Source organism: Pituophis catenifer, unplaced genomic scaffold (genome assembly GCF_029215685.1).
Source record: "Pituophis catenifer annectens isolate HBS135680 unplaced genomic scaffold, rPitCat1.0.hap2 SCAF_13, whole genome shotgun sequence".
Lineage (NCBI taxonomy): Eukaryota > Metazoa > Chordata > Lepidosauria > Squamata > Colubridae > Pituophis > Pituophis catenifer.
Genome location: NW_027256893.1, coordinates 7078163 through 7139008, shown reverse-complemented (window position 1 = coordinate 7139008; position 60846 = coordinate 7078163). Strand labels below are relative to the sequence as shown.

The 60846-nt window shown below is 42.7% G+C and overlaps 1 protein-coding gene across 1 annotated transcript; it reads right to left on the bottom strand.

The window, feature by feature from the left end:
- Positions 1 to 321: 321 nt before the first annotated feature.
- Positions 322 to 35671, bottom strand: SLC7A6 (solute carrier family 7 member 6). Its single transcript, XM_070953259.1, has 9 exons — positions 35143 to 35671; positions 29448 to 29573; positions 22197 to 22341; positions 20575 to 20698; positions 9123 to 9226; positions 6029 to 6125; positions 4038 to 4187; positions 2052 to 2235; positions 322 to 413 (listed from the first exon to the last, which is right to left on the bottom strand). The coding sequence occupies exons 1-9, from the start codon at positions 35669 to 35671 to the stop codon at positions 322 to 324; spliced, it is 1551 nt and encodes a 516-aa protein (XP_070809360.1).
- Between the last annotated feature and the right edge of the window lie 25175 nt (positions 35672 to 60846).

The window sequence follows — 60846 nt, the reverse complement described above, 5'->3', positions numbered from 1 at the left end:
ACTGATGAAGGGTTCCGATTCTAGTAAGTTGGACAAGGTTTTTTTTTTTAACTGTCTAATGTCCATATAGTCTCATCTTTGGGCACTTTCATTAAAGACCTTTGATTTTGCCGCTTTAAAAACATTGGATTAAAAACCGTGGTGAATTTATGCCTGAGAATCCTGGCAAGTGTTCTCATTTTTTCAAAAACTAACAAACAAAAAGGCAACCAAATTATGGCAACCGGATAGAATCTCCAAATCCAGAGAGAAGATCTGGACTTCACTGGCATGTCCAGACTTTCATCCGAGCAGCTGGTTGATCTACTCCTTTTTCCAGGTTTAATTAGATTTGCTTTCTTCTTTTTCTTCAACAGCATCCATTTCTGTCAGAACACAGTAACAAAGCAACTGTGTGGATCGAGTGACGGCACCTGGAGAAGGAGAAGATTTGAGACTGAACCGTGTAATTATGAATGATTACTTCAAAATCTAGTTGCTTGCTAAATCAAGATTGACCTGGAACGTCTTAGAACAGAGGATGCTTCTGTTTTTATGCATCTGCTACAAATCCAATCCTCCAGTTTAATTTTTCCATAAGTTTTTTTAAAATATTTTTTTTAATTTTTTTTTAGCACAAATAATCCATCTTCCATTAAACAGTGTGTCATCTGGGTACAAATGTTTGTGCGGTAACAGTTAAAATTTACAATCATATTCATTATATTCTTAGCTTAACACCATTAAATCTGTAATACTTTACATCCTCTTAATTTGCTTAACTCTATTAACTATTTTCTATATTTTACTCATCTACTTTTATTTCTAATTTTTATATTTGTCCTCTAACCATCGATAAAATGTTTCCCATGTCGCATAATAACCAGTTTGTTCTTTCTCTTTAATTGCCACTGTTAAGCTATTCATTTCTGCACATTCTACTATTTTCCTTTTCATAGTCTCCTCTGTAGGAATCTTTTCACTTTTCCAGTTTTGTGTAAATACAATTCTAGCTGCGGTTATTACATGAATAATCAAATATACATTTTCTTTACTGTAAGTTTCTGGTAAGATCCCCAACAGAAATATTTCAGGTTTCAAATCAATATGTTGTTGTATCATCTTTTCCAACCACGTGCACATTTTTATGTGGATGCTGTAACGTTTCCTTTAGTAACAATGCCTGCTTATCTGTCGAGCAGATATTACAATAGTCAAACATTAACTGCTTGCAAAAAGGGCAGGATTTCTCTGTCATCTACCATCAACGCAAATTCCCCTGAGACGAACATTATTCCTTCCTCTGCTGACACTAAATTTAACAGTGGACATGATGTTCCCAATTGCACAGAAATCTATCGACCCAACCATACTGTTTCTTGCTTTCTTCTCTTTGTCAAAAATGCAGGGGAAGTCTGCTGAAACTGAAGGTCTAATCTTCCAATTTAGCATTTTCCAGGACAATTTAAATGCAGAGCTTCCCATTTTAGCCAGATTAAAATTTGGAAAACTGCCAGTTAAACTGGAAGGAGGGGTCAAGCCAAGAACTAGCTTGGAATCGTTACACGGTTGCAAGTGTAATAAGCTTGATTGACCTCACCCCAAGTTCCACGAAGGGATCTGGTCATTTCCAGGGGTAGGCAAGCAGCCTGGGAAGATTCTTGTAACGTAGGTAGAAAGCAATAAAGTTGCTGACATTAGCTGTTCACGACTGGCTCTGCTTGCACCTGACATCAATGGCAAATTTAAGCTGAAGGCTTTTATGAATAAGTGTACATTTTCTTAAACCCAACCCATATCTACTCTTCTCTTAGAGTTTTTCTATTGTTATACCGGTAGTTGCCTGGAAGATAGGAAGAAGCTAAAATACCCTTGTTCACATTTACTACTGGAACAAGAGTGAATAGCTATAAGGCATGGGATGGGATGGAAAGGATGGCATATGGAATATCCCATCGTTCAGTGCAGTTCACTAAGACCTTCATAAAAGATCATCAGCAGGGGGCTGGAATAGAAGATCTCCAAGGTCCCTTCCAGCCAATTATTCTATGCTCTACGAAAACGATCCTTACCTAAGACTTTGCTGACCAAAGGTGGCCTTTTGGATACAGGCAAGTAGACTCCCATGAAGTAGACCGGAATTCCAGAGAGTGCAATTCCAATGCCAATCAGAGAATTAACGGTGTCACTGTAGAGTGGCACAACCACTAAAAAAATCGAACACATACAGAAGACGATTGGGAAAAACAGGCTCAGCTGGAAAACAGAAAACACAGCACTGAATCAGGAGGAGGAGGAGGAAGAGGAAGAAGTCATGTTTCAATTTACAATTTTTCCCCCCCATAGTCATTAGAGATAATCTTCGGCATATCAACAGTTCATGTACCAACCAGGTGAAGTTACAGTGGTACTGACTTACAACTGGCCCTTGCACTTACAACCATTGCAGCCTCCCCATGGCCCTGTGATCAAAAATTTATGAAGGCTGCAGCTTTCTAGGGACATGTGATTGCCATTTGCAATAGCAATGGGTTTCAGATTATGTTACTACCGGTTCGCTGCGCGCACGCTCGCTTCATGCGCGTGCCGGGTACATGCGCGCACCTGCCTTCCGTGCATGCGCCCGGTCTTCCGCGCATGTGCTTTGCTCATGTGCACACCTTCCATGCATGCACCCAGCCTCAAAAACGTGCCTAAATAGGATGGCATAGAGCTGGGGCAGCGGGGCAGGCCCACTCATGATTTCCGCTACCGGTTCTAGCGAACCGGTCTGAACCGGCTCAATATCACCTCTGATTTGCAAGCTTCCCACCCAGCTTCCAGAAGAAAGCCAATAGGGCAGGGGTGTCGAACTCAAGGCCCGAGGGCTGGATTTAGCCCGTGGGGTGCTTAGACCTGGCCCATAGCACCACGCTCGAAAGAGCAAAGGACTGGCATTGCGGTGCCTTTGCCAGCGAAAACTGAGCTCGGGAGGGCTGTCTGCAGCCCTCGGGAGCTCCGTTTTCGCTGGCAGAGCGCTCAGGCCACCACAGGCGCCCCCAACACAAGTGATGTCAAGATGGCTACGCCTACCCTGGCCACGCCCACCCAGCCCCTCCGAAGTCAAACACAACCCTGATGCGGCCCTCAATGAAATTGAGTTTGACACCCCTTCAATAGAGGAAGCCAGATTTGCTTAAACTTAATAACTGCAGGAAAAAGGTAATAAAATCAGGCCTGACTCATTTAGCAACCATCTTGTTTAGGAATAGAATTTCTGGTCCCAAATTGTGGTTGTAAATCAAGGACTAGCTGTTCTTTCCCCAGAAACTACCTTTCATCCATCCAGAAATTGCTAATACATCCACAAAAAAACACTAGGATCATCCATATCACACCAAAGTAGAGTGGAACCTCAGTACTCGACTGCCTTGAAAGTCATTGAATTTCTTACTCGACTGCCTTGAAAGTCATTGAATTTGGTACTCGACTACTTTGAAATTCATTGAATTTCTTACTCAACTGCCTTGAAAGTCATTGAATTTCTTAATCAACTGCCTTGAAAGTCATTGAATTTCTTACTCAACTGTTTTGAAAGTCATTGAATTTCTTACTCGACTGCCTTGAAAGTCATTGAATTTGGTACTCGACTGCTTTGAAATTCATTGAATTTCTTACTCAACTGCCTTGAAAGTCATTGAATTTCTTACTCAACTGCCTTGAAAGTCATTGAATTTCTTACTCAACTGTTTTGAAAGTCATTGAATTTGGTACTCAACTGCCTTGAAAGTCATTGAATTTGGAATTCGATGCATTTTAATGCAGAAATTTTGTCCCAGTACTCGTTGTTTGTTTGGTACTCAATGCACAAGATAGAACCTGTCAGTGTCGGCTGCTTCGTGACTCGCTGCCCTTTCCAGTTTGTTTGACACTCATCATTTTTGGTACTCGTCGCATCTCCCCAAACCAATTAATGACGAGTAGCAAGGTATCACTGTAGAATCTCTTTGCAAAAAAAAAAAAAAAATCAGTGATTGCTTTTATATAAACAATGGGTTTAATCTTGTCCTCATTCCTACCTTGAGTGGTCGATGCCGATCTGGTTGTTTCCAGCGGAGGTAGAGCTGCCCAGCAATGGACAACCCGACAAAGAACCAATAGCTGAAACTGAAGTAGTTAATAAGCAGAAAGACATCTTCAACAGTCAAGTAGATGAGGCTCATAGTACACTGTTAAGAGAAGATAAGAGAAAGGCATGAAAAATTCCAAGCGCAGCATTTTCTGAGTTCTATATACAGTAGTGGCCAAAATTGTGGAAACCTTTTGGGAAAAGTGCATTTTCTAAAACTAGCTAATAACGCCCCCTTTTTTTGGAATAGTACCATAAAATGATGTATCAATGGAAAGATAATTTAATCAAGAATGTAATGCAATAACTTTTATGAAGGATTTGCTATTAGAATAGCAGTTACAGTATAAAGAAGAAAAGTGAAATGTAGAAAAAACGAGATAAGCAAAAATTATCACCCTGTCAGTTAATACTTAGTTGGGTAACCTTTAGCATGAATTACGGCCTTACAACATCTTCCCGTGGAGTGAACCAAGTCTTTGAGTTCTGCAGCTGTTCTAATGTGAAACCAAGATTGAACGATGGCTTCTATTAACTGGGTTTTATTGCTGGGACGCTTCTGACTAACAAGTTTCTTTTGTTGGCTCCATAGATTTTCAATTGGGTGAAGGTCTGGGCTATTCCCAGGCCATTTCAGCAGTGGAATAGGATTATCTTGAAACTCCCCCCCCCCCCCGAAAAAAAGTGGTGTTATTAGCCATCAAACCTCAAAAATACACTTTTCCCAAAAAGTCTCCACAATTTTGGCCACTATTGTAGCAGCAAAACTTTAACCGACTTACTCTTTTGGCAAGTAGGGTCACTTTGACGCTAAAACATCATTCATACAGGTAGTCCTTGATTTATGACCACAATGGAGCCCCAAATTGCTGTTGTTCAGGGAGACATTGGTTAAGTGAGTTTTGTCCCATTTTATCCCCTTTCTTGCCACAATGGTTAAGTGAGTCATTGCAGTTGATAAATTAGCAATGTGGTTGTTAAGTGAATCCTGGCTTCCCCATTGACTTTGCTTCTCAGAAGCTTGCAAAATGTGATCCTACGACCTCCCCGGACACTGCATATGGTCATATGTATGAATCAATCGCCAAGCATTTGAATTTTGATCACAATGATTATAGGGATGTGACAAAGGTCGTAAGTGTGCAAAAATGGTTATAATTCACTTTTTTCAGTGGCGTTGTAACTTTGAACGGTCACTAAATGAACTGTTGTAAGTCGAGGGCTACCTGTGATGGAGAAAATAACAGCAGCAAGCAAGAGCCAATTTAGATGCCTTTATTTCCAGGGTTCTATAAACATCTTTAGTGTTTTGAGACAAGGCAGAAAGCCAGAGTTAGAATAGAATCTTATCCCGCCCTCCCTATTCCTCAGTATTTGCTGCATATTTTCCAAGATTTCTCACCCTTCCCCCACCCCTGCCCCCACCCAAAAAGGTTTAAAGGCCAATGGGAATCCAGCATCTGATCTCCCCATCACGTTTCAGAAAGGTTAGGTTGCAAAACTTTGCAATGGCCTCTGCCAATTGCTTTCCCAAGCTTTAGAAAATCCCTACCAACTCTGTCCACTATCCCCATTAAAGAGGTATGATGACTGCAGAGAAAACAAGCTTTAGTCGTTTTACGGCATCAAACTCTGTCGCTTAAAAGTCTATTCGTCTTCTCAGTGGATAGACCAGCAGTGCCGAATGAGTATAAAGGTCTGAATTTTTTGTTCTTTTAACAACCCTGTAATCCCTTGCGTCAGGATGGAGTTGTGGGTGACTGAACGGAGCATCAGCGTTTACTGGCCGGATGCCCTTCCTGATGCCTATGTAGAGTTCACAGCCAGACAATAACTCATTGCGCCTAGAGATAAATATCTGCCGCTGCTGAGGATCGAACTCACATCCTCCTGAGTGTGAAGTGAGATCTCTACCTGAATAATCACAGTAAATTGGCTTACATTGAAGAGAAGAGCTGGGACAGGTGTAAACCTTCCAATGTGGATCATGGATAAGAGGTCAGGTAGATGGCCTTCCCGAGATCCTACAAAGAAGAGCCTGAATAAAAGAGACAACATGCTTAATACGCATGCGCGAGTCCACACCCGTAATTCTATGTGCCCTGCCCCCGCACCTGCACGCACGACCCCCCCTCCCATGGCACGTGATGACTCCAGGGCCTCTCTAGGAGTCGGGGGGTGGGGCAAAAAGCCTTCCTCACTCGGAGGTCCTCCGGAGAGCAAAAACAGGCCATTTTCGGCCTCTGGAGGACCTCTGGGGGAGGGGAGGCCATTTTCACCCTCCCCAGACTCCTAGAGAGGCCCTGGAGGCTGGGGACAGCAAAAAACAGGCCTTCCAATCCCATCGGAAGTTGTCAAATGGGCCATTTTTGGCCTCTGGAGGACCTCCCCAGACTCCTAGAGAGGCCCTGGAGCCATCACGTGCCAGGGGAGTGGGGAAGGCCATTTTTGCCCTCCCCAGACTCCTAGGGAGGCCTTGGAGCCAGGTGAGAGAGAAAAACGGGCCTTCCCCACCCCACCCCAGGCCCTCCGGAGGCAGGAAATAACCTGTTTCCCTACTTCTGGTGGGCTCAGAAGACCCGAAAATCAGCTGGCATTTGCCAGAGCTGAGCTCGCGTGCCCACTGATATGGCTATGTGTGCCACCTATGGCATGCGTGCTATAGGTTCACTATCATGGCCCTAGGCAGTATAAATCTAAGAACAGTTCCCAGCCTCTCTCTCCATGGTTTCTATTAAATGAAGTGAGAATTATCTGTAAACAGTCACTTAGAACATTGTTTCTCAAGCTTGGCAGCTTAAAGATGTGTGGACTTCCAACTCCCAGAATTCCCTAGCTACCCTTATTGGAAACAACAAATTTAGGCTGGGTAGTGGCAGCAGTCTGGAGAAGAACTGAAACTGAGGGAAAGGAGAAGGAGAAGAACTGAAAGTGAGGGAAAGGAGAAGGAGAAGAACTGAAAGCGAGAGAAATGGCATTGAGAATATGGAATAGATACAAAACACAAGTTGTGCCCCCAAACGCCTTGTGATTCTCGGCACAAGAGGCATTTTATAGAGAGTAATAATAGACAACCACAAACGGCTATTCCACCAGGCCTTAGGGATTGTGATGGTTATTTCCTCCTTTTGGACAGGAAGGCTGTGCAGAGAGTGGTGAGGACAGCAGAAAAGATCATTGGGAATTCAGGAGCTGTAGTGGTGAAGTGGTTAGAACGCAGTAGTGCAGGCTACTTCTGCTGGCTGCCAGCAGTTCAATTTTCACCAGCTCAAGGTTGACTCAGCCTTCCATCGTTCCGAGGTTGGTAAAATGAGGACCCAGATTGTTGGGGGCAAATAGGCTGACTCTGTAAACCGCTTAGAGAGGGCTGTAAAGTGGTATATAAGTCTAAGTGCTGTTGCTCTTTCTATTCTATCCAGGAATGGCATTTAAGTGCTGCTTGACCAGGGTCTGCAGGGAGGTTACACATCCTCTCCATGACTGGTTTTCTCTGTTACCTTCTGAGAGGAGGCTTCGTGTATCTGTAGCAGAAAAACTAGATTCTGTAATAGCTTTGTCCCATATAGTATCAACCTGGTTAACTCTCAAAACTGTTTTTTCTGCTATGTATTCAAAATGGACTGTGATTTTTATATATGTGTGTGTGTGTGTGTGTGTGTGTGTGTGTGTGTGTATGTGTCAGGGAAATACTTTAAGAACTGACCAGCTGCCATGATGCTGTAATGCTGTAATACTGTAATGATGATGCAATGGTAGGGATGAATCAGCAGGGTTATTTGACTGTTACCACTTTAAGAGTCTGTATTATAAGAGAGGCCCTATTGGGGCGTATCTCTCTCTCTCTCTGTGTTCTTCCTTGCTGTAGCTGCTGATTGATTGTTTGACGAGGCGCTCCCACGTGACACCTCTCCTGCGCGAGCTGCACTGGCTCCCGGTGGTCTTCCGGGTGCGCTTCAAGGTGTTGGTGACCACCTTTAAAGCGCTCCATGGCTTAGGGCCGGGGTACTTACGAGACCGTCTTCTGCCACCAATAGCCTCCCACCGGCCAGTACGCTCACACAGAGTGGGCCTCCTCAGGGTGCCGTCCGCCAGGCAATGTCGGCTGGCGACCCCCAGGGGGAGAGCCTTCTCTGTGGTGGCGCCTACCCTCTGGAACACCCTCCCCCCAGAATTACGCATAATAACAGACCTCCGGATTTTTCGTCGGGCCCTAAAAACCTATTTATTCCAACAAGCTGGGCTGGCTTGACCAAATTTTTTAATTTTTAAATTGATTTTAAATTGGAAATGGTTTTAATTCGGCCAAAACATTTAATTATTTTAAATAGTTTTTTAGATTCACCATGTTTGTATATATGTCTTGTTTTTACCTTGGCTGTGCACCGCCCTGAGTCCTATTTTGGAGAAGGGCGGTATAAAAATTTAATTAAATAAATAAATAAATAAATAGTATGTGTATGTATATTCTTTTGTAGAGATAAACCAGTATATTTATTATTACAAGCCTCTGTTTGATGTTATTGCTCCTGGGTTGTCTCACATAGTCACACTGTGCTACGTAGGTAGGTAGGTAGGTAGGTAGGTAGGTAGATAGATAGATAGATAGATAGATGATATATGTGTGTGTGATATCTCTCTCTCTCTCTCTCTCTCTCTCTCTCTCTCTCTCTATATATATATATATATATATATATATATATATATATATATATGTATATATGTATGTATGTATGTATGTATGTATGTATGTATGTATACACACACACACATATATACTTTTGAGAGAGGGCATCAGAATTGCATTTTTTTAAATGTATGCCAGTGTGTTTACAGAAAAAAAGTGACAATAAAGGTTATCTTATCTTGTAACTTATCTTAATCTTATTTCCTCTTTCATATAAACAGAAATGGTGCTTTTGTATCAACAGAAATCAAATTTTAAACCAAATCGTATCTTCAATATGCTTAGACATAGAACATTTTTGTGGTTAGGGCTTTAAGGACGATAAAGCGAAATTAATTGTTGTTCTTTTACCTAGACGATGCTAAAATGGAGGCATTCAGTCCCCCAAAACAGGACAAGGCGACAGCTATTGGAATGGTCCAGCTGAAAATCCCAAATACTTGGTCAGCAAATGTCTAACAAGAGAGAAGAGAAAAGGAAGGAAAAATTAGAATGCATTTAACGTGCACTACAACAGTGATTTCCAAGTGTTAAAAGTTCAGGAAGTTCACAGACAGTCTCATCGAGTAAACAATTTTCTAGTGCTTCTCTTGTCTGTGTAGGTCTGGCACTGAAGCTCAGCTGCGGTCAAACAATTTCAGAAACAAATGTCAATCTGAATTTATTGTTGGGAACGCCCGATGCATAGAATCGTTGCATTCTGTGCAGATTAGATTGCTATACTACTCAACTTCTCTTTGCTCTTAAGCAATATTTTAAATTATCCATTTGCCCTCGAACCACACTAAAATAAATAATATATGAGAATAATTTTCTGATACCTTGCTTGGAGAGAGAGAAAGAGAGAAAACAGTTAATCTTTTTCAGAGAGATTTACTCTGTATAAAACTCCCTTTTTAGGACCCTGTAATCCAGGGTAGAGTCAGGGCGACTGGATGGAGCTGAGCATTTACTAGCCGGATGCCCTTCCTGATGTCATCCAGAGTTCACAGCAGATACTTTTTCTTTGTGCCCTAGGAGAAAAATATCTGCTGCGACCTAGCATTGAACTCTCAACCTTCTGAGTGGGAGGTGAGCTCCTTCACAACTAGGCCACCACACTGCTCAGATATACTCTGTATAATATATATAGATATGGATGATATAGATACAGATGATAGATAGATAGATAGATAGATAGATAGATAGATAGATAGATAGATAGATAATAGAGATAGATTAGATAGATGATAGAGATAGATAGATGATAGATAAAAAGATAGATGATAGATAAATAGATAAATATAGATGATAGATAGAAAGAAGATAGATAGATAGAAAGATAGATAGATGATTGAGATAGATAGATGATAGATAAATAGATACAGATAGATGATATAGATGATATAGATAAATAGATGATAGATGATAGATAGATAGATGATACATAAATAGATAGATATAGATAATAGATAGAAAGAAGATAGATAGATAATAGAGATGATAGATGATAGATAGATAGAAAGAAGATAGATAGATAGATGATAGAGATAGATGATAGATAGAAAGAAGATAGATAGTTATAGATATAGATAGATGATAGAGATAGATGATAGATAGATAGATAGATAATAGATAGATGATAGAGATAAATGATTGATAGATAGATAGATAGATAGATAGATAGATAGATAGATAGATAGATAGATAGATGAGAGAGAGATTAGAGGGAGAGGAAGGAGGGGTCAGGCAGGCAGGCAGATAGAAAAATATAGATATAGTTAGATTGTCTTTAGTTTCCTAATCCACTTTCTTATTTTGTTCTACCTTTCTTAACCCTACTCGAGACATATCTTGAAGGTTTTTCCCATCGTGATCAGCTGAAAAGCAGACTGTTCCCAGTCTCTCACAAATGCATGAATTTACCACAGCAGCAGTATTTGGTATCTATGTCTGCAGATCTGATTTTTTTTCATGTCACCCCTAGACCTTAACAGACTTTAAATCCCAATTTACGCAAACACATTGTCATCCCACGACTGCCATCCAACGTATGCACCTTATCCAGTGGCGGGATTCAAATAATTTAACAACCAGTTCTCTGCCCTAATGACCAGCTGGGTAGGCATGGCTCAGTGGTCATGTGACCGTGTGGGCATGGCCAACTCAACGTCACTCACATCAATAGGTACTTCACTTTAGCTGTTACAATGTAATAAGGGTTAACCAGAGAGGCAGTAAGCAGGGCAATAAAGATTAGGCTAGAAACAACACCAGAACATTTCCTTCCTGCCTTCCTTACAGGATTAGCCCTGTAAAGTGGAAAAAAACAAAGTAAGATTTCTCCCAACAACCGGTTCTCCGAACTGCTTAGAAAGTTAAGAACCGGTTCTCCCAAATAGGTGTGAACTGGCTGAATCCCGCCACTGACCTTATCCATAACGCAACAACTAGCAAACTACCACAAACAACTTTCCCGCCATAAATAGTGCCCAATAACTTTGTTTTCTGCAATCTCCAGAACACCCCAGAATGAGAATAACCAAGTTTTTTTTTCACTTAGGGATTTTGTGACTTCCAGGCATTTGAGAGAAGGATTTGGGGTTCGCTAGGCGAAACACCAAGAAAGAAGATATGCCAAAATTAAGAAAAAGACATCCATCTGATTATTGCCACGTGACAAAGAAGATATGTATGTCAAGAAAGAATGCTAAAGGGTTCATGTTCCTGAAACCAATGTTGCACGGATGAAAAACGTGGTCGCCGGAACTTTGGAAAAAGGAGTAGTAGTTCAACCACCCATCAAATTTTTCAACCCTTGCAGAATGATTAATTCCACTTAATTTAGCTGGCACTCAAGGTGCAGTTATCGGGAGGGAGGGGGAGGCTGAAAAAGTTAAGATGCTTACAGTAAGGGGAGGATTGTCAAAGTTAATTGCCTTCACTTGCTTAAACCTGCTCACTATTTAAAATAGAATAGAGACCAAATGATAAATGGGACCAACTGTAACTTTAGCACGTCAACAAACCTGGCAAAGTACAACGGCAAATAAGCCTGCTTTTCACAACAGGAGATAAGGACTCGGCAGAATAGAGAATAGAGTAGAATATTCTTTTTTTTTTTTTATTTAAAGTTTTTCAAATACAATTTTTTCCCCCTTTTTCCCCCCCTCCTCCCTAACCCCCCCCTCCCCCTCCCCTCCCCCTGTGGCTTCTTCAAAGTAAAACCCAAATTCATAACAGATTATATAATACTTTACCATCCCCTTGCTCCATCCCCCATATGCTGACCCTTTCTTTCTAATAATATTATTATATCCCCCTTATACTATACATTTCAAAATAACATTCTACTATGACATTATATAATAACTCCTAATTTAGCATAATAATATTATTATATCCCCCAGTTTAGCAATTTCTATTCATAATCTACTCTTTTTCTCCTCCCCCATACATATATCTCTTAAATCAAATCTTTTTTGTATATTAATATGACATTTCAAAGCAACCTTCTACTATAAAACTATATAATAAATCCTAATTTAACATTTATTCAACTCATAGTCTGCCCATTTCCTCCACTCCCATAGATATATCTCTTAACTTAAATCTTTTACATATATTCATGTCTAAACATAATATCCCTTTTCTTCAACTAAACAATCAATAAGCTAACCTATCTCCACCCACTTTCCTACAGGACTACTGTTTTCCCGATAAGAGTTACATATCTGGATTCATTTGATAGGGGGAAAAGTCACTTTGAGCTTCTGTATTCCATATTTTTACAAGACAGGCAATAAAAAAAAAAAAACCTATTTGGCTCCATTTCACAAGTTTGCAAGCACCAGTTATAAAACTTAACCTTAACCTTCCACAAACAGAACAGCACATCTAAAAGGATGCACATGGAGATCTTGACATGGTAATTTCAATGTAAATGGTAAAGATTTCCCTGTCAGTTGTGTGTCCAACTTTATAATTTCTTGGCCGAGAGGGCCAGTGTTGTCCGAAGTCAATTTCCCTGGTCATGTGGTCAGCATGGGTATACGCCAAAGGAGCATGGAACTCTTGTTACCTTCCCCATGAAGTGGTACCTATTTATCTACTCGCATTTGCCTGCTTTCGAACTGCTAGGTGGGCAGGAGCTGGAGCAAGGAACGGGAGCTCACCCCTTTGTGCAGAGCTCGGATCTCAAACCCAGGCTGTTAGATCTCCAGCTGCCAAGCTCAGGGTCTTTAACCACTGAGCCATTGTGCTCCCCCCCATCTCAATGTATGAATGGGCACCCACAAAACAAGAGGTATTCAATGAGTTACTGAAAACACATGGCTCTTGCTAAATTAAATGGAGAGAATCACAGAAAATACTGTCCTAGAATAAGAATGTATATAGAGAAAAATGCAGCTAGTCCTTGACTTACAACTGGTTGCTTAACAACTGTTTGAAGATACAATGGATCCCCCAAATGGAATTTATAACCCGGTTTTAAAATTCCCAATGTCACACATACCCCGGTATCATGTGATCAAAAAATCAGCCTTTATTTTGGGTTTCCAACAAAACCCCGGCCCATAGCAAACAATGGGTTTGCTTAACGACTGTGGGGTTCGCTTAACTGCAGCATTCATTTAATGACCACCGCAAAAAAAAAACCCACATAAAATCAGGTCTTTAAAATCTAGGCTCAGTTCTGGCCATAAATTGAGAACTAATGAAATCATTACATTCGCCAAACAAAATTCAGAATTAGGAGCGGCCACAGGGTGGAGATGAATGCTATCATCCGTGATCTAAACCTTTCTGAGCTCGTGATCAGCACCTGGCCATCTCTCCCACAGATGTTCCACCCACACAGTCTTTATTTTTTTTTTCCTGCAGGTAGATGAATCACTGATAACCGATGAAGAATTCCTAGGTGCGGTAAATAATACGTTGGTGCTGATCAGAGGCCTATCCGTTGGCAGTATGACAGATGGGTCTCCCTATCTGTAGGATCTGTGGTTAGAGCCTTGATAGTACAGGGGTTTAGTGCACCCTGTTATTAACACAGCTGCCTGCAATTTCTGCTGGTTCGAATCTCTCCAAGGCTCAAGGTTGACTCAGCCTTCCATCCTTTCTAAGGTAGGTGAAATGAGGACCCAGTTTGTGGGGGCAATAAGCTGATTTTGTATAAAATATACAAAAGAATGAAGGCTATCGCTTAACGCATTGTAAGCCGCCTGAGTCTCCGGAGAAGGGCGGCATATAAATCAAATTAAAAAAAAAAAAAAAAAGAGTGCAGTCCTGCAGGCTACTTCTGCTAACTGCCAGCTGCCTGCAATTTGGCAGTTCAAATCTCACCAGGCTCAAGGTTGACTCAGTCTTTCATCCTTCCGAGCTGGGTAAAACGAGGATCCAAAATTGTTGGGGGCAATATACTGACTCTGTAAACCGCTTTGAGAGGGCTATAAAGCACTGTAAAGCGGTATATAAGTCTAAGTGCTAATGTTATTACCCTTCCTTCCTTCCTTCCTTCCTTCCTTCCTTCCTTTTCTTTTTTCCTTCCTTCCTTCCTTCCTTCCTTCCTTCCTTCCTTCCTTCCTTTCCTTCCATCCATCCATCCATCCATCCATCCATCCATCCATCCATCCATCCATGACTTGCAGTGGTTAGAATGCAGTATTGCAGGCTAAATCTACCCATAGGCCAGGAGTTCAATCCTGACCGGCTCAAGGTTGACTCAGCCTTCCATCCTTCCGAGGTCGGTAAAATGAGGACCCAGATTGTTGGGGAGGCAAGAGGCTGACTCTGTGAACTGCTTAGAGAGGACTGTAAACCACTGTGAAATAGTATATAAGTCTAAGTGCTATTGCTATTCACATTTTCACAGTAGTGACTGGAGGCTAAACCCTAGGATGAACAGTTGCAGGAACTGGGAATGTCGCATCTAATGAAGAGAATAACTAGAGGGGGGTCACATGATAGTGGTCTTCCAGTACTTGTGGGACTGGCACAGAAAAGAGGGTGTCAATTTAATCTCCAAGGCAACTGAGGACAGAATAAAATGTAATAGATGGAAGAACATCAAAGAGAGATCCAACTTGGAAATAAGGAGGAATTTCCTGACAGTGAGAACAATTAACCAGTGGAATAGCATGCCTCAAGTTGAGGATGCTTTATTGCTGGAGGTTTTCAAGAAAAGATCGAACAATCATTTGACTGGGATGATATAAGTTTCGTGCCTTGAGCAGAGGGTTGGACTAGAAGACCTCTTAAGGTCCCTTCCAGACCTATGATTCTTCATACTACTTCCAACTTGGTTAACACAAAGAAATACTCCTCAAAAATTTCCTGACAGTGAGAATACTTAACCAGTGGAACGAGGTGCCTTCAGAAGTGGTGGGTGCTCCATCCTTGGATATTTTTTTAAGAAGAGACTGGACTTGTTTGGAACGTTAGAGGGTCTTTTGCCTAAGCAGGGGTTGGATTATTTTATTTATTTTATTTATTTTTATTAATCATATTTCTATGCCGCCCACTCTCCGAGGACTCTGGGCGGCTTACAACAATCGACAGTATACTAAATAGCATATTGCCCCCAACAATCTGGCAGGGTGGATAAAAATCAATGATTTTTTTAAAAAAAATAAAAAAAAAATCAGATTTTTTTTTATTTAAATCGGATTTTTTTGATTTAAATCGGATTTTTTTGATTTTTATCGAATTTATTTTAATAAAAAACTTTTGGGGTAAAAATCTATCGTAAGATAGTTTTCTATTTAAGATACATCAATAATTTAGTTTATTCAGCATGAAATGGAGCTTAGTTATGTAGCATGAGGCTATATATTCTGCAACACTGGGACTATCGGTGAGTCAACAGTGGGTCAAAGGAGTAGCAGAGATGACAGTGGCTCTTTAAAAATTATGATTTAAATCGAGTTGATTCAAATCAAGCCTTTTTACTAGTGATTTAAATCATGATTTAAATTGTGATTTAAATCAACTTGATTTAAATCAAATCCACCCTGCAATCTGGGTCCTCATTTTACCCACCTCGGAAGGATGGAAGGCTGAGTCAACCTTAAGCCGGTGAGATTTGATCCGCTGATCTGCTGAACTAGCAAGTCAGCTGAAGTAGCTGCAGTACTGCACTCTAACCAGTGCGCCACCTCGGCTCGGATTAGAAGACCTCAAAGCAGGGATGAAATCTGCTTACCTTCCTTACCGGTTCAGAAGTGCATGCACCACGCATCATGTGCGTGCACACCTTTTCCGCATGCGCAAAACCTGCGTATGCACAGAAGGTAAAAAAACCCATTAAAACCAGGAAGTAATGACACCCAGGTGGTGATTGCTACCAGATCGCTGAACCACAGGGAAAAATCATTACCGGATCGGGCGATCCAGTCCGATCCGGGAGCATTTCACCCCTGACTCCAAGGTCCCTTCCCAACACTGTTATTCTTTATTTATCATACTAAAAAGTGAGCTGCTAATGCTTGCCTTCACCCTGAGGCTGGATGGCTTGTAAAACCAAGGATGGGACTCACATACTGTAGTAACCGGTTCTCCCAGCACCAAAAACGTAAGCGCGCCTATGCGAACGCTCGCTTCACTCACACGCGTGCCATCCATGCATGCGACATAAAACACAGCAATTTGCTCACGCGTACCATCCGCACATGCGTGAAACGTCAACCAACATGTCAATTTGCTCATGCGCGTGCCGTCAAAAACACAGCGATATAGGACGGGATTGCGCCCAGGCGGGTGGGCGGGGCGGGCCCAACCACCCACAGGTCACCACTACCGGTTTTCCTGAACTTGTCCGAACCGGTTGAATACCACCTCTGCTTGTAACCTCTATCTTTTTCAGGAAACGTTTGTTCATCCAATGCTTTTGAGCAGTGTCAAGCTGACCGCTTTTGTTAGGATATGGTTTGAGCCTAACAAGTTGTCCAGGCAATATATGTGTTCTGTGACTTTAATATGAATATGTATTGTGTGACTTTAAAGTTTTCCTGCTGATTCATTGTAATGCTGAGTCATGCTGTAATTAGTTGTGAACGTATTTAAGTAAGGTACTGTAAAGTATTCAGTTGATGATAAGCTACCATTGTGTGAGGATTGCTACCCATTGTGCTATCATCGGTTGGATGGATCTGCTACCATCGTGGTTTGTGAACCAGAGTGAGTTTGTTATTCTAACCAACTACTGTTTGTGTGGTAAGAAGATTTTGTATCACTCGACTGATTTAACTAGCAAAGACTTGAATTGATTTAAAGACTATGAGATTGTTTTTTTTCACTATAAAGTAAGCTTTTGATAAACCAGTTTGCACAACTCTTATTCATTGCTCTCAGCAACGTTTCTCTGTGCTCTACACTCTGCTGGTTGGTAACACAACAACAATATCCCTAACAGCTTTTATTCTGCATGAGATGCATTTCATATCGAAATACAAATTCTAATTTTTGATGGTTACCGAAGCCTCTCTGCTCCCTTGTCCAGAAGGAAAAAATGGGAGACTCAAAATAGAAATGAATACGTCTTTAATATATTAATACCTCAGCGTGGAATTTAAAGGTGTAGCTCAAGGGAAGCCACAACGTTAAGAAACAGATTCAACAGAACCGTTATTGCAGAACCATAAACCTAATTAATATATCATAGCTACAGGCTTGCCCAGTGAAGCAAACTTACATGAGTAAGCAAAGCAATTACTTGTTTATCAGATTGTAACTTATAGACTGACATGGCTTGGCTTATTTGTTTCTGCTCTAAGCTTGGGCAAGGTTTCTCAGCCAAATAAGCACAACACAAGCGAGTGGAATCTTGCTCAAAACCCATCTCATTTCCAGTTTCGGCTTGTAATTAAACGGTGCAAGAAAAAAAAATCTTTTTTTTCAGTCCTAGACGAGATCAACCCTGACTGCTCTTTCAAAAGCCAGATCCTGAAGTGGAAACTCAAATATTTTGGCCACCTAATGAGAAGGAAGGACTCACTGGAGAAGAGCCGAATGCTGGGAACGATGGAGGGCAAAAGAAGAAGGGGATGGCAGAGAATGAGGTGGCTGGATGGAGTCCCTGAAGCAGTCGGCGTGAGCTTAAATGGACTCCAGAGGATAGTAGAGGACAGGAAGGCCTGGAGGAACGTTGTCCGTGGGGTCACGATGGGTCAGACACAACTTCACAACAAACAACATATCAACAGAGCTATAAGAATCCAAACTTCGTAGCATGTTTTAGAAATCCAAGGTACTAGTTTCATATATGAACAGAGAAACAAGCTGGCCTATAATGATAAGAGTTTTATCCTTAAAAAAACGGAAGAAATTCAGAAGTTAAAATAAGAACAGGAAAATGATAGTTCATTGGTGGAATGAATGGCCTGTATGTCAGAAATGGTGTAGGGTCTCTTGCTTGGGGGGGGGGGGGTTGGATTAGATGACCTACAAGGTCCCATCCAACCCTGTTATTTATTTATTTATTTATTAGTTCAATTTATATGCCGCCTTTCTCCAGAGACTCAGGGCGGCTTACAATGCATTTAAATATATATATATATATATATATGTTTTTCTTCTAGCCAGGTTTTCCCTACGTAGCCAAGGTTTTTTTTGTAGCTCCAGCTCAGTAGAATCTCATCTACTCGGTTCTGGGCTTTTTTTCTTTTCTAACACCTAGCAAGCTCTCACTGCTAGGTGGGAGACCTAAATAGATCCATTTCTAGCTCGTTAGCTTTCATCAGTAGGCCACACCCATCTCCTCCCTGTAAAGGCATAGTATCAATTTTCTTACTTCTTCGTAGGGTCTATGTGTGTTTTTCTTCTAGCCAGGTTTTCCCTACGTAGCCAAGGTTTTTTTGTAGCTCCAGCTTTGATATATATATCAAAACATTTAAAAAATTAAAACATTAAAACCCATTCACACAAGATCGCAACAGCGAGATCAACGGCCCCAGGCCTGCCGGAAAAGCCAGGTCTTCACCGCTTTCCGGAAGGCCAATAGGGTGGGGGTGGTCTGGATCTCAGGAGGTAACTGGTTCCAGAGAGCTGGGGCAGCCACAGAGAAGGCCCTCCCCTGTGGGGCCGCCAGCCGGCATTGTTTAGCTGACGGGACCCGGAGGAGACCAACTCTGTGGGATCTTACCGGTCGCTGGGAGCTATGCGGTAGAAGGCGGTCTCGAAGATAACCTGGCCCTGTTAATCTGTAATCTGTATGGATGTGAAAAATAATGCAACCAAAATAGAAAATGACACATGTAGTTTCTTCCAGGGTGGATAAAAATCAATGATTTTTTTTAAAAAAAATCAGATTTTTTTTTTATTTAAATCAGATTTTTTGATTTAAATCGGATTTTTTTGATTTTTATCGAATTTATTTTAATAAAAAACTTGGGGTAAAAATCTATCGTAAGATAGTTTTCTATTTAAGATACATAAATAATTTAGTTTATTCAGCATGAAATGGAGCTTAGTTGTGTAGCATGAGGCTGTATATTCTGCAACACTGGGACTATCGGTGAGTCAACAGTGGGTCAAAGGAGTAGCAGAGATGACAGCTGCTCTTTAAAAATTATGATTTAAATCGAGTTGATTTAAATCAAGCCTTTTTACTAGTGATTTAAATCATGATTTAAATTGTGATTTAAATCAATTCGATTTAAATCAAATCCACCCTGGTTTCTTCTAAAGATCCTCACTAAACGTTAAAAGCTGAGACAGTTTAAGAGACAAGTGTGTGCAACTGATTGGGGAAATGCTCTTGTTTTTCAGATAGTCCTTGATTTATAACGGTAGCTCAGCCTGGAATTGTCGTTGTAAATCATTTCAGTCCGTAAGTGACTGTAAAGGTCACCCAGTTGCCAAGCACCCAAAATGCAATCACAGCTCTGTGTGTGGTTTTTTTTTTTTTTTTTTGGTGTGTGTGTGTATGTACATGCATGCACCCATGCATATGTCAGCCATCAGAATTTCAAAATTGGGTCATATCCCCTTTTGGCGTTCGGTAGCGCTTTAAATGGTTGCTAAGCAACCGCTTAGGTGACGTCTACCTGTAATTGTTCAGCATTATTATTATTATTTTTTTGTATTGCTTTACTTTGTGCTCAATCAGGGGGTCAGGCTAGAAGACCTCCTTCTAACCCCATGAGTCTAAGATGAAACATGAAATGTTCATTTTGGCCTTGTACAAGGGTTCGTCAGCAACGAACCCACAGAGATCACTTCCAACCTGCTAAAAGCAGAAATACTCCTCATTAATTTCACTGCAATTTTAGTCAGACGTTTAACTCCTCGGATCGCTAAGCTACCCTGAGGTGTTAGGAAAGGAGGCCCAGTTCACCGAGCCTCTCAGGCGGAAATCACCTGTGGGGAGAATAATATCCACATTACATTAATTGCATTTTCCTCCTTTTGAAATCAAAAGGGCTCTATATTAAAATCACAGCCAAGGGTAACTGATGATTTAATCCAATAAATCTTCACTTAGTTTCGTACACATTTCAACTCGGCCTCCCGATTAACATCAAATCCAGAAGGAAATGCAATTTCACCGATTAGTCACCAGGTATATGAAGCTCCAACAATATTTCGAAACCTGAATGACTGCCAAATCACTTAGGGATAAAAGGCATAACTTGGCCTTCTCTTTTCTTTCAAGCGGAAAAGTCAAACAGTTATCGAGCTATTAACGACTGGAAAAACAAAACAAAACAGAAATAAGGTCATTGCAACCCTAGTCCAATATAAAAATTTTTCAGGTGGAAGCAGGGACTCAAGAGCCAAATCTAACAATAAATAAAATAAAATAAAAGAGTAAGGCCAGACTTACCACCGCAACTGCATCGCTAGAAAGGATAGCATTAATATCCAGCACTGTATAGTAAGCTATATTGGTCAAGATGTAGATAATTGTCACGATCGGCATAGAAATCGCAATAGCGAGAGGCAAATTCCTGGTCAAATCAAAAGAAAAGAAAATACTTCAGTACTTCAGAGTCATTATAAGAACCCCTCCCCCCCCCCCCCCCGACAAACACCCACTTAAAACCTGGAATATCGTCTGTTCGTGTTTGCGGTGATTATAAAACCATGAGAAAGTTTCAGAAATGCACTAAAGCACATTCGTGTTTTTTTTTTCAAAAAGTGCTTTATTTACATTATCCTGGCACCCCATCTGTTCCAGAGGCTTTAAATGTGTACTGATTATAGCACAGGAGAGGTTCCCATGATGGGAGGCTCAGATCAGAAACTCACATTCTGTATTCCTTCCCATTCACCGTATTTGAAAAGTCCACACATCGAAAAAGGAAAATATTTCACAGGGTCGTGTTCTGCCCCAGCTACGGACCCCAAAGAACGCAGCACACACAAAGCCCGTTCAAACCTTAGTTTACTAAATAAACCAATCTTTTATAACATCGGCTGTTAATTAATTGGATTAACAGCCGCCAAGAATTCAAAGAATAATAACTGAAAGCTTTCTATGGTTGGCAGAATGCCCAGAAGCAATTTGCAGGAAGCTGATAAGATAAGCAGGACAAGACACGAAGGAGAGTGAACGAAGTTGTTCCCTGCAAATTGCCTCAGTCGGCGTTCCTCCTTAAATAGGCTAAGGGAGTGGCCAATTAGCCCCAAGCCTTACTCTCGAGGAGACCTCCTCCTGAGGAGGCACTCCTGCCTTTTGGCAGCTCTGCGCACCCATGCATCAAGGCTTCTCCTCTTCATCCTCTTCACTTATGGGAGCTTCTGGAGGTTCTGAAGGCCCTGGCTGAATCCCCGCCTCTGGCACCACATCTTCTCCAGCCTCCTCATTGTCCGACTCGAGTGCCAGCTGCACAGGCTGCTGGTGCAGCACCACACCAGCCTCCTCGCTGTCTGAATCAGCTACTAGCTGCACAGGCCGCTGATGGGCCACAACAGGTTGAAAAGTGGGGTATCCTTGGGGCTCTCTGAGCTTGGTGGTTTTCTTGCAGATGTTTCATTACCCAACTAAGTAACATCATCAATGCTAGAAGCTAGAAGCACTACTGATGATATTATTCAGTTTGGGTAATGAAATGTTTGCAGGAAAATAACCAAGCTCAGTGAGCACTAAGGACCCCCCAAAAGTCAATATATTAACAACAAAAAATTAGATTGAAACTTCTTCCTCCAAGACATAAAATTAAAAGCCATAAAAAGCAGGTATGCTCAACTATATCAATTCAGCAAGCAATGTTCTATGTTGCCTACAAGCAAGCAAAATTCGCTTTAAGGAATCTCTTCAACTCCATAATTCTTTCCTTTTCCCCTTCTATTTGCAGGATTCAAAGATACTGATATTAATGCAAATTTTTTCCTTTGTTTATGGGATCAAACTCCTTGTCAGTTTTAAAACTAGGTGAGGGTCTTTTAAACTTTGTGAGGGTTTTTACTTGTTGTTAAAAAATAAAAGCACCAAGAAGCTCTTACCTTTCTGGATTTTTTATTTCTTCAGTTACAAAATTCAGGGTGTCCCAACCTGAGTATGAGAACAGGGCAGAATAAAGTGCAAGAGAAATTCCTCCGAGGTTCCAAGATGACCCCTCAAAAGAATCCTGAAAATGTTCTGAGTATCCTGGATATAAAAGAAAAACACAGAAATAAATGCAACCTTGGAACATATACAATGAAGAGGTTGGTTTTTTAGAACAACATAATAAGAAAAATGTCAACTATACAGAACCTCTGATATCTAGGTAAAGGTTCCCCTCGCACATATGTGCTAGTTGTTCCCGACTCTAGGGGGCGGTGCTCATCTCCGTTTCAAAGCCGAAATGGAGTGCTCCGTTTCGACAGAGCTGGCTTGTCTAAGATGTCTCCGTGGTCATGCGGCCGGCATGACTCAATGCCAAAGGCACACGGAACACTGTTCCCTTCCCACCAAAGGTGGTCCCTATTTTTCTACTTGCACTTTTTATGTGCTTTCGAACGCTAGGTTGGCAGAAGCTGGGACAAATAACAGGAGCTCACCCTGATACACAGCACTAGGGATTCGAACCGTTGAACTGCCGACCTTTCGATCAACAAGCTCAGCATCTTAGCCACTGAGCCACTGCGTCCCTTGATATCTATAATAGGACAATAAGACAGCACCTAATACGATCTCACAAGGTTGCTGAATCTGACAAACATTTGGTAATCCCACCAGAAATTTAGCAGGATTCCATATTAAATCATAGCAAGAAGCAGAAACTGGTTTTATGGAATCAAGCTGTCAAGATTTGATTCCATAAAACGTCAACCCAAAGACATCTATGTTCTCAGCAATTCCCAGAAATTCAAAATGCCCATTCTTTAAGCACTCATTTTTTAAAAGCTCTGGTGGCTCAGCAGACTAAAGCAGACTAAAGCACTTATTAACATCCACTTACATCTGCTGCCTGCAATTACTGCAAGTTCAAATCTCACCAGGCTCAAGGTTGACTCAGCCTTCCATCCTTTCTAAGGTAGGTAAAATGAGGACCCGGATTATGGGGGCAATAAACTGACTTTGTATAAATATACAAAAGTATGAAGGCTATTGCTTAACACATTGTAAGCCGCCCTGAGTCTCCGGAGAAGGGCAGCATATAAATTAATTTTTTTTAAAAAAAAGTCATCTCTCTTTTTTGGAGGCGAAATGCATAAAAAAAAATCCTCTTTGCTTTAATCTAGAGCAGGGTAGTTTGGAGTCAGTGTCTTAATTTCAGATTCATATCTTAAATGTCCCTATCAGTGCCAGGATTGTAGATGTCTTCTCCTTCATGTGCTAACTCCTTTATTTGGGGTCTGTACTGAAATAATCTAACTTTTTAGACCAAGCACATATTAAACCACCCAGTAGACATCATTTAGGGAAGAAGTTTCAAAAGTACATGTAGCTATCAAGGTTTATTCTTATTTCCTTATTTAGCCTCAGCCCCCGGGAAATAATTTTGAAGCTACTCCAATGTGATCAAATTGTCCATTACTAGAGCAACTATTACTGTTTTTTGCCTTACTAGATGATAATGAATGGGAAAAATTCCCAATTCATAGTCAGGCAATACGTTTAAAACATAGAGTACAGATTAATAGAGTTGAAATGGACTTTGGAGGTCTTTTAGTCCAGCTCCCTGCTCAAGCAGGAGAGCCTACTACACCCTTCTGGGCAAATGGTTATCTAATCTCTTCTTAAAAGCCTCCAGTGATAGAGTATCTACAAGCTGTTCCACTGGTTAATTGTTCTATCAGGAAATTTCTCATTAGCTGTAGGTTAGATCTCTCTTTAACAATCACCCATTATTATTATTTGTTGTGTCTTGCCTTCAGGTGCTTTAGAGACTAAGTTGCCCCCCTCTTCTTTGTGACAGCCATTCAAGAACTGGAAGACTGCTATTAGGATAGGATAGGATAGGATAGGATAGGATAGGATAGGATAGGATAGGATAGGATAGGATAGGATAGGATAGGATAGGACAGGACCGGACCGGACCGAACAGCAGAACAGAACAGAACAGAACAGAACAGAATAGTTGAAAGTCTTCTAGTCCAACCTCCTGCTTAGGCAGGAAACCCTACACCACTTCAGACAAATGGTTATCTAATCTCTTCTTAAAAACTTCCAGCGTTGGAGCATTCACAACCTCTGGAGGTAAGTTCTTCCACTGATTAATTGTTCTCACTGTCAGGAAATTTCTTAATTGCTTCTCTCCTTGATTTAGTTTCCACCCATTGCTTCTTGTCCTGCCCTCAGGTGCTTTAGAGAATAGCTTGACTCCCTCTTCTTTGGGGCAGCCTCTGAGATATCGGAAGACTGCTATCATGTCACCCTCTAGTCCTTCTTTCCATTAAACTAGACATACCCAGTTCCTGCAACCGTCCTTCATATGTTTTAGCCTCCAGTCCCCTCATCATCTTTGTTGCTCTTCTCTGCACTCTTTCTAGAGTCTCCACATCTTTTTTACATCGTGGTGACCAAAACTGAATGCAATATTACCCCTAATACTTCTCTTTGTTAGACTGGATGTACTGTTTTCCCGTAATCGTTCAGCAAAACATCTTACAACAGCGTCTTAAAATCTCTCTTGACGTTTCATCCAGCTGGATATTGAACAAAGAAAGGGACATCGGCTTGATATTAAAGCTGTAAATCCAGCTTTAATTTCAGGTGTACTGAAAGTGTCATTTTTACTAAGCCACACCATTTTTCCAAATTGTTGGGTTTTTTTTTTTGAACAGTGGATAAAATGTAATTTTTTTTAAAAAAAAATCAAATTACAACCAGTAGTTGTTTTTATTCAGTATCACTTAGAAAACAAACTGCAAAGTTGCTTCATAGGAGTTTATCTAGAATCCTCTGCAATGTTTAAAGTGATGAATACAAAACAATCTAAATCACCTTAAAACAATTTCCACATCTCGCCTCCTAAAGGAAGAAAGGATGGTGGCTAACGTAATATGAGAAAGGATACACATGCCTTATTATGATAATGGATGATTCTCCATAGGCCCCGCTGGTGAATAAACAATATGCTGAAGGTATAAACGCATTTTCAGCACAATGGAAGTACAGACTTCCTATTTTTCTCGTCCTAGCGTGTGATTGAAATTTCCAAGCCAAACAGGAATAAAGAAGTGAGTTTTTGAAACCGAGTATCGTGATAAACCTACCACAGGCTCAGATACTGCAGCTCATAAGAAAAACAGATTAGCCAGGCCAAGTGGCCGAAATTGAACAATAGACAAATAACAAAGAAAAAAAAACACACGTATGACTAAAGGAAAGAGACTCGGAGATCTTGGCTTCAAAATACAAGCAACCTTGTCAGCAATATGCACACAAGGGTTAGCAAAACAGCTTTTCAAGGTCATTCCCGTTATTGGTTTATAGGCCAAAGTATCTTCAAACAGTAATATAATTTAAGTACATTACAAATTTCTGGATCAAATTAAATGTGGTATTAACTGGATGACTTAATAACAGGCTCTCTCACCCATGTGAATACCCATTGCAGAAAATTTTGAACAAGATATAATTTAGACTCTAGCAGCCAGGAGAAGGAGAAGCTGCCAGCGGGGAGGCAAGCCGCCCCAGGAGGACCGGAGGAGAGTGCAGCTTCTCACTCATGGAGATCTACCGGTGGGGAGTGGTCGCGGTAAGAGGTGCGCTGGCCAGGAAACGGTCATGCTCCCTGGCTGGAGAGGGTTGCACAATGTTGTGGCCCTGCCCTCTGAGCCTATCTCATTGGAGGAAGAAGGCTCCGAACATGAGGGAGAGGGGTCAGCCAGGCCACCCTCTCCAGGCCCCTCCCCTCTGGCACTGTCTCAGGTGCCGGCCGAGGGAGAGGAGATTAGCCAGGAGCCAGGTGTCTCTGATGAGAGCGAGGAAGGAGAGCCGTCGTTCCTGGATGCATGCCAACGAAGGCGTGATAAACGGTTGCAGCAGTTAAGGAGGCGTGCTAGGGATTAGAACTGAGTCACTGGACCACACCCCAGAGACTATATAAGAGAGGGTGGTGGCTGGTAAAACTCCGTGACGAACAAAAACTAACTCTGGCTAGTCACTTGAACAACGCCTGAAGCTGCCGAAGGGATATTGTTTTGCTGGACTATTTACAATGCGTATGTAATTTTGTGTTATCTTTTGCAGTAAAAGCTCTTGGCAGACGGTGCTTATATTGTTGCCAAGTTTGAGATAACGACCTGTGTACGTGCCAAGTGCTTCCTTAACCCTCGGCTGGCTGTGTTTGTGTGTGTGTAGACACGGGGACAGATCACACAAACCTTTGCTGGTGTGAATGTGCAACCCTCTCCCTGTCAAGGAGCATGACTGCTTCCTGGCTCGTGCACTTCTTACCACTTTCCGCGGCCACTTCCCCGCCGGTGGATCTCCATGAGTGAGGAGCTGCGCTCTCCTCCAGTCCTCCTGGGGCAGCTCACCTCCCCGCTGGTGGCTTCTCCTTCTCCTGCCTGCTCCAGGAGCAGCCTGTCTGTTACCCGGCGAGAACGGCCTGCCACCACAGCCTGCCCCTGCCCTCTCTGCCCCGGCACTTGCTACTGGTGATGCTGGAGAAGCAGCAGCACGAGAACTGCTCTTGTTGGGGGCAAGGGGGTGACAGGGGCAGGAGCAGCAGGCTGGGGATTCCCTCCCTCCCTCCCCCCAGAGGCCTGGGGCTATGCCAGAAGTCTGCTCGGGTGGGGAGTCAGGGAAGCCCCGGACCGCCCATCCTTGCCACCACCACTCCCTCGCCCCCGGCGGCAGCGGTTCTCGCACAGCCACTTCCTTTTTTTTTTTTTTTTGGCTAGGGACATTTATTTCCAGCATTTACTTCCAGTTCTTGGCAAAAAAAAAATGCCAATTGCATTCTATGGGTTTGCTTAATGACTGCAGCATGTTCTAGGACCACCACCAAAAAATGTCATAAAATTGTATCTGTAACATGGGTGCACTGACTTACACATGACACAACAATTCTGGCCTCCATTATGGTCATAAATCAAGGATTAAAGGTAACCAATTTACTATGGAATACGGTAAGCTTTTGTGGATTACAGTTCCTTTTACCCGACGCAGGAAGCATTTTCCCAAAAGATCAGTATACACGCAACTACAAAAATGTTTAAAAGGAGGGATAAGAGGAAAATGAATTGTGGAAGAGCTTGGCAGTGCTAAGCACAAATAAGTAGTGAATGTTCTTAAAATATTTGTTGGGTATATAGCATAAAGCCATGGATTGCTAAACGGATTAATGCTGTAGCTCAGTCAGAGCTTTTCTCTCCGTTAAATCTATTGAAAATATCGCTAAACCTTTTAGTTCCAGTTCAGCTTATATCACAATTTCTCATTCACGCCTACCCAGAAATTCATTGAGATGACAAGATTGATTTTTCATAAAGAGAAATTGTTCACGTTAGGGACCTCTTGAACACAGGGGTCCCCAACCTCTGGGCCGTGACCCACTACCAGGCCACGGTCTATTCATAACTGGGCCACGTAACTCAACTGACATGAGCATTGCACTGGCCCGAACGTGCACGCAGCTCAATTTGTGCAAATTGAGCTGCCCACATGTGCGTATGTCATCCCGACACTCCCACGGCCCGGTTCCCCTCTTCCTAAGCCCCCCCCCAGTAGGGCCACCAAGGCGCAAAGGTTGTGGACCACTTCTTTAACATATCCTCTTGGGTCAGCCTAGCTCAAGAGTCGGCAACCTTAAACACTCAAAGAGCCGCAAAGGTTCTAACCGGAAGCCCCCCATTCAATTCTGGAGCTGACCGGAAGTCCGGTTCCCTCACCATAGAGTCTCCTCCTAGCATGGCATCATTTTTCCTCTGTCGACCGGAAGTCCGGTTCCCTCACCATAGAGTCTCCTCCTAGCGCGGTGTCCTTTTTCCTCTACCTATCCTAACCAAAAGCCCTATCAATTGTGGAGCCGACCGGTGACAGGGAGACGCAGCAGAGGGATGAAAGAGCCACATGCGGCTCCAGAGCCACAGGTTGCTGACTCCTGGTCTAGCTACTGAGGTGACCAACAAGTGTTATACCTTCTGATGAAAAATAACCCAAATGGGTGCTTGCTCAACATATGGTTTTTGTTGCTCAATTTTTATCTGTATCGTTTTGTGCTTCGCGCAGCATTGACACCTGGTGTTTGCCCAGACTAGTCCCTGCAGTTTTCTTGGCAAAGATTTTCAGAACTCTTGTTAACTCTTGTTAAGAGTTGAGAGAGAAGGACTACCCCAAGGTTCCCACAGCTGACTTTGCACCTAAGGCAGGATTAGAACTCCCAGTCTCCCGGTTTTCTAGCCTGATGCCTTCACCGCTACATCAAACTCTTATTTTAGTTAGCCTTGACTCCTGGTTGATTACATGGATAAGTTGCTGCAAAGTTTGGAAGTGATTGGTTTCCTTCTTCTTCTTCTTCCCAGAAAGAAATACTGGTCCAAGGTCACCCACCTGGTGGCTTCATGCCAGTGGTGGAATTCAATTTTTTTTTTACTACCGGTTCTGTGGGCGTGGCTTGATGGGCGTGGCAGGGGAAGAATACTGCAAAATCTCCATTCCCTCCCCATTCCAAGGGAAAGATATTGCAAAATCTCTATTCCCTCCCCACTCCTGGGGGAAGGATACTGCAAAAGCTCCATTCCCTCCCCACTCCTGGGGGAAGGATACTGCAAAATCCCCATTCCCTCCCCACTCTGGGGGAAGGATACTGCAAAATCCCCATTCCCTCCCTATTCCTGGGAGAAGGATACTGCAAAATCTCCATTACCTCCCCACTCCTGGGGGAAGGATATTGCAAAATCTCCATTCCTTCCCCACTCCTGAGGGAAGGATATTGCGAAATCTCCATTCCCTCCCTACTCCAGGAGAAGGGTACTGCAAAATCCCCATTCCCTCCCCACTCCTGGGGGAAGAATATTGCAAAATGCCCATTCCCTCCTCAGTCCTGGAGGAAGGCTATTGCAAAATCTCCATTCCCACCCCACTCTGGGGCCCGCCAGAGGTGGTATTTGCCAGTTCTCCGAACTGCTCAAAATTTCTGCTACCGGTTCTCCAGAACCTGTCAGAACCTGCTGAATAGCACCCCTGCTTCGTGCCCAAGACAGTATTAGAATTCCCCGTTTCTAACCTGGTGCCTTTTAACGACTAGAACCCAACTGGTTCTCAATGCAAAAACAATCGATACAAACCTCTGTATGTTCAGCTATTTATCTTACCCTGGCATAGTTTAACAATTCCTGTAACGATGATGACAATTAGAGCAATGACTTTGGCATAGGTGAATGCATCCTGCACCCTTGTTCCCCATTTAACATAGGCACAATTTATAAATGTTAGAAGACCTACAAGACAAAAAAGGGAAGCAAAGGAAGGCATTAGAAAGCGATGGTGACATTTATTTATTTATTTATTTTATTTATTGGTTCGATTTATATGCCGCCCTTCTCCGGAGACTCAGGGCGGCTTACAATGCGTTAAGCAATAGCCTTCATACTTTTGTATATACCTGCTTAGTAGGGCTTTTGGCCACCCCCTAAGCGGTGTTCTTTTTTTTAATACAAAGTCAGCTTATTGCCCCCACAATCCGGGTCCTCATTTTACCTACCTCGGAAGGATGGAAGGCTGAGTCAACCTTGAGCCTGGTGAGATTTGAACTCGCAGTAATCGCAGGCACCTGGCAGGTAAGTACTACTTAACAGCACTTTAATCTGCTGCGCCACCAAGGCTCCTTCTAAACGACATTGGTTGTTTTTAAAGCAAGCCCTGATGTGAAGTTTTCCAAGCCAGAGTTAACAGTCAAAATGCCATATTAGTAAACAAGCTAAGAAGGTTGTGTTAAGTCAAAGCCTTTATGGTCATTGTACATCATGTATACAACGAAATTGGTTTAGCCCAGTGGTGAAATTCAAATTTTTTTACGACCGGTTCTGTGTGCGTGGCTTGGTGGGTGTGGTATGGCTTGGTGGGCATGGCAGGGGAAGGATACTGCAAAATCTCCATTCCCTCCCCATTCCTGGGGGGAGAATATTGCAAAATCTCCATTCCCACCCCACTCTGGGGCCAGCCAGAGGTGATATTTGTTTTCCGAACTACTTAAAATTGCCGCTACCGGTTCTCCAGAACCTGTCAGAACCTGCTGAATTTCACCCCTGGCTTAGCCTCCACTGGTGCAGTGCATACAAGAATACAAGACAACATGAATAATATAAAGAATAATCCTTATAGAAGTAGTTAGGGGGAAAAAATAGTCATAAATTAAAGAGAACCACAAGGTTTAAAAGGGGGCAGACAGCCAATTTGGTTGCTCTGTTAACACTTCCAGTGGCAAAAACAGGAAGGACCTCATAAGACAAACATCATGGCAAGAGTACCGAAAAAAGGGGAAAATATTGTTTGTTTTCAGATTCTTGTTTGCAATCCACATCTTAAAAAAACATTTCTTTTTAACTGACAAAATTTTTGTTGAAAATAGGAAATGCTGCCTCAAATCTGTCACTTGGCAATGAAAACAGTTGGAGGGTTTTAATTTTAAAGAAAATTATGGTATCTGAAGGACAGGAAAAAATAGAATTAGGTCCAACGTATTTTTGCATCGTTTTAACGGGAACTATTTCTTTCTGATATGTTTCCTCAGCTGTGGGGCTCCTTTTGAAAGAAAAGATACAATTAGATGCATGGCTCACTTCAAAAAAACATGCAGTAATATTTTTTTTTTTTTAAAAAGTTGGTTTCAGTTAATGAAACTTCCTACTAAAAGATGTCTTTTATGTGAAACCCGAAGGTGTTTTTTCAAGAGGCAATTGGACTTTCTGGTTTTTCTTTGAAGATGTTTCGCTTCTTACCCAAGAAGCTTCTTCAGCTCTGACTGGATGGTGGGGAATAGAAGAATGGAAATCCAGTCAGAGGTGAAGAAGTTCCTGCTCACCCACTGACCCCCACCCTTTGGCCTCTGCCTCGCAGCAGTTACCTCCTTGCAAGCAAACAGCAAGAAAAAACAGCTCCTTTCAGCTTCAGCACAGCCTAATTAGCACAAGTTGATTGGATCGGACTCCCGACTCTCAGCTGATTTGCTCTCAGCTGCTTTGCGCAGGGCTCTGCTGCTTGCTGCAATGAGGTAAATTGTTGGAGATTTTTTTTTCCTTGTGCTAATCAAGCTATGCTGAAAATGAAAATGAAAGTAAAGCAGGCTGTTTGCTGTTTGCTGCAAAGAGGCAAAATTGCTCAGAGGCAGAGGCCGATTTCTTTTTCTTCTTTTCCTCACCAAAAAAGGTAGGTGCGTCTTATAATCCGAAAAATACGGTATATGGTTTTAAAAATTCCGGGGATGCAGTGTTTTGTTCAGTTAAAGATTATTGTGAATAAGGCTTAGTAGTCTATTTCCAGACACTAGGAATCAGGACTACCTGCTCAGTTCCAGTTTAAGAAGATGTATTTCTCAATCCCATGTACAAACTTCTATCCAACTAAGGCTCAGAACTAGATTGGCACCCAATAAGACTTAATGCAGGGGTGTCAAACTCGCAGCTCCGTGGGCCGGATGCGTCCCGCACCGGCCACGCCCACCCGTTTTAGTGAAGGGGGGGAAAGTTGCGATACATCACGTGACGACGACATGTTGTCGCGGATTTGACACCCCTGACTTAATGGAATTCAAAGGGGGGAGGGCTGGATTTGGGATTGTTTGTGGCAACCTAATGACTCCATGCTGATTCCTCTCTTAACTCCACGCCCAGCCTCGGTCTCCCTTCTTTTCCTACATGTATAGAATTTAGAATAGAATAGAGCTGGAAGGGACCTTGGAGGTCTTCTAGTCCAGCCCCCTGCTCAAACAGGAGAACCTATACCAGTGATGGCTAACCTTTTTGTCGTCACGTGCCAAAAGTGTGGGGGGGGGTGTCGCAGGCATGCGTGCCCACACCCATAATTCCCCCGTCCCCCCATGCTTGCGCTCCTCCTGCTTTTGGCACGCGATGGCAAAAAGGTTACTGGTGGGCCCGGATGTCCTGTTATTCGCCCTCCCCAGGCGCCAGAGGCTTTCTTGGAGCCTGGGGACGGCGAAAACGGCCTTCCCCACCCCCTCCGTGCCCCTCCGTAGGCTGGAAACGGCCCATTTCCTGACTTCAGAAGGCCCAAAATCAGCTGGCCGGCAAGCACATGTCTGCTGGAGCTGAGCTAGGGCAATGCTCACATGCCCACAGATATGGCGCCACGTGCCACCTGTGGCACGTGTGTCATAGGTTCGCCATCACGGACCTATATCATTTCAGACAAATGGCTGTCCAGTCTCTTCTTAAAAACCTCCAGTGATGGAGCACCGATGATTTCTGGTGGCAAGCTGTTCCACTGGCGAATTGTCCTCACTGTTAGGAAGTTTCTCCTTAATTCTGCAGGTTGCTTCTCTCTTTGGTTATTGTTTTCTTGCCCTGGCCTCTGGTGCTTTGGAGAATTATTTGACCCCTGCACGATTTTCAGTTTGCTTTTCAGCATCGGTTTCTCAAAGGGCACCCCAGCTTAGTAACCTTTTCAAAAGCTACTTAACTACTATCCTTTCCTAATGCAGAAGTTGTTTCTCTTCATCCACCACAGCAACTCAACCAAACTCCAGCTCAGTGTCAGGACCCAGATAGCTGCTCGGTAAACACAAATGTGATGAAATCCCTTTTCCTCCATAGTCTCACAGGGTATTTTGTCTGGTGGTTATTGCGTAAAGTTTCCATCTCTTGCAGCTGTAACCCAAGCTGCTGAGATCACTTATTATTACCCTGAAAGAAAAGGTCTTTACACACCCTAAGAGTATCCACCCAGGATGATTAATACTCTGGCATATTACTGTACCCATCAATGATGAGCAGATCTCTTGGCTCAACGTAATCATAAACAAGCTTCGCCTTCTCTTTAGAATGTCTCAGTAATTTTTTTTTTTTAAGTTTCCAATTAGTAAGTCTCTTTTCCTTTGATCCCTTACTGAGAAGCACCGGCTTAATGAATATGTTTCCGTAGGATTCCCATAGAGTTGAATTGCGAACTGTTCCGTAAAAACAACAGCCATTACTGTTAGGAAATGATTATTACCTAACTTGTTGAGTTGGCAATATATAAACCCTCAATATAGCTTTAAGACTGCTGTATTGCATTGTACTGTGTCCTGATTGGTCCTGATTATCCCTTCTTTTTAATCTCAAAAAGGAAGCTTTGGAGTGTGCAAATCCCGTGTCTCCGGCACCTTTTCATCCTGCATCTTGTCCAAGGATGGATGGAAAGTGGAAAGATCAAGGTGTTTTCAAGCAATCTTCTGTGCTCCCAAATGCTCCATTACAGTGATGGCTAATCTTTTTGCCATCGCGTGCCAGGAGCGGGGGGAGGTGTGCATGCCCACATCCATAATTCTATGACCACCACCCCTCCACGCTCCTGGCACGCGATGGCACGTTAGGCCCGTTTTTTGCTCTCCCCAGCCTCCAGAGCCTTTCTAGGAGTCTGGGGAGGGTGAAAACGGCCTTTCCCACCCTCCCGGAGGCCCTCTAGAGGCCGGAAATGGCCCCTTTTCCAACTTCCAGTGGAACTTCCGATATGGCTATGCATGCCATCTGTGGCATGCGTGCCATAGGTTCACCATCACGGCTCTATTAAGTCATAAATTATTACACAGGTTAAATCCTCAATTTACAACCTTTCTTTAGTGACTGTTCGAAGTTACAACAGCACTGAATTTTTTTTTCACACTTATGACCATGGCAGCATCCCCATAGGTCACATGATAGAAGTTCAGCCACTTGGCAACCGGTTCATATTTATGACCGTTGCAGTGTCCTGCGATCACGGGATCCCCTTTTGCGACCCTTCTGACAAATAAAATCAACGGGGGAGTCAGATTCACTTAACAACCAGGTGACTCACTTAACAATGATAATGATTCACTTAACAACTGTGGCCGGAAAGGTCATAAAATGGGGTGAAAGTCACTTAACGAATGTCTCGCCTAGCAACAAAAATGTTGGGTTTCAATTGTGGTCGAGGAGTAGCTATGCATTTACACTGTGTTGACAGCTATTTGTGTGCATGCTTCTCGAGAAAAAAAAAACAGAATAATGTTAAATCCATCTTTTCAGCTGAATCTTAAGAGAGGCAACATAGTGTGATGGTTCAAGGCATTGGACAAGCACTTAAGAGACCCAAGCTGAAGTCCATAATCAATCATGGAACTTTCTGGTTGACTCTGGTTTGAGTTTACTCCAGAAGGTCAAGGACCACCATGGATGCCACCTTAAGCTTCTGAAGGATAGACTTGTCCCTCAGTTCAGTAGAACCAAAGTAAGGTAAAGGTAAAGGTTCCCCTCGCACGTATGTGCTAGTCGTTCCTGACTTTAGGGGGCGATGCTCATCTCCGTTTCAAAGCCGAAGAGCCAGTGCTGTCCAAAGACATCTCCGTGGTCATGTGGCCGGCATGACTCAATGCCAAAGGCGCACGGAACGCTGTTCCCTTCCCACCAAAGGTGGTCCCCTATTTTTCTACTTGCATTTTTTACGTGCTTTTGAACTGCTAGGTTGGCAGAAGCTGGGAGAAGTCACGGGAGCTCACCCTGATACACAGCACTAGGGATTCGAACCGCCGAACTGCCGACCTTTCGATCGACAAGCTCAGCGTCCACTGAGCCACCGCGTCCCATTGTAGAACCACAGCACACCCTTGCTTTTCACCCTTTTCTGCGCAAAAACGAGGGTACCTCTTGTATCGCTACCATATGCACCGCTCTGCTTCTGCACTAGCTGCTAAGCAAATCCCATTTTTAAAGGCACGGCAGACCACAAGGCAGGAGGTCCACTTCTTGACCTTCCTTTGTCACCACCACCCCCTCCCACCAGCTCTGATGGAAGCAAATTCAAGCCGGAGGATCTATGGGGAATACTCACATACACAAGCAGCGGCGATCAGACGGCAAGCAATGTACGGAGGCTGGCAAGAAGGGAAGACTGGCTGCACGATATAGTTGGCAAAAGTTATTGCAATTATAGCCTGGCTGGTTGGTTCAATGATCAACAACGATGTCCACAGGCGTATAAAGGCAATGAAGCCTCCAAAGGCCTCCAAGATATATGCGTAACTGGCTCCTGACTTGGTGATGGTGGTGCCCAGTTCAGCATAGCAGAGAGCTCCAATCACGGAGAACATCCCTCCCAGGGCCCAGATGACTAGGGATAATCCATAGGACAAACTGTAGTTAAGTACTCCTTTAGGTGATACGAATATCCCGGATCCAATCATATTTCCTACGATTAGGCAGATGCCGTTCAGGAGGGAGATTTCCTTTCTCAGCTGCATGGTTCTTTGGTTTCCACCATTCTTTTGAGCGTTGCTGCTCATATCGGTTTTATCAGCTGTCCCGATTGGCTGGTACTCATTCAGGGAATTAAGAGGTGGAAAGTTCTCCTTCTTCTCCATGGTGACATCCACAAGGTGCCCTCTGCCAATGCTGATGCCAAACTAAAGTAAAAAAGAAAGCAGGATTAAGGACGGATATTTTAGATGTACAATGTCCGGTTCAAGCAACTGGAGCCTCTGGTGAATAGCTTGAATAAGCAACTTTATTGACCTCTTCCTGCACTACAAGAATCTCCCAAGACTGCTTTCCTTCTCCAGGGATTAAGCAGATAAAGCTTCATGGATCTCGGGAGGTGGCGGAGCTGAAGTCAGGCTTATATCTCTCGTGGCTGCATAAGGACTCAAGGTTAATTCCCTGCTTGACTCCTCCTTGCAGCCTGCCTGACAGTTTCTCAGCACACAGGTTACTAATGTGAAAGGTGAAATTCAGCTGTGACTAAAACATTGGGCGAGTATTCCAATGGTCACAGCCTTAGCAACAGGTAGACTTCAACTCCCAGAATTCTCCAGCCAGTTTAGCACAACTCATTCGGGGAGTTGAAGTCCACACATCTTAAAGCTGCCAAAGTTGACAAGCATTGAATTAGAGGGAGACTCATATTTTCTCAATGATATTTTAAACGTAAGAAATGGAACAAAATGGAATATACATATTATTGTTGGCATTAACCCTTGGAGCTAATTCAGGAAATCTTCACACCAAAGCTTGCATCAATGTTCAAGATGTCTAAAAGCTGCATAAATGTTAAGGGAGCCTTATTTAAAACTGTGCTGTTTTTACGAAGGTGGTACTTAAAAGATTTCTCTGCTGGGAACAAATCATTTCAATAGATCTATTCCTGGATCAAAGTTAATAATAAATGTGTGAGTGGGATCTGGCTAGCGAGCTCTGGTTTAAATACATATTAAATAACTTTTCCTTTGATTTCCCACTTACAGCATAGAACATTCTGAGAATCTGGTTGGCAATGGAGGCATCCACAGTTAAAACGGATCGCCTCTACACAGAGATTATCTTGATATCAGGATTCAAGCTTACTTCAAAGCATGCAGAATAGATTCACTATCACTGCTGGGGGTTTGCAGGGTTTCAGGAGAACCTCTAGCTAAGATTCTGTGCAGTTTGGAGGACCCCCAAATCCCACTCCTGGCTGGCCCAGCCCACTCCACCCCACCCCTCCCAGGAGTCCCCACACCACCCATTTTAGATGCAGGTAAGTGCAGGGCATACATGGAGGCTCAGGGAGGGCGAAAAATGGGTGTACCGGAGTTTCGGGAAGTTTCTGGCCTCCAGAGGGCCTCCAGAGGTCGAGGAGGCCATTTTTGCCCTCCCGGAGGCTCAAAGAAAGTCTCCAGAGCCCAGGTAGGGCAAAATCAACCCCCCCCACACCATGGTGCAGGAGGCTGACTAGGCCACACCCACCATGGCCACACCCACCCAGCAACCGGGCAGAGAACCCCTTGCTAAAATTTTTGAAGCCCAGCCCTGCCTATCACACTAAACAAGTTGAAAGCCACAGAAAAGCTCCCTTGTCTCATTATGACTTTGTATAATGTGTGAACTCAACTAGTGCAGAGATAGAGCTATTCAGCTCTACTATGACATAGCTACGAAGCATGGACAAGTAAGCTAGTAACCCCACATGTTTGTGTGTTTATCTGTAGTTTCCTGTAAGGACTGAAATCAAGTTTTTTATTTAAAATGATGGTGGTGGAGAGTGTCTATGGAGATTCTCCGTCATCCAGGTCATGGTTGTCCCAAAGGTGCTTTTTCAAGAGGCAACTGGACTTTCTGGTTTTTTCTTTAGAAATAGAAATAGATGAAGAGAGTTGGAAGGGAACTTGTAGGTCATCTAGTCCAACCCCCTGCCCAAGCAGGAGACCCTACACCATTTCTGACAGATGGAAGTCCAATCTCTTCTTGAAAGCCTCCAGTGATGAGGCAACTTCTGTTCCATGGGTTGATTGCTCTCACTATCAGGAAATTTCTCTTTATTTCTAGGTTGAATCCCTCATTGATCAGTTTCCATCCATTAATCCTTATCAGACCTTCGGGTGCTTTGGAAAATAGCTTGACTCCCTCCTCTCTGTGGCATCACCTCAAGTATTGTAAGACTGCTATCATGTCTCCCCTGGTCTTTCTCTTCACTAGACTAGCTGTGCCAAGTTCCTGCAACCGTTCATCGTATGTTTTAGCCTCCAGTCCCCTAATCATCCTGGTTGCTCTTCTCTGCACTCTTTCTAGAGTCTCAACAACTTTTTTATAGTGTGGTGACCAAAACTGGATGCGGTATTCTAGGTATGTTCTTACCAAGGCTTTATAAAGTGGCAGCAGTACTTCAGTTTCGCTTCTCATCCAAGAAGCTTCTTCAGCTCTTCCATTCCCCGTCATCTAGTCAGACCTGAAGAAGCTTCTTGGATGCGAAGCAAAACATCTTCAAAGAAAAACCAAGAAAGTCCTCTTGAAAAAACACCTTTGGGACAACCATGATCTGGATGACCAAAAATCTCCATAGACACTCTGCAGCAGATTGAATGGAGTTTAAGAGTGCATGCTTTTTCTTTGGAACGTATGTTGATACGCGGATGGATCTGGGAATATTTCCAATTGGTATAAGAAAATCTTTAGGTGTTACTCAGGGTCTGACCCTTATATTCATGGTGTATTACTGTCTTTATGGGCTTTTACGTTTTGGAAAAATAAGTACAATTTTGTATTAGAAAAATACAAAATATAACTTGTTGTAATATAATTTTAATATATATTTTATTATTATTAATAATCATAATAATAATTTTAAATGATCAGTTGACTGTTTCATGTTTAATGATAAAAGATAACAATAATTATATAATATAATAATATATATTATATTATTATATATTATTATATACTTCATTTATTAAACATGAAATTCAGTTGATTGAGTTTCATGTTTAATGAATCAAGTATATAATTTATATATATATATATACATATATATATATATATTTATATTATTATATTATATTATATTATATTATATTATATTATATTATATTATATTATATTATATTATATTATATTATATTATATTATATTATATTATATTATAACAACATCGTATATTTTAAGAAGATACTTGATTGATACCTAGGACGCTGGCAGCAACGCGTATCAACCATTAGCACAAATCGTATTTGTGACACATTTTTAAATGTTCAGTTGACCGAGTTTCATGTTTAATGAATAAAAGATAATAATTATTATATTATATAATATAATAATAATAATATATATTATATTATTGTATATTGTTATTATATACTTCATTCATTAAACATGAAATTCAGTTGATTGAGTTTCATGTTTAATGAATCAAGTATATAATAATAATATATATTACAATTATATTAAAACAACATAATATATTTTAAGAAGGTACTTGGTTGATTCCTAGCACGCTGGCAGCAACCAATATCAGCCATTAGCACCAGTCAATCGTATTTGTGACACATTTTTAAATGTTCAGTTGACCAAGTTTCATGTTTAATGAATAAAAGATAATAATTATTATATTATATAATATAATAATAATATATATTATATTATTATATATTATTACATACTTCATTCATTAAACATGAAATTCAATTGACTGAGTTTCATGTTTAATGAATGAAAGAGACAATAATATATTACTTGTTGTAATATAATTACAACAAGTCATAGTCAATCTTAGTAGAAGAGCCAGCTTTAGTGTGGAAGTGAAGACATCTGACTAGAAACTGGGAGACCATGAGTTCCACCTAAAGCACCATTGGAAGGAAAATCCATCTGATTCAGATGCAAGCTGGAAGAAAGATGCTGGAAATAAAATGGAGGCTGATTGGAAAGAAAGGTCCAGTTACTGATGAACAGAACCACCAGGATTTGTGGTTTGGTGCAGCTGACAAAATGGAGTTTAGAGTTGATGGGGTTTTATACCTTCTTGATTACTATGTAGGGGTCATAGCTGGCTCTATAGGCAAAAGAAGAAACGCAAATCCTAGGTGTTTGCCTGAGCTAATTTTGTCAACCTTTGATTTGTTGCTTATCTGAATTTCTGTCTTGACACAGTCTTTTTGACTGGATTACCAAATCTACATTTCAAAGCCAGCTGAGTGACCTTGGGCCAGTCACTTTTTCTCAACCCTAGGAAAGGAGGCAATGACAAACCACTTCTGGAAAAAAAAAAAACTTTGCCAAGAAAACTGCAGGGACTTTTCCAGGCAGTCTCTGAGAATTGGACATGATTGAACTGAATAAATTGTTTTAGTAGAGTAACTTCTATGTTAAGCAAAAGTTTGCTTCAAGGTAAGAGCTGGCCAAGACCACAGCTGATAGTTAGTTAGTTAGTTAGTTAGTTAGTTAGTTAGTTAGTTAGTTAGTTAGTTAGTAGGAAAGCTCTATTTGGAATTTAATTCTTGTACTAGTTTCATTCAGAGATGCTTTGTTAAAGAATCCCCAAGAATTCTAATCCAGTGACTTGGAAAGTCATTGCTAATCAGAATAGACATTAATGGGATCTAGAAAAACTTATGAACACCATGTCACACAGTAGCATCTCAAGGAGCCATGAACTACATAACTCCTTCTGACACAGTCATCATCTCAGGGGGGGAAATGTCATTGCCAATATTGTCATTTGGGAAAATACATTTACTTAATCATAGTAGCATGCATGCACAAAACAACAGGAGAGGAATTAATTTATCTGGTCATATCTGCACAGTTGCTATGTTTTGGAGTAGCAAAAGGGAGCAAAAAAAAAAAAAAAAGCATAACGAACAACCTATTCAATTATATTTCACAGATTTTAAGAATGTCCCTTTGCAGGCTGATAGTCCTGATTACAACGTAAGCTCTTTTGCAATCTCTATTCATTTCAGGCTACATTAAATAAAGACATGGAGAAAACCCTACATCCACCAACACTGGCAGGGCTTATAAATCCTCGATTTATGACCGGTTGGTTAATAACAATTCAAAGTTACGACGGACCTCAAAAAAGATCCATATGAGCCTGATCAGTGGTGGGTTTCAACATTTTTTACTACCGGTTCTGTGGGTGTGGCTTAGTGGGCGTGGCAGGGGAAGGATACTGTAAAATCTCCATTCCCACCCCACTCCAGGGGAGGGATACTATAAAATCCCCATTTCCTCCCGATCAGCTGGGACTTGGGAGGCAGAGATTAGATGAGGCCAGTCAGAATTTTTACTACCGGTTCTCCGAACTACTCAAAATTTCCGCTACCGGTTCTCCAGAACTGGTCAGAACCTGCTGAAACCCACCTCTGAGCCAGATTTGGAAATTCCAAAAATGCCCCCACAGCTGTGTAATTGCTTTTTGGTTGTTCAGCAACTGGCCCACATTTAAAACTGTTTGAAAGGTCCAGCAATCATAGGACGACAATTTATGATGAGATTTTTTTTTTTTTGCTGGAAAATGGCGTTTACTTACAGTGTCTGTCAGAAACACCCATTATGGACAATGGGTTCACTTGACAATATCGTGATTTACTTAACAATTGCCGCAAAAAAGAAAATGTTTTAAAACCAGATCAGTCACAAGATAACCTGTTTAACAACCAGCACATCCTACAACTGTCATTCTTAGGCTCAATTACGGTCATACGTTGAGAACTACCCTGTTTCCTCGAAAATAAGACATCCCCTGATAATAAGCCCAATCGGGCTTTTGAGCACATGTGCTAAAATAAGCCTCTCCCTGAAAATAAGCCCCCCCCAAAACAAGCCCTCCCTGAAAATATTTAAATGCAGAGCTGGAAATCAGGTAAGATGGCAAGAGGAGCCCCATCTTGCTCTATGCACCCCAGAGCCTGGAAAGCTCCGCAGACTAAAGCACTGTAATTTAACACCAGCTGCCTGCAATTACTGCAAGTTCGAATCTCGCCAGGCTCAAGGTTGACTCAGCCTTCCATCCTTTCTAAGGTAGGTAAATTGAGGACCCGGATTATGGGGCCAATAAACTGACTTTGTATAAATATACAAAAGGATGAAGGCTATTGCTTAATGCACTGTAAGCCGCCCTGATTCTCCGGAGAAGGGCGGCATATAAATCAAATTAAAAATAATAATAATAATAATAATAATAATAATAATAATAATAATAATAATAATAACAACAACAACAACAACAACAACTCCCCGAAAATAAGGCCAAGGGCTTATTTCGGGGTTCAAAAAAATATAAGACAGGATCTTATTTTTGGGAAAACACGGTAGCCATGGTCAACTCACTGCGGGCCCGCTCGCCATGGCCAACTCACCAAAATAATTTTAAAAATATTTTAATTTGATTTAATTTTATTTAATTTTTGTCATTCGCATTTCATTTTGTCCCTCCTTTGGCATCTTTTTTGCAACAGCAATAGCACTTAGACTTATTTATATACAGCTTTACAGTGCTTTACAGCTCTCTCTAAGTGGTACCTATAATAAACAGGGAATAAGCCCCATTCATTTGCACGGATGACGTTCCTTAGTTGGGTCATAAAATGTTTGCAAGCAATCAACAAAGCTCAGAGAGCACACCAAGGACTCTACATTAAATAGTCAGGTCATGAATACCTTGTTCTTTTTCTTTTTTTGCTACATTCCAGACAACCAAAGCACTGCTAACTACAAATACAATAAATTCTACAGATTGATAACCTGTCCTGGGGTGGTGGTCATGGATATTTCTATTGCAACAAAAACAAGTTCATTAGAGCAAGAGGTTTACCAAGGTCTCCCCGGGAAACAATCCCTGGCCGAGTTTCGTTGTGTTGCAAAGCTAAGCAGTGCCAGATATGGAAAGGAGCAGGTAAGCTCAGGCTAAAGCGTAAACAAGGAAATTGAAGTTAAAAACAATAGCTCATCCTTGCCATACTGCCAAGGAAACTGCATAGATCCAGGCATGCAGTCACAAACTTAACTCAAGGTTGTATTTATCTTTACCTTTAGCCCAGTTGGCACTTCAAACTTTTTTACTATTTACATTTCACGTAACCGAAGCAGAGAAATATGACTTACATACAATACCTAAATAAAATTAATTATACCAGTAAAAAATGGGTTGTTGTTTTTTTTTATTAAGGACACAGTTAATTTATATGCGATGCAACAAAATAAAACAACAGGCCATGGGCTTCTTCACTGTCAATCTTACCAAGAGCATAAACCGATTAACATAGGGAACAACTTGCCTCTAGAAGTTGTGAATGCTCCAACACTGGAAGTTTTTAAGAAGAGATTGGATAACTGTTCGTCTGAAATGGTGTAGGGTTTCCTACCTAAGCAGGGGGTTGGACTAGAAGACCTCCAAGGACCCTTCCAACTCTGTTATTCTATTTCTATTATATTCTAAAGTTGCCAACATCTTCACCACCTCAATATCAAACACTACTGAATCTGTTTCCAAGCCTTGTTTTAACTGACCAGAAAAGCAATCCTGTAGAGCCGGGATGGCGAACCTATGGCACGTGTGCCAAAGGTGGCACGCGGAGCCGTATCAATGGGCATGCGAGCTTTGCCCTAGCTCAGCTCTGGCATGCATGCATGCATGCGCCGTCCGGCTGATTTTTCGGGCCTTCTGGTCCCACCGGAAGTTGAGAAACAGGCTGTTTCCAGCCTCTGGAGGTCCTCCGGGGGTGGGTGGGGAAGGCCCGTTTTTCACTCTCCCCAGGTTCCAGAGCCTTTCTAGGAGCCTGGGGAGGGTGAAAACAGCCGTCCCCACCCCCGGAGGCCGGAAACGGCCTGTTTCCCAACTTCCGGTGGGACCGGAAATTGGGAAACAGGCCGTTTCCGGCCTTTTTGGGGGGGAGGCCGTTTTTAACCTCTCCAGGCTCCTTGAAAGGCTATGGAGCCTGGGGAGAGTGAAAAATGGGCCTTCCGGGTGCACCAGGCCCTCACATGCCAAAAGCAGGAGGAACACGGGGGGGTCACACACACATGCCCAGGGGGCGGGGCGCATTGAATTATGGGTGTGGGCGTGCACGTGTGACGCCCCATGCTCCCCCCACTTTTGGCACGTAAAAAGGTTAGCCATCATTGCTGTTAGAATGTTGCCAATTTCTATTAAAAAGCCAAAAAAAAAAAAACCCCAAAAAACCCCAATGCAATTCTAGGCTGCATTAACAAAGGGATAGAATCAAGATCACACGAAGCATTAAGCCTGCTTCATAAGGCCCTTGGAAAGGCCACACTTGGAATATCGCATCTGGTTTTAGTTGCCACAATATAAAAAAGATGTTGAGACTCTGGAAAGAGTGCAGCGAAGAGGAACAAAGATGGTTAGGGAGCTGGAGGCTAAAATGTATGAAGAACAAGTTACAGGAATTGGGTATGTCTAGTCTAGTGAACTTCTGCCAACCTTGCAGTTCGAAAGCACGTAAAAAATGCAAGTAGAAAAACAGGGACCACCTTTGGTGGGAAGGTAACAGCGTTCTGTGTGCCTTTGGCGTTGAGTCATGCCGGCCACATGACCACGGAGACGTCTTCGGACAGCGCTGGCTCTTCGGCTTTGAAACGGAGATGAGCACTGCCCTCTAGAGTCGGGAACTATTAGCACATATGTGCGAGGGGAACTTTTACCTTTAGTCCAGTGAAAAGGACTAGGGTGACACAATAGCAGGATTCCAATATTTGGTGGGGGACTGCCTCTCCAAAGCACCAGAAGCCAAGATAAGAAACAATGGATGGAAACTCATTAAGGAGAGAAGCAACCTAGAACAAAGGAGAAATTTCCTGACAGCGAGAACAATTAACCAGTTAGAACGGTTTGCCTTTAGAAGTTGTGGGTGCTACAACACTGAAGGTTTTTAACAAGAGACTGGTCAGCCATTTATCCAGAATAGTATAGGGTTTTCTGCTTGGGCAGGGGACTGGATTAGGAGATTTCCAAGAGACTTCCAACTCTGTTATTCTGTTATTAAATAGCAAAAATGTCTTCATTAGGAACAACCTGATTTAATTAAGCTTGTTTAAAGTACAGTAGTAATAATATTGGTTAAACCTGCTGCTGAATATAAATAAATAACCCCCTTCCTCAATACTAAGTAATATTAGTTGACAGTTCATCTGTTTCTTGTTACAATTTATTTTACTTCTGGTTTCCTTCTTATTTTTCAGACTAGTTTAATGGCTGAAAGAGTATACCTACAGCATCTGAGGCTCAGAAACTGGGGGAGGAAAGACAAATATCTATATTAAAATCTGTATTTCCTTTGTGAGCCAAATAATCATACTGACTGAAGGAATCATTAGGTTATTAAACAAAAACACAGAAGAAGCAAGAACTATTTTCAAATGCGACTTACTGCTTTTATCCTGAATGATCACTCAGCAAATCTAAAAATTTATACTGCTCATGTTTTTCCAAGGATTTTCATTGTTTTATAGCCAAATATTTTGTGTTTTACAAAAATTCAATCCTAAGCCAAAATTTTTCAGTGCTCAAACATGTTTGTTTCTTTACAGGAATATTTTAAGGCAGATTTCTCAGAACCCTTGGGACTCCGTTCCCGGAAGCACCAACCTAACTCAAAAGGAACTTCATGTACTATACATCAATTATTTAATACCAGCCTCTTTCTTGGCAATTTTTTCACTGAGTGCACCTTGCAATGAAACTGATTAGATGATTTTGAATGAGCAGTTCACTCTCGCCTTAACCTACACAGTGTTATTATAGAAATAATTATAAGAAAAACACAATATTCCGTTTATAGCAACTTGAGTTTCTTGGAAATGGATCAGCCTTCTACTTAAGTTTAAAAAGAGAGAGGAAGAAATCCTGAATTTAGCTTCGTAACTTTGTTGACTGAAGTAATACATCCCATAAATCACAAACCACAAAAGCTCCGGCTTTTATGTATTACATAAATACTGTATCTCGTAAACATAGTTTAACAGTTTAATGTGTGCAAACGCAGTCAAGTTTAATTTAGCCCTAAAGCACAGATTTGTCAAAAACACAGAGGAGATACTGTTAGCTTCAAAAATGCCAATGGATAGACCAACTCATATTCAGCAAATGCTGTGGATAGATACATAAACAAAAATCATTTATTTATTTTAGAGCAAGCAAGCAAATTCTGCAATGGTTATCATATAGCAAACTCTTATCACTGCCTGTTCCGATCTGGGGATGTTTCAGTGTGAAACAGGGGTCTCCAAACTTGGCAGTTTCAAGTCTTGTGGAATTCAACTCCAGGAATTCCTCAGCCAGCCATGGTCCCAGTTCTGGAAATTGAATTCCACAAGTGTTAAAGTTGCTAAGTTTAGAGACCTTGGTGTAAAACTTCCACTGGCCAAAGAGCTTAAGAAGGATGACACTGTTTTAATCCAACAGATCTAGAGTTCACCAGACTGGGGGAAATTATGTCCCAAAGTGTCAACAATGCCTTTACAATTTGAAACAACAGAAGTTGTTCTCAAATTCTGATTTCTCAAAAGCAGAAATGAGGAGGTGATAAGCCACCTGGGAAAGCCAAAGGAAATCATCAAAGCCATTAAAAACCGAAAGTTAGAATATTTGGGACATGTGATGCGACACCCGGAAAAATATGCCATACTTCACTTAATCCTCCAAGGAAAGATTGAAGGCAAACGAGGTCCAGGAAGAAGATCATGGCTCCAAAATCTAAGGGACAAAACTCAGCAGCCCTTTTTCATGTGGCTGCTGATAAAAATAGGATCGCCAACATGATCGCTGAAGTCCAATGACAGATATGGAAGGAGGAGGAGGAGGAGGAGGAGGAGGAGGAGGAGGAGGAGGAGGAGGAGGAGGAGGAGGAGGAGGAGGAGGAGGAGGAGGAGGAGAAGGAGAAGAAGTTGTTCCTATCATTATTATTATTATTTTTTTGCAGACAAGAAATTGGGCAGTTATTGGTTGGGATCCAATTGCTGTCTGGTCCTTTTCTTAAACAGTAGGAAATAAATCAACTCTCACTTAATCTCCAGGGGGGCAATTGTTTGCCAAAATATCATGCTAAGCTGGGATTTGCTTAATCGTGATTTCTAAATACAGCTGGCTAAGTCCACTGCATGAACCATAACTGTTGATGTGCCAAACCAGACCGACAAGTTTTGTACCGCCGTATCAAGACAATCCCCATCACGAATGGATCAGGCAGGATTTCTGAGTGCAAAGGAACTAGTGAAAAACTAGATTGAATAGGACAGGTCACCTGTGGCTCATGCAATATACACACAGATCTTCTGTCCCTGGTAAAGAGAACTTTGCAAAACCTCACAATAGTTCTACTTAAATAGGAAGACCTAAGGCAGTTGTAAGACCACACTTTGAAGACTCCAGTTTTGGTCACCGCATTATAAAAAAAAGACGTAGAGACTCTGGAAAGAGTGCAGAGAAGAGCAACAGAGCTTTGGCTCCAAGCACCCAAAATGTAATCACACAAATGGAAGGGGGCGTGTCTGTGGGAACTTCAAAAACTGGTCATAGGTAGTTCTGAGAGGTCCATTGTAATTTTGACCGTTTGTTCTGCAAGGACACAAGGACAACCTGCCAATTAAAGGGAAATGCTTCAAGAAGCAAATCAGTTCTTAACCTAAGGAAAAAATCGGGGGATGGAGGGGGAAATCTGGTTTTAAGCCCTGCTGAAATCGGTTGCTCGTTCACTGCTTATCCTTTCCTTTATTACAACCAAGGTAGTCCTTGAGTTACGACCACAACGGAGCCCAAAATTTCTGTTGTTCCCTTGAGACATTTGTTAAATGAGTTTTGCCCAGCAGTGAAATCCTTCCCCCCTCCCCGGTTCTATCCGGCTCACGGAACTGGTAGCGCTGCCAGCGCGAGGCTCCGCCCACCCACCGGGACCTCATTACGTCCCATTTTTTTACCCTCTGCACATGCGCAGAAGGTTCTGCACATGCGCAGAAGAGGCGCGCGAGTGCGCCCGGGTGCGCACTCCCGTTCCCAAACCAGTAGAGAAGGTAAGTGGATTTCACCGCTGATTTTGCCCCATTTTCTTGCCACAGTTGTTAAGTGAATCACCGCAATTAATAAGTCAGTGGCCTGATTGTTAAGTGAAGCCAGTTTCCCCATTGGCTTTGCTTGTCAGGAGGTCACAAAAGAGGATCATGTGACTTCAGGACACAGCAAAAGTCATAGCTAGGAAAAACGGTCATAAGCCATAAGAATTTTGGGATAAATCTGGGTAAAATGAAATGTGTAATAGATGATACGTGTGAGAAAATTAAAGTTAAAGTGACAAAGTCCAAGATTTAAAGATTTGATGAAATGGGCCTAGAGCCGTGATGGCGAACCTATGGCACGGGTGCCACAGGTGGCACGTGGAGCCATATTGGTGGGCACGTGAGTGTTGCCCTAGCTCAGCTCCAACGCACATGCGCGCACCAGCCAATTGATTTTCAGGCCTTCCGGTCCCACCGGAAGTCGGGAAACTAGCTGTTTCCAGCCTCCGGAAGGTCTCCGGGGGGATGGGGAAGGCTGTTTTTGCCCTCCCCAGACTCCTAGAAAGCCTCTGGAGCCTGGGGAGGGGGAAAAGCGGGCCTACCGTGCCCACCGTGCCATCGTGTGCCAAAAGCAGTGAGAAGTGTGAGGAGGTCACGTGCGCATGCGCAGGAGGGTGGGGCGCATTGAATTATGGATGTGGGCACCCGCACCCACAACCCCCCACGCTCCCCCCACTTTTGGCACGCGACGGCAAAAAGGTTAGCCATCACTGGCCTAGAGATTAAGAAATATGGATAAAATTTTGTTTTATAAATTGAAATAAAAAGAGAGTTGTATTTAATTTGAGAATAAGATTTGCGGTGATAAAATTGTAAGGTAAATAATTAGATTAAGAGGTTAGAATATTTTTTTTTTAAGATTAATGTTTTGATATTGAGGTTAAAAGATAAAAATGAATTAAGTTTATGCGGAAATTAAATCTGTGATGATATAATAGAATGGTTTAGATTAATATGTTAGAATTTATGTTAAAAAAAATTATGTTTTGATTTTTAATTTTAAAAGATGTAATGGGAAATTGTGAATGGAGCTGGTTAAAGCGATTGTACCTATTTATGACCGGATCGAGACTTTGTTCTTGAAAGATATACTTTATGTTTATGTTTGAAAAAATTAAAAAAAAAAATTAAAAAAAAAAAGAAAAACGGTCATAAGTCAGTTTTCAATGCCATCGTAACTTTGAACCATCACTAACCGAACTGTTGTTAAATCGAGGATTTACCTATATACCGTGTTTAATTTTAGTGCATTCTATAAACTTTAGTTCTTCAGTTTCCCAGAAATCTTGCAAGTAAGACATTGGAAACAACTTGAACATCTTTTTCTGGACCTAGCTTGAGAAAAAATTGTTTTTGACTGCTTGTTTAAAAAAAAATAATGGCTTGGTTAACAATAACAAACTGCGGTTCCAGACAAATAAATTAACACCGCGTTGTTCCTTTTTTTAAACCAGTCATGCAAAAGGAAATGCTGGAGGGTAAGAAAGTATTTGCTTTTTAAGGAAGTGTTTGTCTTTTAAGTAACAAGAGCTGAGCTGGTTACTTAGTCTCATCCTCTACCGATCAATATAACCTTTTTCAAAGGGCCAGAATTACAGGAATTCTCATATTCCTGTTTTAAACATTTAAAAGAAAAATAGGCCACAAGAGAGTTTAAGAGATAACAGGAACAAAACCTGAAAATAAGGATCCCATGGCTTGGTGGATGTGGCAGGGGAAGTATACTGCAAAATCTCCATTCCCTCCCCACTCCTGGGGGAAGAATATTGCAAAATCTCCATTCCCTCCCCACTCCAGGGGAAGGATATTGCAAAATCCCCATCCCATCCCATCCCCACTCCTAGGGGAAGAATATTGCAAAATCTCCATTCCCTCCCCACTCCAGGGAAAGGATACTGCAAAATCCCCATCCCCTCCCCACTCCTGGGGAAGGATACTGCAAAATCTCTATTCCCTCCCCACTCCTGGGGGAAGAATATTGCAAAATCTCCATTTCCACCCCACTCCTGGGGCAAGGATATTTCAAAATCTCCATTCCATCCCAACTTCAGGGGAAGGATACTGCAAAATCCCCATCCCCTCCCCACTCCTGGGGGAAGGATACTGCAAAATCCCCATCCCCTCCCCACTCCTGGGGGAAGGATACTGCAAAATCTCTATTCCCTCCCCACTCCTGGGGGAAGAATATTGCAAAATCTCCATTCCCACCCCACTCCTGGGGCAAGGATATTTCAAAATCTCCATTCCATCCCAACTTCAGGGGAAGGATACTGCAAAATCCCTATCCCCTCCCCACTCCTGGGGGAAGGATATTGCAAAATCTCCATTCCCACCCCACTCTGGGGCCAGCCAGAGGCGGTATTTGCCGGTTCGCCAAACTACTCAAAATTTCTGCTACCGGTTCTCCAGAACCTGCTGGATTTCACCCCTGATTAAGTTGAAGTGTGGCCTTCAACTCCCAGAATTCTCTAAATATGATTGCAAAAAGGTAGCTTTATTCAGAACAGTTTACCTCAGGGGCTGTCAGAACTCTCGGCCCATGCCCAGTTTAGCGAAGGGGGAGAAAAGTGACACGGCCGTGATGACGTGAGTTTGACACCCCTGGCTTACATCATCCGACGGTACCTCCAACACCACAAAACATCAACATCTGCCTATCTCAGCTCCTTGGGAAGAACCTGAGCGCGAGGTGGATAAAAAGGTTAACTCCTCCCTGAACATCTGGCTGTGTGCCGAACCATTAACAATTAATAAGGGAATTCTTAACAATGCTTAATAAGGCATGTATTAATTGAAAGCCCGTCCAGAGTCATTGAGAGTGAGTGGGCAGCCGTATCGTGGTTTTTTTTTTTCATAAATAAATCAACTGGAAGCAAGGTTTGTTTGAATAGGTCAGTGAGGGCGAACCTTTTTTTCCTCGGGTGTCGAAAGCACGATTGCGCACTTGACGGTGCGTACATGTGTGCCGACACCCATAATGCAATGCCCCCCGCAGGCCTTTCCCCCCAATGCATGCACGTGTGACCCCCCCCATGCTCCCCCGCCCCCCACCCATGCGTGCATGACCCCCCACCACCCACATATACACATGTGCCCCCCCACCCCCCATGCATGCACATGCGTCTCCCAGCAGAGACCCGAAAATCACCTGGCCAGCGGGAGGTGCGCGGACATGCGCGGTGGAGCTGACCTGGGCGTCGGCTCGCGTACCCGCAGAGATGGCTCTGTGTGCCACCCAGGGTGGATTTCATTTAAATCGAGTTGATTTAAATCACAATTTAAATCATGATTTAAATCACTAGTAAAAAGGCTTGATTTAAATCAACTCGATTTAAATCATAATTTTTAAAGAGCAACTGTCATCTCTGCTACTCCTTTGACCCGCTGTTGACTCACCGATAGTCCCAGTGTTGCAGAATATACAACCTCATGCTACATAACTAAGCTCCATTTCTTGCTGAATAAACTAAATTATTTATGTATCTTAAATAGAAAACTATCTTACGATAGATTTTACCCCAAAAGTTTTTTATTAAAATAAATTCGACAAAAATTAAAAAAAATCCGATTTAAATCAAAAAAATCCGATTTAAATTTTAAAAAATCTGATTTTTTTTATTTTTTTTTAAAAAAATCATTGATTTTTATCCACCCTGGTGCCACCTGTGGCACGCGTGCCATACGTTTGCCATCGCGGTCATAGTTTATGTAAACCCAACCAGTTGGGGTTTTATTTTAACAACTCTGGTTATGCAAAACCATGAGTTAGGCCAGTGATTCTTAACCTTGATTAAGATGGGTGGACTTCAATGCCCAGAACTCCCCGTTTCCGCTCATGCTGACAGGGGAATTCTGGGAGTTGAAATCCTCACATCTTAAAGCTGCCAAGATCTTGAATACCAAAAAGCTGGTCTAGACGTTTTGCAAACGAAGGGTAGCGGCATCTTTAAATAGCTGAGAAAATTCTAATCCGTCATTCAACTACAGCATGACACATCTAAACAAGGGAGATTTAAAGGCTGATTTAGTAAAAGGCAACATTTTAGTGGCTTTGAGTCACTGTTCTATTCTTGGCAACTGCCTGTTCGTGGCAAGAGTTCAAAAATGCTTTGCCGTAACCATCTTCCTAAGGCTGAGAGAACGATTAGCTCAGGTGTCAGCAATCCGTGGCTCTGGAGCCGCATGTGGCTCTTTCATCCCTCTGCTGCGGCTCTCTGTTGCTGGTCGGCTCCACAATTGATAGGGCTTTCAGTTAGGACAGGTAGAGGAAAAAGGATGCCGCGCTAAGAGGAGACTCTATGGTGGGGGAACTGGACTTCCGGTCAGCAGAGGAAGAAGGATGCCACGCTAGGAGGAGACTCTATGGTGGGGGAACCGGACTTCCGGTCGGCTCCAGAATTGAACGGGGGCTTCCTGTTAGGACCTTTGTGGCTCTTTGGGTGTTTAAGGTTGCCGACCCTGGACTAGCCCAAGAGGGTTGGAAAGGACCTTGGAGGTCTTCTAGTCTAGTCTAGTACTCAAGGAGGAGATCTTATACAGTTCCAGACAAATGGCTGTCTAGCCTCTTCTTGTGAGTGATGGAGCACCCACAATTTCTGAAGGCAAGCCGTTCCACGGATTAATTGTCTCACTATCCGGAAATTTCTCCTTAAGTTCTAGGTTGTCTCTCTCATGAATGATCTTCCTTCCATTGCTTCTTGTCCTGCCTTCAGGTGCCTTGGTCAATCCCTTCCTCTCTGCGGGGCAGCTCATCAAATACTGGAAGACTAGAACTCATGACATCCTGGTTTCTTGCGTGGTGCTTTAGACCACTAGACCAGGAGCGTCAAACTTAAGGCCCAGGCACCAGATCCGGCCCATGGGGTGCTTAGATCTGGCCCACAGGGCCACCCTGGAAACAGCAAAGGACCAGCCCACAGTGCCTCTGCCAGTGAAAACAGGGCTCGGGAGGGCTGCACCGAGTTCCATTTTCGCTGGCAAAGGGTTGCAGGAGGCTGTCGCAGCCGAAAACGGAGCCCAGGAGCCTGTTTTTGCTGACAGTGTTTAGGCCACCACAGGCGTCCCCAACATGAGTGACATCGAGTTGACTGCATCCACCCTGGCCATGCCAACCCTGCCCCCACCCCTGAGGTCAGACACAACCCTGATATGGCCCTCAATGAAGTCGACTTTGACACCCCTGCACCAGACTAAACTGCTCCTAAGAGAACCGATTTCCACCCCCATCCCACACAAAAGACTTTTCCCACATCCACCTGAAATAGTCAAAGGTCTATAACGCAAGTCCTCGGTTGCAAACAAAGCCACTCAAAATATAGGAATGAATGAATGAATGAATGAATGAATGAATGAATGAATGAAGGAAGGAAGGAAGGAAGGAAGGAAAGAAAGAAAGAAAGAAAGAAAGAAAGAAAGAAAGAAAGAAAGAAAGAAAGAAAGAAAGAAAGAAAGAAAGCAGTAATTTAAAAAAATAGCAGTGTTCCAGTATTTGAGGGGCTGCCACAGAGAGGAGGAAGGGGGTCAAGCTATTTTCCAAAGCACCTGAAGGCCAGACAAGGAATAATGGATGGAAACTGACCAAGGAGAGATTCAACCTGGAAATGAGGAGAAATTTCCTGACAGTGAGAGCAAGTTCAAGTCTCACCAGGCTCAAGGTTGACTCAGCCTTCCATCCTTCCGAGGTAGGTAAAATGAGGACCCGGTTTGTGGGGGCAATAAGCTGACTTTGTATAAAAAAGAACACCGCTTTGGGGGGGGGGCGAAAGCCCTACTAAGCAGGTATATACAAAAGTATGAAGGCTATTGCTTAAGGCATTGTAAGCCGCCCTGAGTCTCCAGAAAAGGGCGGCATATAAATCGAACCAATAAATAAATAAATAAATAAATAATCAATCAATCAATCAATCAACCCATGGAACAGAAGTTGCCTTCAGAGGTTGTGGGTCCTTCATCACTGGAAGCTTTCAAGAAGAGACTGGACTGCCATTTGTCAGAAATGGTATAGGGTCTCTTGCGGGGGGGGGGTGGACTAGATGACCTATAAGGTCCCTTCCAACTGTTTATCTGTTATCAAAATCCAAGGCTCACCATTCTATCATCCTGTCTTTCTCTCCTCTCAGAGCAAAACACGAAGAAGCCCTTTTATTTTTATTACTAATATTTTCTACCAACTTCCTACCGCAAGGTTCCCAAAAGCGATGCCCAACTTTAAAACAACAACAACCCAACCCTAAGCCAGCCATAAAATCACCTTTCACAAAAAGTTAAAAAGTCACAGCAATCAAACACAGCCATGATTTCAAAGGGCAGTCTGGGGGGAAAATCCCCAAACTTTTTTTTTTTGTTTTCCCCACAAACAACAAGGAACGCCGTTCAAGTAAACAAGAAGAGATGACCAGTCCAAAAAGCTCTCAAGCCTTCCTCTCAAAAGGTGGGGTGGGTGGGGGGAAAGGACCGAAGTCTGGGCCGGCAGGGGAGGATGGGCATTGTGGTGCAAAGGCACCGCATTCCAGCAGGAAGAGAAGGCAAAAAAAAAAAATCTGCTAGAGAGAGAGAGAGAGAGAGAGAGAGAGAGAGACACGGAGAGACAGGGGGAGGGAGGGAGGGGAGGTGTGTGTGTGTGTGAGAGAGAGAGACAGGGGAAGGGAGGGAGGGGAGGAGAGTGAGTGAGTGAGAGAGAGAGAGAGAGAGAGAGAGAGAGAGAGAGGAAGAGATGTAGGGGTGTGTGAGTGAGTGTGTGTGTGTGTGAGTGTGAGAGAGAGAGAGAGAGAGAAAGAGAGAGGGAGGGAGGGGGGTATGAGTGAGTGAGAGAGAGGGAAGGAGGTAAGGGGGTGTGAGTTTTTTTTTTTTTTTAATTGTCTCGGGCTAAATTATTTAATCTGGTTTTAATTATATCTTTTAACTTTTGTATCTATGTATTTTATTTTGTGCCTGTTCACCGTCCTGAGTCCTTCGGGAGTAGGGCGGTATATAAATCTAATAAAAGAAGAAAGAAGAAAGAGTGAGTGAGTGTGAGAGACAGAGAGAGGTAGGTGTGTGTGTGTGTGAGAGAGAGAGAGACAGAGACAGAGACAGAGAAAAAGAAAGAAAGAAAGAAAGAAAGAAAGGAAGAAAGAAAGGAAGGAAGGAAGGAAGGAAGGAAGGAAGGAAGGAAGGAAGGAAGAAAGAAAGAATGAATGAATGAATCAGGGCAGTCTTTAACTGCTCCCCCTTTGCAAGGAGATGCTCTAGATGACTTTGAACTGCAGGGACCCCCAAAATCAGGCACGGCTCTCCTGCCTCCCCTCACCCAACTCCGATCTCTCAACTCGCAGCGATTTGGGGGGGTGGGGGGAGTGGGAAGAAACGCAACAATCCCAAGCACCCAAAAAACCAGAAGCTGGGGCGGGGGGAGAGAAAGCCCCTTTCCAGGGCCGGCGACCACCGAGAGGCCCCTGCCTCCTTGCACCGAGACAACCCCCGCCCGTTCCGCCCACCGCTGCCTTAGGGAGACCCCCCCACCCCCCAAAAAAATCAACCGGGCGGCCAGATTCCCCCCCCCTCCGGGCCGGCTTTGCCCCCTCCTCCCCACCCCTCCCCTCCCCTCCCCTCCCCGGGATCACGGACTGAGCTGAGCCCGGGTTGGGAGCGAGGAAGGCCAGAGAGCTCCGTTGCCGTTGTCTCTTTGCAAACCGCAGGCGCTGGGTTGTACCGGAGCCCAGGCAGGCAGGCAGGCAGGCTGCTACAGAAACCATCATTCGGGGTTTTAAAGGAACAAACCAGGTTTATTGGCCAAACCAGGCAAGGGGTGCATTTTAGCCCGGAATCCACCCATCCACCCATCCACCCATCCCCGCACCTGGCCGGTGCCTTCACCTCCCGGCTCCCGAGGGATGCTGCTGCTGCTGCTGCTGCTGCGGCTCCTGCTGCGGCTCCGGCGGAGTCGGCGCCTCCCTCCCTCCAGCCAGCCAGCCAGCCGCCCTCCAGGACGGCCGGCCGGCTAATCCGCCTCCGACCTGCCGCCACCTACGCCGGGCGGCAAAATTGCAGCGGCCGCTCTTTACCCCGCTGGCTTCTTCTTCTTCTTCTTCTTCCCCCCCCCCCCCGCAGCCGGACAACCCCGCTGGCTCCGCCCCCCCCGTGGGGGCGTGTCCCGCCCACGAGCCCCGCCCCCCGTTGCTGGCGGGGAAGCGCTTTGTCTCCGCCGGACGCTGATCGCTGGTTTGTCTGAGCGGGGGTTAGCCGCGCGTGGGTTAATCTTCTCAGCGTTCCCACCACCCATCTCCTCCCGCTGATGACTGCATGACCGTAACCTTGTTGCTGGTATCCTTAAGATTTATATTGACTGTTTCCCTATGACTATCATTAAGTGTTGTACTTTATGATTCTGGACGAATGTATATAATGCCTATGCACCAAGACAAATTCCTTGTGTGTCCAATCACACTTGGCCAATAAAAAATTCTATTCTATTCCTATTCCTATTCCTATTCCTATTCCTATTCCTATTCCTATTCCATTCCATTCCATTCCATTCCATTCTTTTCCTATTCCTTTTCCTTTTCCTATTCTATTCTATTCTATTCTATTCTATTCTATTCTATTCTATTCTATTCTTATTCCTATTCTATTCTATTCTTATTCCTTTTCCTTTTCCTTTTCCTTTTCCTTTTCCTTTTCCTATTCTATTCTATTCTATTCTATTCTATTCTATTCTATTCTATTCTATTCTATTCTATTCTATTCTTATTCCTATTCTATTCTATTCTTATTCCTTTTCCTTTTCCTATTCCTATTCTATTCTATTCTATTCTATTCTATTCTATTCTATTCTTATTCCTATTCTATTCTATTCTTATTCCTTTTCCTTTTCCTTTTCCTTTTCCTATTCTATTCTATTCTATTCTATTCTATTCTATTCTATTCTATTCCTATTCCTATTCCTATTCCTATTGCTTTTCCTTTTCCTATTCCTATTCCTATTCCTATTCTATTCTATTCTATTCTATTCTATTCTATTCTATTCTATTCTTATTCCTATTCTATTCTATTCTTATTCCTTTTCCTTTTCCTTTTCCTATTCTATTCTATTCTATTCTATTCTAGTCTAGTCTAGTCTAGTCTAGTCTAGTCTAGTCTAGTCTATTCTACTCTACTCTACTCTACTCTACTCTACTCTACTCTACTCTACTCTACTCTACTCTACTCTACACCAGGTTGCTCCCTTAAGCCCAAATAATGGTTTCTGGCAGCAGCCTGGCTGCACTCGGGGACTATGCTGAGCCTGTGGTTTGCCAAGCGACAGCCTGAAAACAGCCAGAAAAACAGCCTGAAAATGCCCCCCAAAATAGCCCGAAAAATGGCCTGAAAACAAGCCCCAAAACAGCCTGAAAACAGCCCAGAGAACAGCCCAAAAAACAGCCTGAAACTGGCCCAAAACACAGCCCAAAAATGGCCTGAAAACGGCCCAGAAAACAGCCCGAAAAACTGCCTGAAAATGGCCCAAAAAACGGGCTGAAAACAGGCGTGCATGTGCCACCCAGCTGGTCTTTGGGTTTCTGGCGCTCCAGTGCTTATGCATGCATGCGCGTTCCAGTTTGGGCACTCAGAGCTGAAAAGGTTCGCCATCACCGGCATAGACTCTTATGACAAATCCTTGCTCAGAAAAAAAAAACCTCAAAGCGCGAGCTGCACTGGCTCTCGGTGGTGTTCCGGGTGCGCTTCAAGGTTCTGGTTATCACCTTTAAAGCGCTCCATGCCTTAGGACCTGGCTATCTATGGGACCGCCTGCTACCACCAATAGCCTCCCACCGGCCGGTACGCTCCCATAGAGAGGGGCTCCTCCAGGTGCCGTCAGCCAAACAATGTCGGCTGTCGGCCTCTAGGGGGAGAGCCTTCTCTGTGGGGGCACCTACGATCTGGAACGAGCTCCCCCCGGAGATACGGAGGATCCCGGATCTGCGCACCTTCCGCCGCGCGCTTAAGACTCTTCTATTTTATCAGGCTGGCCTGGCCTAAATCATCTCCCCTTTTAATGTGGAAATTTTAAATTTGTTTTAATTTAAGAGCCTTGGTAGTACAAGGGTTTAAGGCACCCTGTTATTAAGCTGGTTATTAAGACCAGCTGCCTGCAATTACTGCAGGGTTCGAATCTCGCCAAGGCTCAAGGTTGACTCAGCCTTCCATCCTTTCTAAGGTAGGTGAAATGAGGACCCAGTTTGTGGGGGCAATAAGCTGACTTTGTATAAATATACAAAAGGATGAAGGCTATTGCTGAGCACATTGTAAGCCGCCCTGAGTCTTCGGAGAAGGGCGGTATATAAATCAAATTTAAAAAAAAAAAAAATATTATAGGGTTATGGGTAAGGTGTTTTAAATTGGGGAGCCATTTTGGATTTAATTTTGTTTTAAATGTATTTTAATGTTTATATTGTATGTTTTTTAATCTTGGCTGTTCACCGCCCCGAGTCCTTCGGGAGAGGGGGCGGTATAAAAATTTAATAAATAAATAAATAAATAAATAAATAAATAAATAAATAAATAAATAAATAAATAAATAAATAAATAAAAGCCGTCAATGCTACTTACCTGGAGGGAATCAACCTGTTGTAATACTTACTGGAATTCACTGACATTTTCAAGCGGTCATTGAAGTGAGCAGATCACGAGTGATTGTGGTCATCAGGTCCAGCCATTTTCTATTAACATTAACTCAAGCTGGTGAATGATTCCTCTTTGCTACCTAATATTGCATGTCACACTTTGCAATGGGCCTTCTTCTTCCTTTTGTCTTATGTCTGTAGGTGAAGATTACCGCTCTTTGTGTTTGCTTTCTGCCTTAGATGCTAGACACCTTCAAAGGGGCATCTCTTTCTGAACTGGAATAGTTACTCATTGACTGACAAAGCAGACCAGCAGGGATTAGTCAGCTAACTTCACAGGCTCCTCCATGACATTTGTCAGCCGGAAGGAACTGGGAAGAAACCAGATGGAACAGCAATGCTGGATGGCAGTAAATACAGCCAGTGGAAATGATTCCGAACTAGGATGGTTTTTAAAAGGCAATAAATCTGTGGTGGTTGCATTGAATCATTGTTGAAGAAGTGGTTAGATTTAGAATTCTTGATTGGCCAAGTGTGATTGGACACACAAGGAATTTGTCTTTGGTGCATAGGCTCTCAGTGCACATAAAAAGAAAAGATACATTCGTCAAGAATCATAAGGTACAACGCTTAAAGATAGTCAGGTATTACAAATAAGCAATCAAATCCTTGATAGTACAGTGTACAGAGCCTTGATAGTACAGCGGTCTACGCACCCTGTTATTAACACAGCTCCCTGCAATTTACTGCTGGTTCGAATCTCTCCAAGGCTCAAGGTTGACTCAGCCTTCCATCCTTTCTAAGGTAGGTGAGATGAGGACCCAGTTTGTGGGGGCAATAAGCTGACTTTGTATAAATATACAAAAGTATGAAGGCTATTGCTTAACGCATTGTAAGCCGCCCTGAGTCTCCGGAGAAGGGCGGCATATAAATCAAATTAAAAAAAAAATCATACTAGGAAACAATCATAAATAAATCATAAGGATACAGAAACAAGCTAGTCGTATAGTCCAGTGGTGGGTTCCTCCCGGTTTGGCCCGGTTCGGCCGAGACGGTAGCGGTGACGATATGTCCTCACATTTTACGTTTTTTGCCCTATCTTGTCACCATGGTGAAGAGAAGCAGTTGTGAAATGAGTGACATGGCTTTTTTTTTTTTTAATTTGATTTATATGCCGCCCTTCTCTGGAGACTCAGGGCGGCTTACAATATGCTAATCAATAGCCTTCATACTTTTGTATATTTATACAAAGTTAGCTTATTGCCCCCACAAACTGGGTCCTCATTTCACCTACCTTAGAAAGGATGGAAGGCTGAGTCAACCTTGAGCCTGGCAAGATTCAAACCTGCAGTAATTGCAGGCAGCTGGTCTTAATAACAGGGTGTTTTAGACCAGTGTACTAGTAAGGCTCCTAATGGTTATTAAGAATGCTGCACGGGCATAAATGTGAGGATGGTCATAAGTGTGAGGACCAGTCAAAAGTGCAAGGACCTGTCAGAAATGACTTTTTTCAGCCCTCTGAGTAGTCCCTATACACATAGCCATGGCCACCCGGTCACATGACCAGCTAGCCCACCCAGTCACATGACCTCTAAGCCACGCCCACAAAATAAGCCACGCCCACAGAACCGGTAGTAAAAAAATTTAGAACTCACCCCTGGTACAGTCATAAGTGGGAGGAGATGGGTGATAGGAACGATGAGAAAACTCATAGTAGTGCAGACTTAGTGAATAGTTTGAGGGTGTAGAGGGAATTATTTGTTTAGCAGAGTGATGGCATTCAGGAAAAAATTGTCCTTGTGTCTAGTTGTTCTGGTGTGCAGTGCTCTATAGCGTCGTTTTGAGGGTAGGAGTTGAAATAGTTCATGTCCAGGATGCGAGGGGTCTGGAGATATTTTCAGAGCCCTCTTTTTGACTTGTGCAGTATACAGGTCCTCCATGGAAGGCAGGTTGGTAGTCATTGTTTTTTCTGCAGCTGAATGAAAGAATTTCAATGAAATAATTTCAGAATTTAGAAGGAGCAGCTGCCACACCTGATTTGATAAAGCCTTGGTAGTTAAGGTGTTATAGCTAATCAAAAGCAAACATAAGTGAGGATTGTCAATTTTAACCCGTGGACTTCAACCCCCAGAATTCCCTATCTAGCATTGGCTAGGGAATTCTGGGAGTCAAAGTCCACAAGTCTTCAGGCCAAGGTTGGACTCCCCTCGCTTAAATTCTCTTGGCTGACACAGATCCTGGAATATCTAGGAAGACAGCCAACTTCATCAGTGCAATTATTATTATTTTTATTAATAATTGCACTGATGAAGTTGGCTGTCTTCCTAGATATTACAGGATTATTTTTATTAATAGATTAACTATTTATAGCCCTTACTACAATGCTCTTGTATTTATCCTTCCTATACCATAAATAAGAATAGGCAATTTGGAAAAATAAAAATTCTAAAGTATTCATATTTTTTAATATGCTAAAGGTCTATCTAAAGGTCTTGCTATGTTGTCATTATGGATATATTTCATTTGACTGTATGTTTCTATATTTTCACGTTCTTAATTTTGTACTTGAATTCTTGTTGCTCGATCTCAGGTCATAAACAGAATTTAACAATCTTATCAATGCAGAAAATAAA

Coding starts and splice junctions, on each gene's coding strand:
- SLC7A6 (XM_070953259.1), bottom strand. CDS start 35,671: ATGGAGAAGAAGGAGAACTTTCCACCTCTTAATTCCCTGAATGAGTAC. Junction 20,699..22,196: donor GAAATAAAAAATCCAGAAAG/GTAAGAGCTTCT, acceptor TGATTTGACCAG/GAATTTGCCTCTCGCTATTG. Junction 414..2,051: donor TTTGGTCAGCAAAGTCTTAG/GTAAGGATCGTT, acceptor CTCCTTCTCCAG/GTGCCGTCACTCGATCCACA.